At 44.7% G+C, this 65148-nt stretch overlaps 2 protein-coding genes across 2 annotated transcripts; one reads left to right on the top strand and one right to left on the bottom strand.

Annotated features, from left to right (window-relative positions):
* Positions 1-4468: 4468 nt before the first annotated feature.
* Positions 4469-17417, bottom strand: dnph1 (2'-deoxynucleoside 5'-phosphate N-hydrolase 1). Its single transcript, XM_080193071.1, has 4 exons — positions 17178-17417; positions 12945-13016; positions 9305-9415; positions 4469-4683 (listed from the first exon to the last, which is right to left on the bottom strand). Exons 1-4 carry the CDS (start codon positions 17317-17319, stop codon positions 4565-4567), a joined length of 444 nt encoding a protein of 147 aa, XP_080049197.1. The 5' UTR covers positions 17320-17417; the 3' UTR covers positions 4469-4564.
* A 2620-nt stretch (positions 17418-20037) lies between these two features.
* On the top strand, positions 20038-50037 carry mad2l1bp (MAD2L1 binding protein). Its single transcript, XM_080193070.1, has 2 exons — positions 20038-20537; positions 46261-50037. The coding sequence occupies exons 1-2, from the start codon at positions 20070-20072 to the stop codon at positions 46789-46791; spliced, it is 999 nt and encodes a 332-aa protein (XP_080049196.1). The 5' UTR covers positions 20038-20069; the 3' UTR covers positions 46792-50037.
* Positions 50038-65148: the final 15111 nt, after the last annotated feature.

Raw genomic sequence — 65148 nt, 5'->3', positions numbered from 1 at the left:
TGGAGCTGAGAGGCAGCAGTGCTAATCACTGTGCTACTGTGCTGCCCCCTCAGAAACCCTCATAAGGGAGATGGAGTTTTGGGGAGATTGGTTCACTCAATATCTGGGTGGATTGTTGGAGAAATGCGTGGAATCTGTTTTGGTCATTGTGTAATGTGGGGTGTACACCCAGTTTGATGGTTAAACCACAAGTATTTCATATTAATTTTGAATATTAAGAATATAAGGTTGAAATTGTAAACTGTTTTACCTTTCTATTCATCCATAGGATTTGGGAGCTGCTGGCTTGGCCAGGGTAATTAAGAATCACATGCAATCACCAGATAAGGATGGCAGATTTCCTTCCCTAAAGGACATTTGTGAACCAGATAGTCTTTTTTACAACAATCAACAATAGTTTTATGGTCATGAGTATTAGACACTTAATTCCAGATATTTATTAAATATTTCACCACCTGCCATGGTGGGATTCAAACCCTGGTCCCTAGAGCTTTTGATCCAGGCTCCAGCAGCAGTGTCACTTTACCATACAAGGAAAGGTGGTGGCAATGTTTTTTTTTGTTCAAAACTTCTGGCTCTGTTGAGCAAGTGGCTTAAATCACAAACTTCTATTTATTGTGTCATTGTCTTTGTTAGGGTAAGCGGGAATGTGGGGTAGGGGGTGAAAGGTTATTAGGGTCGGCGGGAATGTGGGGTAGGGGGTGAAAGGTTATTAGGGTCGGCGGGAATGTGGGGTAGGGGGTGAAAGGTTATTAGGGTCGGCGGGAATGTGGGGTAGGGGATGAAAGGTTATTAGGGTAAGCGGGAATGTGGGGTAGGGGGTGAAAGGTTATTAGGGTCGGCGGGAATGTGGGGTAGGGATTACTATTAGATGAACCATCACCCATGCTCCACAGTCCTGACACATCCACTCATTCGAAGCAATGGGCAATTAAACAGTTAACTGGAGGAGGAGGTCCACAAATATCCTCATCCTCAATGGTGGCACAGCCTAGCTGATCAGTGCAAAAGAAAAAGCTGAAGCGGTTGTAACCGGATCCAGCACCAGTCTTCAGGCAACTGAATTCACTCCACATGCAATTAACTACAGACACTGGATACTGCAAATGGATCCTGATAACTTTCCAGTAATCAGACTGAAGATTTCTGCTCCAGAGCTCAGTCAAGCTGTTTCAATAAGCTGCAACACTTGCACCTTCCCAACATTGTGGAACCTTTTCTACATTTGTCCTGTACACAAAATAGCAGCACAAATCCGACCTGGCCAATTATGACCAATCAGGTTATTTTCCATGAACAGTTTAGTTGATGGATGGAGTCATCGACAGTGTAATTACATGGCACATCCTCAGCAATGCTCACTGATATTCAGTTTGGGTCCTATCAGGACCACTTGGATACTGACCTCATTGCATAGAAACTGGGAGCAGGAATAAGCCATTCAGTCCTTCAAAGCCCGCTCCACTATTTAATATGATCTTGTCTGATCCTCTCAATACTACATTCCCACTTCTTCCCATACCCCTCAATATCATTAAGTCTAAAATATTATCCCTCTCTTCAACACATTGTGACTTGGCCTCCACAGCATTGTGTAGAAGAGAATTCCATGATTCACTACCCTTTGAGTAAAGAAATCGTTCCTCATCTGTCCTAAATGGTTTACCCAATATCCTGAGATGTGTCCCTGGTTCTAGGGTCCTTTACAAGAGAAAACATCTTCCTTATATCCAGTCTGTCCAGCCCTGTTAGAATTTTATACATTTCAATTAGATATTCTCTCAGTCATCTGAACTCTAGTGAACATAATCCTAGTCCAACCAATCTCTCCTCACCGAACAGTCCTGCCAATACAGTATCAGCTTCCTTAGGTAAGAAGCCCAAAACGGCATGCAGTAATTATTCCAGAGTGTGGGCTCAGCAGCACGCTGTATAACTGCAGTAAGACACCTCTATTTCTGACCTCAAACCCTCTTGCAATTAAGATAATAGACAATTTGCCTTCCAAATATAGTACATATACTGGTTTTGCTATCCATTCCAATTGTTATATTCTCAACAATCCAGTAGATCTGTTAAGCATGATTCGCCTTTCATAAACCTTGGTCCAAACATGGACAAAGGAGCAGAACTCCAGCGACATCACGGCATCATTTGACAGTTGCATCGAGGAATCCAGGCAAAACTGAAGTCAATTGGAAAGTTCCCTCCGTTTGGAGTCATACTTAGCACAGAGGAAGATTGCTGTCATTGTGTGAGGCCGATCATCTCAGTTCAAGAACCATTCACAATCTTCAGCTGCTGCATCAATGACCTTCCGTCTATTAGATATGACAATCTTCACTGATTGCACAATGTTCAGCGATATTCACAACTCCTCAGCTACTGAAGCAGCCTCTGTCTAAATGCAGCAAGACCTGAAAAGGGTCACGCTTTTGTTGATGAAAAGCATTTTCCATAAGTGCAAGACAATGGTCATCTTCAACAAAAGAGAATCTAACCTTTTTCCACCATTCAACTGGATAAGCCATATAAATAATTAGGAAATTTTCAAGCACAACTAATGGTACACCTTCATTGCTGGGTGTCAATGCAGGCTTTGTTTCACTTGGCAGAAATGATCCTGAATTCCCCTCCTTTATCAATTACTATGGTTATCGACCAACAAGCCCTAGCCAACAAGGTTACTGACTTTCCTCGTGTATTGACAATTCTTGTCTAGATTGTCAACTCTAGATTGCCAGAGTGCTACATCTCTTGTTCAAATCGGTATTCTGAGCTCGATGTCACCTACAGTGAGCTAATCTTTCATGCAGATATGAGGAGGTTAAGTCAAGGAAAGTCCTCCAAAAATTTTTACAACTGCTCCCTCAAATTGTCACCTTCCTTAAATCACGAAATGAGGTGTGCAGGCAGCTGTTTGATAATATGTGATTGCTAGACTTACCATTATGGGTAAAAGTATAAAACTGAATTGCAAACTGCGGGGGGGGGGCACAGAAACTTGATTTATTATTGTCACATGTATTAGTATGCAGTGAAAAGTATTGTTTATTGCATGCTATAAAAGCATACCGTTCATGAAGAAGGAGAGAGTGCAGAGTGTAGTGTTACAATCATAACTATTAGAGCTAGATCAACTTAATATGAGGTAGGTCCATTCAGAAGTCTGATGGCAGTAAGGAAGAAGCTATTCTCGAGTCATTTGGTACATGACCTCAGACTTTTGTATCTTTTTCCCAACAGACGAAGCTGGAAGAGCGTATGTCCAGGTTGGATGGGGTCTTTGATTACGCTGGCTGCTTTTCTGAGACAGCAGGAAGTGTAGACAGTGTACATGGATAGGAGGCTAGTTTGTATGATGGACTGGGTTTCGTTCACAAGCCTCTGTAGTTTCTTGCTGTCTTGGACCATGCAGTGAATGCATTCAAGTTGAAACTGGATCTGTGATCCTCCCAGTTAAAGAACAAAATTCCTGAGCACGTCCCAAATCTGGAGAAAATGCAACAGCAGGTCAAACAGGGTCCCATCCAAACAAATTCTGTGACCAGCTGAGCAAGTTGGAAAGCAAATTCAACAGGCATTAAACAAGATGGAACAAATCATTACATTTGTCTGAAATCCTTTTCTTCACATGGATGCTGGAGAAATGACAGCAAAATTTTCAGCAGGTGTTGGAACAAAGCAGTGGACTTGACATGGAAATAATCGACATGCAAAATAACAGCTGAAAGCTAGGTTAAGGGTCAAAGATTTTTGGAGGTTTGTAAATAGAGAGAAGTATCCTGTTCTGATATTATGTGCATGCAAGGTGAAGGCCTCCCTTGCTTCTACACACCTGTGAGGTGGCTTTTTCCTAGATGAGTATCATCAAGTCCAAGTACCACACTTGTCTCTCAGATGTCCATCTGATGGACTGTACAGGAGTGGCCATCTCAAACTACACCCAGACTTCACAGCACATCAGCAAGCACAAGTGTCACACTAAGAATAGGTGAGTGTTATGCATGTTTTGGGGGGGGGGGGCGGAGTTTAGTAAAGTGAAATTTTTAAGAGTAGATGTCACGCTGCATTTAGGTTCTAAAAGTGATCTTGTGCTTAAAAAGCTGGAGACCACACAAGATACACTGCAGCAGCTTATCAAGGCTGTTTTGACAGCACTCTCCAAACTTGCGACAAATGCAGCATGGGAACACCATCACCTATAAATTTTCCCCCGAGTCACACACCATCTTGACTTGGAACTACATTGCTGCTGTTTTACTGTCGCCTGGGTAAAAATCCTGGAACTCCTGAAAAACACTGTGCGTGTACCTGCACCATATGAACTACAGCAGTTCAAGAAGGCAGCTCACCATCATCTTCTCAAGAGCAGTTATGATTAGGCAATAAATGCTGGCCAGCCAGTGATATGCTTGTCCCATGAACAAAGTCCTTCAGACATCTCATCATTTATTTTGAAAGTTTTATTTCTGTCTAGAGTATAAGGCACCAGTAGTTGACATTATCAATGCACAATTAGAATTCCAATTTTGAGGAAGGAATTTTTGGGTGTTGACATTACTTATGCCTGCAACTGCTCCTCAAAATATTGTTGTAGAATAGTTTCCAGTTCCTGTTCCTGGTAATCCTTCACTTGGAGATTTGTTCCATTTTCTGCCCCTCGGATCATTGCAGAGAGAACTTTGAGAAACAAATGATTTAAATTTCAGTAACAGTTTTTAAACATTCGACTAGAATTACATGTCCTCAGTGTTTGCTGGTATTATATGATTACACCAATGTTACTAACTGCCTGAAGGTAATGACATATCAATTAATTACTGTTTGTCACATTGGTCCCCCAAGTACTTTGTAACCTTAATCCACCAGTCAAAAGCTTGTGCCTCTCAAAGGGCATCTCCACCAACTTCACACTTGTGCCCATGAGACAGGCAACAACTGGTTGTGACCTGGGCAGGATCCTTAGCTAATTTGTTATGGATGGTAAAGGTCAATGAAGTAACCACACTCAGATGATAATAAAGTTTCTGGGACATTTTTGACTTGCATAATTCAGCAACTTGCTGCTTAAACCTGCGAGACCTTTGTAGAAGCATCACCAAATATTGATAAGACATTCCTTATTATTGTCTGGAGTAATCTGAATGCTACTTTAGTGCAACTGTTTCATCTATGCCATGTGTTTGTGCTTTTAACAAAGCCACTGTGGCTACAAATCTGTCCAGGAAAACAATCCAGAAACCAATATCAAATAACTGAACTGCCATCTTAGGACAGGTGCTTTTTTTTATATATATTCGTTCATGGGATGAGGACATCACTGGCTGGAGCAGTATTTATTGCTCATCCCAGAGGGCTACGCTGTGGGTTTGGAGTCACATGTAGGCCAGACTGGCAGATTTCCTTCCCTAAAGGACATTAGTGAACCAGATGGGTTTTTAGAACAATTGACAATGGTTTCACGGTCATCATTAGACTATTAATTCTGGACTTATTTTTGAATTCAAATTTCACCATCTGTTATGGTGGGATTTGAACCAAGGTCCTGAGAACAATACCCTAGATCTTGGGATTACTAGTCCAGCAATAATACCACAATGCTGCTGGCCTCCCCTGGGTGATGCTGGGAAAACTTCATTTATTGCTCATCTCTAGATATCTAACAATAATGAGTCTTTTACTTTAGACAGTGAACCATTTCCAGGTTGCTTTAGAGAGGGTTAATCTACAAATTCTGTCATTCTTCCACAGGATGTGGTGTCACTTGTTAATTCTGCAGTGTGGCTTGAACTCTCAACCTTGTAACTCAGAGCCAAGTCTGACACTGTCATGCATAGGGCTGATGGGATCAGACGCAGCTACCTTTTCTGACATTCACTCAGTATTTGGGTGTTTCTGATATTACTCTGGAATGGTGCACAAGATGGGCAATGGCATTCTCTACAACATCATGTAAAAGGAGTAGGAAGAGCACAGAATCCAGCTGAGGGCCTCAAACAGAGGCACAGGACATAAAGGGCCCAAAGCTGTACTCTGAGCACACACACATCACTCCATTCACAAAGACTCTCTGCTTTTTGTTTGATATCCAAATCAGACTAACATTGATTTTGATTGATGTGAATCCAAAAGCCAAAAAATTAAGAACTTTCATTTCAGAGAAGGAGGCACAAACAATAAAGAAAAATGACAGACACTGTTCACATGTCTCACTGCCAATTTGAGAGCAATGTTAGTACTGATGAAGACTGCCATGTGAATCCGAGGGCAATGGAAGTCTGCTCATCCACCACTTCCACAGCAATCAAGGAACTGTTCTGTGTTCTCTCTGCCATGTCACACTTAGAACAAAGAACAAAGAAAATTACAGCACAGGAAGGCCCTTCAACCCTTCAAACCTGCACCAACCATGCTGCCTGACTTAAGTAAAACTCTCTACCCTTCCGGGGACCATATCTCTCTATTCCCATCCTACTCATGTATTTGTCAAGACGTCCCTTAAAACTCACTCTCGTATCTGCTTCCACTACCTCCCATGGCAGCGAGTTCCAGGCACCCACTACCCTCTATGTAAAAAATCTGCCTCGTACATCTCCTTTAAACCGGGTCTCTCGCACGTTAAACATGTGCCCCCTAGTAATTGACTCTTCCGCCCTGGGAAAAAGCTTCTGACTATCCACTCTGTCATTATCTTGCAGACTTCTATCAGGTCTCCTCTCAACCTCTATCTTTCAGTGAGAACAAACAAAGTTTCTCCAACCTCTCATAGCTAATGCCCTCATTACCAGGCAACATCCTGGTAAATCTTTTCTGTACCCTCTCCAAAGCCTCTACATTTTTCTAGTAGTGTGGCGACCAGAATTGAACACAATATTCCAAGTGCGGCCTAACTAACGTTCTATAAAGCTGCAACATGATTTGCCAATTTTTCAACAATGCCCCGACCGATGAAGGCAAGTATGCTGTATGCCTTCTTGACTACCTTCTCCACCCGTGTTGTCACTTTCAGTGACCTGTGTACCTGTACACCCAGAGCCCTCTGCATATCAATATTCTTAAGGGTTCTTACATCTACAGTATACTTCCTATCTGTATTAGACCTGCCAAAATGAATTACTTCATATTTGTCCAGAGTAAACTTCATCTGCCATCTTTCCGACCAAGTCTCCAACTGATCTACGTCCTGCTTTATCCTCTGATGGTCCTCATTGCTGTCTGCAAATCCACCAATCTTTGTATCATCTGCAAACTTGCTAATCAAACCAGTTACATTTTCCTCCAAATCATTTATATATATTACAACCAGCATTGGTCCCTGAGGAACACCACTTGTCAGTTCTCCATTCAGAAGAACACCCTTCCACTGCTACCCTCTGTCTTCTATACTCAAGCCAGTTCTGTATCCACCTTGCCAGCTCACCTCTGATCCCATGCGATTTCACCTTCTGTACCAGTCTGCCATGAGGGACCTTGTCAAAGGCCTTACTGAAGTCTATGTAGACAACATCCACTGCCCTACCCTCATCAATCATCTTCGTCACTTCCTCAAAAAACTCAATCAAGTTAGTGAGACACAACCTCCTCTTCACAAAACCATGTCGCTTCTCACTAATACATCCACTTATTTCCAAGTGGGAGTAAATCCTGTCTCAAAGAATCCTCTCCAATAATGTCCCTACCACTGACGTCAGGCTCATGGCCTGTAATTTCCTGGATTATCCTTGCTACCCTTCTTAAACAAAGGAACAGCATTGTCTATTCTCCAATTCTCTGGGACCTCCCCTGTAACCAATGAGGATACAAAGAGTTCTCTTAAGGCCCCAGCAATTTCCTCCCTTGCCTCTCTCAGTATTCTGGGATATATCCCATCAGGCCCTCGGGCCTCGTCTACCTTAATGTTTCTCAAGAACCCCAATACCACCTCCCTTTTGATCTCAACATGACTCAAACCATCTACACACCCTTTCTCAGTCATCATACACCAAGGCCTTCTTTTTGGTGAATACTGACACAAAGTACTCATTTCCTCTGGCTCCACGCAGATTCCTTCCCCTGTCCTTGAGTGGGCCCTCTCCTTGGCTACCTTCTTGCTCTTTATGTATTATGAAAAGCCTTGGGATTTTCCTTAATCCTGCTGACCGATGACTTTTCATGATCCATATCTTTACTCCTTAAGTTTCTTCCTACTTTCCTTATATTCCTCACTTGCTTCATGTGTTTCCAGCCTCCTAGCTTTGACAAATGCTTCCTTTTTCTCTTTGATTAGCCTCACAATATCTCTCATTATCCAAGCTTCCCAAAATTTGCCAAACTTATCCTTCATCCTTATAGGATTGTGCCGGCCGTGAATCCCTATCAACTTACACTTGAAAGCCTCTCACATGCCAGATGTGGATTTGCTCTCAAACATCTTGCCAGAACTGACTATCCCATGTTCTCTTCGCTGTGTCATATATGCCAGAACTGACTGTTCCATGTTCTCTTTGCTGTGTCATATATGCCAGAACTGACTGTTCCATGTTCTCTTTGCTGTGTCATATATGCCAGAACTGACTGTTCCATGTTCTCTTTGCTGTGTCATATATGCCAGAACTGACTGTCCCATGTTCTCATGTGCACCTTCACCACTTTACAAGATAAAGAATGTGCAAGTAAAAAATGGAAATGAGTCTATAGCATCTTTCTAAACTATTGCCGGAACTCTAGCACCTCGCCCACATGGAATCAGAGTGGGCAAGGGTATGACAACGGAAATCTATGTTGACGTCGGGTGGGAATTTCCAGTATTGCCCGAGCAAGGCTATAAAATCCTGCCTATTGTGCTGACTGATCTGTTTAATGTTTTATTTCTATACATATGTATTTTTATTATAGTGAAATCTTGTGGTGCTTGGTTATTTTTGCTCTGTTGATGATTTGCGTGTCTCCTCTAAATGGCTAACAGTGCCTAATAATGGAATCGCAGTGGTTTAAGTCACTGAATGACCACCACCTTCTCAAACACATCTTTTGGCTCAGCAATAAATGCCGGCCTTGCCAATGTTCCATAACCAAGTGAAAAGGCTGAAATCTTTAATGCTGGGTAGTTTGAGTGCATGAGCTACTATTATATTATTATAATTATATGCTGTATAATTTTTGTGAGAGAGTTGCTGCAGGTAAGATTGTTAAACATGTCGTATTCTGGCTCAGTGAGCCCACTGATCATTTTAAACAGAGCTGACATTTGTCTCCTTGTTGAAATTGAAATGAAGGGCTTTGTACCCGTTTGAAGATTTTTTTATTCGTTATAAATACTCACAGTGATTTGATGATGTTCTGAACAGACACAAAATCTTCTTGTTCATGTGCACAGCCCTTCCAATTTCGTAACCTACACCTAAAGAAGGTTGGGTGACCTCTGCCACTATTACTGCCGAGAAGAAAGACATTTTATTATAGAAGAACCCAGTACTCTGCCTAAATTAAGACCAGTACACAGAATATAATTAATAACAATCCCTCAGTGTGCACCAAAACATGCAGGATAAAATTTCCACAACTGACGATGTTCTCGTTCTCCAGGGATTTTTTTTTATTCATTCATGAGACATGGGAGTTACTGGCTGGCCAGCATTTATTGCCCATCCCTACTTACCCAAGGGCAGCTAAGAATCAACCATATTAGAACATAGAACATTACAGCGCAGAACTGGCCCTTCGGCCCACGATGTTGCACCGACCAGTTAAAAAACAATGACCCACTAACCTAAACCAAACCCTTTCCATCCATAAACCTATCCACAGATCTCTTAAACGCCCCCAAACTAGGCGCATTTACAACTGCAGCAGGCAGGGCATTCCAATCCCTCACCACCCTCTGGGTAAAGAACCTACCCCTGACATCCGTCCTATAACTACCACCCCTTAATTTAAAGCTATGCCCCCTCGTGCTAGCTTTCTCCATCCGAGGAAAAAGGCTATCACTGTCCACCCTATCCAAACCTCTAATCATCTTATATGTTTCAATAAGGGCCCCTCGCAGCCGCCTTCTTTCTAACGAAAACAACCTCAAATCCCTCAGTCTCTCCTCATAGGACCTCCCCTCCATACCAGGCAACATCCTGGTAAACCTCCTCTGCACCCTCTCCAAAGCCTCCACATCCTTCCTATAATGTGGGGACCAGAACTGCACACAATACTCCAAGTGCGGCCGCACCAGAGTTTTGTACAGTTGCAACATGACGCTGCGACTCCTAAATTCAATCCCCCTACCAATAAACGCCAAGACACCGTATGCCTTCCTAACAACCCTATCTACTTGATTCCCAACTTTCAGGGATCTATGTACACATACACCTAGATCCCTCTGTTCATCCACACTATTCAGAGTCCCACTGTTAGCCCTATACTCTACAAATCCATTATTCCTGCCAAAGTGAATTACCTCACACTTTTCCGCATTAAACTCCATCCTCCACCTCTCGGCCCAGCTCTGCAACTTGTCCAAGTCTCCCTGTGGACTAAGACACCCTTCCTCACTATCAACCACAGCTCCGACTTTGGTGTCATCAGCAAATTTACTAATCCACCCAGCTATACCCTCATCCAGATCATTTATAAAAATTACAAACAGCAGTGGCCCCAAAACAGATCCTTGAGGCACACCACTCGTAACTGAACTCCATGTCGAATACTTACCATCAACCACCACCCTCTGTCTCCTATCTGCTAGCCAATTCCTAATCCAATTTCCTAAATCACCCTCAATCCCATACATCTGCAATTTCTGCAGAAGGCTTCCATGGTGAACTTTATCAAACACCTTACTAAAGTCCATATATACCACGTCAACTGCCTTACCCCCATCCACCTCTTTGGTCACTTCCTCAAAAAACTCAATAAGGTTAGTAAGGCACGACCTACCCTCCACAAAACCATGCTGACTATCTCTAATCATTTCATTACTCTCCAAATAACTATAAATCCTATCCCTAATAATTTTTTCTAAAACCTTGCCCACAACAGAAGTAAGACTCGCCGGTCTATAATTCCCGGGGAAGTCTCTGTTCCCCTTCTTAAACAATGGGACAACGTTCGCTATCCTCCAGTCCTGTGGCACTATACCTGTGACCAACGACGACCTGAAGATCAGAGCCAGAGGCTCTGCAATCGCCTCACTTGCCTCCCAGAGAATCCTAGGGTAAATCCCATCCGGCCCAGGGGACTTATCTATTTTCAAACCCTCAAGAATAACTAGCACATCCTCCTTATCAACTGCAATACTGTCCAGTTTACAACCCTGTAACCCAGTGTTCTCCACAGCTACATTTATGTCCCCCTGCGTGAACACCGAAGAGAAATATTGGTTCAATGCCTCTCCGATCTCTTCCGGTTCCACACATCAATTCCCACTGCTGTCTCTAACTGGCCCTAATCTTGCCCTAACCAACCTTTTGTTCTTAACATATCTATAGAACGCCTTAGGATTCTCCTTAATCCTATCAGCCAAAGTCTTCTCATGTCCTCTTTTAGCCCTTCTTAACTCTCTCTTTAACTCCCTCCTAGCCAATCTAAAGCTCTCTAGTGCACTACCTGAGCCCTCAAGTCTCATCCGGACATAAGCCTCCTTTTTCTTTCTAACCAGCGAATCAACTTTCCTAGTGCACCACGGTTCCCTAGCTCGACTAATTCCTCCTTGCCTGACAGGGACATACATATCAAGGACTCGCAGTAGCTGCTCCTTGAAAAAGATCCACATTTTGGACGTTCCGAGACCCTGTAGTCTCCTAGTCCAACCTATGCTTCCTAATTCTCTCCTAATAGCCTCATAATTACCCTTCCCCCAGCTAAAACTACTGACCCAAGGTTCCTGCCTATCCCTTTCCATCACTAAGGTGAACGTGACCGAATTGTGGTCACTATCACCAAAATGCACCCCAACTTCCAAGTCTAGCACCTGGCCTGGCTCATTTCCCAGCACCAAATCCAATATAGCCTCACCTCTAGTTGGCCTGTCAACATACTGAGTCAAGAAACCCTCCTGCACACTTTGTACAAAAACTGACCCCTCTAATGAGCTAGAGCTATAGCTATTCCAATCAATATTAAGAAAGTTAAAGTCCCATATTGCTGAATCTGGAGTTGCATGTAGGCCTGAGCAGGTAAAGATGACAGATTTATTTCTCTCAAGGACATTAGTGAATCAGATGGGCTTTTCCAACTATGGATAATGGTTTTAATGGTCATCAGTAGATTCTTAAATTCAATAAAACGTGTCTGGAATTAAATTCCACCATCTGCCGCGGCAAGATTCCAACCCAGGTTCCCAGAGCATTAGCTGAGTTTCTGGATTAATAGTCTAGCGATAATACCACTTGGCCATTGCATTCTCCTGTATAACGCTGATGATATAGATGAAGGAATTGTGGGGGGAAGGTGGGATCAGGATATTGAATTTGATGATCAGCCATGATCAAAACGAATAGTGGAATATCACTTCCAGCCAAAGTCTCATTGTGCTTTGGGTGGTATGGTGGCACAGTGGTTAGCACTGCTGCCTCAGAGCACCAGGAACCCGGTTCAATTCTAACCTCGGGTGACCGTCTACGGGGAGTCTCCTTGTGTCTGCATGGATTTCCTCTGGGTGCTCCTGCTTCCTCCCACGAGTTGGGTGGATGGGCCATGGTAAATTCCCCCTTAAGTGTCCCAATTATGTGCAGATTGGAGGGATTAGCAGGATAAAAACATGAGGTTACAAGGATAGGGCAGGGGGCGGGCCTGTGTAAAAAACTATCAGAGGAGACCTGATGGGCCAAATGGCCTCCTTCTGCACTGTATATTCAGATATGAATAATTTCAATGACGCAGCCTGCACTGTGCTCTGGGGAAGAGAATTCCAGATTAGGCCCTTTGTGAGAAAATAAGCATGCGATATTCTTATACGTACAAACTAAACTCACCATCAGCCTCTTCCAGCCACTTCAAATCCCGATCATGGATATATTTATCTCCACCCTTCACTTCATCCTCACCTGAAATTTACCAGATAGAGAATTATCACTATCTTCAAATCAACTAAAACAAATAAACAGAGACTTATATCAGTCTGAGAGACAAATCAAATCACAACCCTGGCTTCATTCCAAATGTCCTCCCCAGCTACTGAGAGTTGGGCTGCAGTTGGCAACTGTGACAATACTGTGCCTTTAAGAGATGTATTTGGGTCATGCCTTTTATGAGGGGACTGCTTTATATTTCAGCTCTGATTATGGTGACAACTGTCCGTAACCGGTAACACACATGCTGAACACACAGATTAACTGCTGTTAATCATTGAGATGTTTGTCTTAATCTAAGTTAATGCCGTTTTATTATTTTTTAGGGTTGTCCCTTGGACTTTTAGAGTAGGATTTAATTAGGCTGCTTGATGAGACGAGAAAATAGTGAATGGATGGAGAGACAACAAGCAGTTGTTTCTCTCTGGAGTTCTGCTGTGTGCAGACAGGTCTTTTTCTGCAGGCTGCTATCTGACAGTCAGAGAACAGTGTCGCTCAGTATCTCTGTCCGGAGGTGTTAAAAGGCTGGAAAACTAGCAACTTACGCAAGCCATGTGTGTTGCTAACTGATTTTGAACAGGAGGTTACATCTATGGGGAATAATTCTTAAATTGCAACTAATAGAGAGAGGTTAGCATTAAAATTATAACTTGCCACGTTTAAGTATTTCAATTAGGGCCAGTCAAGGATAGTAGTGGGAACTTGTGCATGGTATCAGAAGAGATGGGTGAGACGTTGAATGAATACTTTGTTTTAGTGTTCACCAAGGAGAGGGGCCATGTTTTTAAAGATGAGAGTGTGATATAGGCTGATAGGATGGAGGAGGTAGATGTTCTGAGGGAAGATGTATTAGCAACTTTGGAAAACCTCAGAGTGGATAAGTCCCCTGGGCCAGATGGGATACATCCTAGGATACTTTGGGAGGCAAAGGATGAGATTGTGGAGCCTTTAGCTTTCATCTTTTGGTCCTCATTGTCCACAGGGATTGTGCCAGAGAACTGGAAAGTGGCGAATGTTGTTCCTCTCTTCAAGAAAGGAAATAGGAATGACCCTGGTAATTATAGGCCAGTTAGTCTTACTTTGGTGGTCAGTAAGTTAATGGAAAGGATCCTGAGAGATAGGATTTATGACCATTTGGAAAGATGAAGCTTAATCCGGAATAGTCAGCACGGTTTCATGAGGGGTAAGTCCTGCCTCACAAATTTGATTGAATTCTTTGAGGAGGTAACTAAGTGTGTAGATGAAGATAGAGCAGTTGATGTTGTATACATGGATTTTAGTAAGGTGTTTGATAAGGTTCCCCATGGTAGACTCATGAAGAAAGTAAGGAGGTGTGAGATAGAAGGAAATTTGGCCGATTGGATAAGTCACTGACTGTCTCATAGAAGACAGAAGGTGGTAGTGGAGGGAAAATTTTCAGACTGGAGGCCAGTTACCAGCGGTGTACCAGGGATCAGTGCTGGGTCTTCTGCTATTTGTGATTTTTAATCAATGACTTGGAAGAGGGGGCTGAAGGGTGGGTTAGTAAATTTGCTGATGACACCAAGATTGGTGGAGTAGTGGATGAGGTGGAGGGCTCTTGCAGGCTGCAAAGAGACATTGATAGGATGCAGAGCTGGCCCGAAAAGTGGCAGATGGAATTTAACCCTGATAAGTGCGAGGTGATTCATTTTGGTAGGACAAACTTGAATACGGATTACAGGGTCAATGGCAGGGTTCTGAGGAACGTGGAGGAATAGAGAGATCTTGGGGTTCATATCCACAGATCTCTGAAGGTTGCCGCTCAAGTGGATATGGCCGTGAAGAAGGCTTATAGTGTGTTAGCATTTATTAACAGGGGGTTTGAGTTTAAGAGCCGTGGGGTTATGCTGCAACTATACAGGATCTTGGTGAGACCACATTTGGAATATTGTGTTCACTTCTGGTCACCTCACTATAAGAAGAATGTGGAAGCATTGGAAAGAGTGCAGAGGAGATTTACCAGGATGCTGCCTGGTTTGGAGGGTAGGTCTTATGAGCAAAGGTTGAGGGAGCTGGGGCTTTTCTCTTTAGAGTGGAGGAGGATGAAAGGAAACTTAAAGGTTTATAAAATGGTGCGGGGGATAGATGGAGTGGACGTGCAGAGACAATTTCCTTGGGTAGATGTAGCTGTTACTAGGGGGCATAACTATAAAGGTTCATGGTGGGAGATATGGGAGAGATGTCCGAGGTAGATTCTTTACTCAGAGAGAGGTTGGGGTGTGCAATGCACTGCCTGCTGTGATCGTGGAGTCGGACACTTTAGGAATATAAGAACATAAGAAATAGGAGCAGGAGTAGGCCATCTAGCCCTTCGAGCCTGCCCCGCCATTCAATAAGATCATGGCAGATCTGTCATGTCTCAGTTCCACCTTCCCGCCCTCTCCCCATAACCCTTAATCCCCTTGCCTATCAAAAACCTATCAACCCGCGTCTTAAATATATTTAGCGAGGCAGCCTCCACCACTTCAACGGGCAGAGAATTCCAGGGATTCACCACCCTTTGGGTGAAGAAGTTTCTCCTCAACTCCATTCTAAACCGCCCCCCCCTTTATCTTGAGGCTGTGCCCTAGTCCTACTGTCCTTTCTGAGTGGGAAGAGCCTCTCCACCTCTATCCTATCCATCCCATTCATCATCTTATATGTCTCAATGAGATCTCCCCTCATTCCTAAACTCTAACGAGTACAAGCCTAGTTTATTCAGCAGTTACTGGATAGGCACATGGAGCACACCAGAATGATAGGGAATGGGATAGCTTGAGTTTGGATTCGGACACGGCTCGGCACAACATCGAGGGCCGAAGGGCCTGTACTGTTCTATGTTAATTGGTAAAAGTTGGACTAATTCTTTTGTTATCGTTAAACTGTATTGTTAAATAAAGGTTACTTTAATAAATGCTTCCTAGTGAGTCAATAGAATTATACAAGGAGCAAAACAACTTATGCTCACACTAATACCAAAATCAAAAATAGCTGGGGTTTATGCCAGCTTTAAAATATACTTTGCAGTTTCTGATCTGGTCCCTAATACAACTCTCTTGCCATAGTCAGGTTTCACTCGGAGGGGTGGGAAGGGTAAACAGAGGATGGGAAGAGGGGTGAAGACAAGGAGACGGATGGCATGAGCGGGGAAAAGAGTAGAGGAGGACACAGAGAGTCAGATGTTGTTGGGGGGGGTGATGTGAGAGCTGTAAGAAATAGAGACAGTTTAAATAATTTATATTTGTACTGAGAAAAGGTATAGTTTTAAAGTTTAATTTGTATTTCTGTACTTGAGAGCTAAGGCTTAGAACTTGAGTTGAGCTTCATGTTAAACAAAAGGTGCCTGCATGGCTATAGCTTTTACTTTCATTTTAAATGTTGCCTGAATTACAATTAAAAGGTTACACTGTAAAAGCAATTGCAGGCTTTAAAATAAAACTAAGCTGTTGCTTAGTAACCAGACGCTCAGACTGAAAAACAGAAAAAGTTAGATTCAGTTTGAACTAAATACCCAGAAGGAGGTCATGGGCAGGGGGGGATGTTTTAATTTTTTATTTATTAGTATCACATGTAGACTTACATTAACAGTGCAATGAAGTTATTGTGAAAATCCCCCAGTCGTCACACTCCAGCGTTTGTTTGGGTACATTGAGGGAGAATTTAGCACGGCCAGAGAACCTAACTAGCACATCTTTGGAATAAGGGAGGAAACCGGAGCACCTGGAGGAAGTCCACACACACAGGGAGAATGTGCAGGCTCTGCACAGGCACTCTAAGGCAGAAGTGCTAACTACTGTACACCGTGTGCCCATATTGTGAGGGGGAAGGGGGGGGGAGGAAGAGAAGGAGAATGTCGGGATGTTCAGCCCATCGTGCCTGCATCAGCTCTCCAAACAAGCATGACAACTCTGCCACTCTTCTGCCGTTTTTCCATACTCCTGAACAAAATTTCTGTTCAAATAATCATCTAATGCCCCCTTGAATGTCTTGATTGAAGCTGTCTCCCCCACACTTCCAGGGGGCATTCCAGACTCTAAACAGTTGCTGTGTGAAAATGGTTTTTCTCACATCACATTTACTTCTTTTGTAAATCATTTTAAATGTGTCTTAAAGCACAGTGGTGACATTTTGAATTACCTTTCACATTTAAAGTCGGGTTGCCGATGTGCTCCGTAAAAACTGTTCCAAATTTCTTCAAATGGTTGATAATCTGGGAATAAATTTCCACATCCTGCCTGCCCCCTCTGATACTGCCACAGAAATAAATGCCCAGACTCATCCCTGTGTCTGTCTTAATTCCTGGGTCTCTTTCTGTCCCTGTGTCTGTCTCACTGTGTGTTCCTCTCTCTGTGTATATATCTGTGTGTCTGTCTCACTCTGTGTGTATGTGTGTCTGTCTCACTCTGTGTGTATGTGTGTCTGTCTCACTCTGTGTCTGTCTCACTCTGTGTGTGTATCTGTGTCTGTCTCACTCTGTGTGTATCTGTGTGTCTGTCTCACTCTGTGTGTGTCTGTCTCACTCTGTGTGTATGTGTGTCTGTCTCACTCTGTGTGTGTATCTGTGTGTCTGTCTCACTCTGTGTGTGTCTCACTCTGTGTGTGTATCTGTGTCTGTCTCACTCTGTGTGTGTATCTGTGTGTCTGTCTCACTCTGTGTGTGTATCTGTGTGTCTGTCTCACTCTGTGTGTATCTGTGTGTCTGTCTCACTCTGTGTGTATCTGTGTGTCTGTCTCACTCTGTGTGTGTCTGTCTCACTCTGTGTGTGTCTGTCTCACTCTGTGTGTATCTGTGTGTCTGTCTCACTCTGTGTGTGTCTGTCTCACTCTGTGTGTATCTGTGTGTCTGTCTCACTCTGTGTGTGTCTGTCTCACTCTGTGTGTATCTGTGTGTCTGTCTCACTCTGTGTGTGTCTGTCTCACTCTGTGTGTATCTGTGTGTCTGTCTCACTCTGTGTGTGTCTGTCTCACTCTGTGTGTATGTGTGTCTGTCTCACTCTGTGTGTGTCTGTCTCACTCTGTGTGTATCTGTGTGTCTGTCTCACTCTGTGTGTGTCTGTGTGTCTGTCTCACTCTGTGTGTATCTGTGTGTCTGTCTCACTCTGTGTGTATGTGTGTCTGTCTCACTCTGTGTGTGTCTGTCTCACTCTGTGTGTGTCTGTGTGTCTGTCTCACTCTGTGTGTATGTGTGTCTGTCTCACTCTGTGTGTGTCTGTCTCACTCTGTGTGTGTCTGTCTCACTCTGTGTGTATGTGTGTCTGTCTCACTCTGTGTGTATCTGTCTCACTCTGTGTGTATGTGTGTCTGTCTCACTCTGTGTGTGTCTGTCTCACTCTGTGTGTATCTGTGTGTCTGTCTCACTCTGTGTGTATGTGTATCTGTCTCACTCTGTGTGTGTCTGTCTCACTCTGTGTGTATCTGTGTGTCTGTCTCACTCTGTGTGTATGTGTGTCTGTCTCACTCTGTGTGTCTGTCTCACTCTGTGTGTATCTGTGTGTCTGTCTCACTCTGTGTGTATGTGTGTCTGTCTCACTCTGTGTGTGTCTGTCTCACTCTGTGTGTATCTGTGTGTCTGTCTCACTCTGTGTGTGTCTGTCTCACTCTGTGTGTATCTGTGTGTCTGTCTCACTCTGTGTGTATGTGTGTCTGTCTCACTCTGTGTGTGTCTGTCTCACTCTGTGTGTATCTGTGTGTCTGTCTCACTCTGTGTGTGTCTGTCTCACTCTGTGTGTATCTGTGTGTCTGTCTCACTCTGTGTGTGTCTGTCTCACTCTGTGTGTATCTGTGTGTCTGTCTCACTCTGTGTGTGTCTGTGTGTCTGTCTCACTCTGTGTGTATCTGTGTGTCTGTCTCACTCTGTGTGTATGTGTGTCTGTCTCACTCTGTGTGTGTCTGTCTCACTCTGTGTGTGTCTGTGTGTCTGTCTCACTCTGTGTGTATGTGTATCTGTCTCACTCTGTGTGTGTCTGTCTCACTCTGTGTGTATCTGTGTGTCTGTCTCACTCTGTGTGTATCTGTGTGTCTGTCTCACTCTGTGTGTATGTGTGTCTGTCTCACTCTGTGTGTCTGTCTCACTCTGTGTGTATCTGTGTGTCTGTCTCACTCTGTGTGTATCTGTGTGTCTGTCTCACTCTGTGTGTATGTGTGTCTGTCTCACTCTGTGTGTGTCTGTCTCACTCTGTGTGTATCTGTGTGTCTGTCTCACTCTGTGTGTGTCTGTCTCACTCTGTGTGTATCTGTGTGTCTGTCTCACTCTGTGTGTATCTGTCTCACTCTGTGTGTATCTGTGTGTCTGTCTCACTCTGTGTGTATCTGTGTGTCTGTCTCACTCTGTGTGTATGTGTGTCTGTCTCACTCTGTGTGTGTCTGTCTCACTCTGTGTGTATCTGTGTGTCTGTCTCACTCTGTGTGTATCTGTCTCACTCTGTGTGTATCTGTGTGTCTGTCTCACTCTGTGTGTATGTGTGTCTGTCTCACTCTGTGTGTGTCTGTCTCACTCTGTGTGTGTCTGTCTCACTCTGTGTGTATCTGTGTGTCTGTCTCACTCTGTGTGTATCTGTGTGTCTGTCTCACTCTGTGTGTGTCTGTCTCACTCTGTGTGTATCTGTGTGTCTGTCTCACTCTGTGTGTATGTGTGTCTGTCTCACTCTGTGTGTGTCTGTCTCACTCTGTGTGTGTCTGTGTGTCTGTCTCACTCTGTGTGTGTCTGTCTCACTCTGTGTGTGTCTGTGTGTCTGCCTTACTCGGTCTGCCTCTTGCTCTGCGTCTCCCGCTTTTTTCTGTCCTCGCGCTGGTTCTCGATCTCGCCTTTATGAAAGATGGCGGGCTTAGTGATGACACACTGACCTTCTGTGCGGTCTCAGAAACTACTCAGATGATCACAGAAAGTGTTCTCTTCACTAAATCATCATATCCGACCGAGTGAAAGTAAATATTTAAATTGCAGAATTGAAGCCGGTGCCAGGATTAAACATGGCGTCAGTTTTTGAAAATAACCGCCAGAGCGCGCGGCCCGAGCGCGCAGGCGGCAAGATGGCGGCTGATGCTGGGAGGCAGGGAGTTGAAAGGATGAGGGAGCGGGAGCGGGTAAATGAGAGAATGAAGATGAGACAGGAGGAGAAAGAGAGAAGCGTGGAGTGGGAAAAGGAGGAGAGGGTCTCAGAGATGAAAGAGAGGGGAAGAGGTTTAGGCCGTGGTGTGGCAGCAGGAACAGTTAATTGTCGTGGTGAAGAAGTGCCATCAGAGGAGGATAGGGAAAATGGGGACAAGATAAAGGCCGAAATGCGATCACAATCTGGTGAGAAATGGAAGCTGCTAACTGACTCCAGGTTTCAAGCTGGTGGCGAGGCTGAGCTCCCGGTGATGTTCCCTGGCCATGTCAGTCCAGAAAGTTGTTGCCGGTTGGTGTGTGAGCTCCTGAAACATATCCTGTACCAGAGGCAGCAGCTACCACTCCCATATCAACAACTAGCTTTCTTCAGCGGGAGAGAATGTGGAACAGTGAGTAAAACCATATCAGAAATATTGTCTGTATATGAATTATAAGTAATAGAATTTGAAGGAGATCAAACAAACAAAGAACAGTACAGCACAAGAAACAGGCCCTTCGGCCCTCCAAGCCTGTGCCGCTCATTGGTCCAACTAGACCATTCGTCTGTATCCCTCCATTCCCAGTCTGCTCATGTAACTATCCAGGTAAGTCTTAAATGATGCCAGTGTGTCCACCTCCACCACCCTACTTGGCAGTGCATTCCAGGCTCCCACTACCCTCTGTTTAAAAAAAAAAGTCCCTCTGATATTGAGTTAAACCTCGCCCCTCTCACCTTGGGCCCGTGACCCCTCATGATCATCACCTCTGGCCTGGGAAAGAGCTTCCCACTGTTCACCCTATCTATACCCTTCATAATTTTGTACATCTCTATTAGGTCTCCCCTCATTCTCCATCTTTCCAGGAAGAACAACCCCAGTTTACCCAATCTCTCCTCATAGCTAAATCTCCTCGTTTGGAAGGACGATCTGATTTTGGCCTTAGCTTCAGTTTTCTACTTTTAGTCTCCAAAAATAAACTAAGTCAGCCTTGAATATATTCAATGCTCCAGCCTGCACTGCTCTCCGGGAAAGGAAATTCCACAGATTAACACTCTGAAAGAAGAAATTCCTCGTTTGCTTAAACTGGAGATTCTTTCAGTTTAAGTTGTGCCTCCTGATGAGAAGCTCCCTCATGAGGGGAAGATTGACAAAGGTAGTCTAGTTCATAAAATATTTTCAGAACAGTTTTTTAGAGCAAGTTGTACTAGATCTGATATTGTGCAATGAGGTAAGGTTAATTAGTGAAGATGCCCCTAGCTGGCAGTGATCATAACATAACTGAGACCCCTGGGGCACTCCACTAGTCACCATCCGCCAATCTGAATAGCACCCATTGACCCCCACTCTCTGCCTCCTATTTGACAACCAATCCTCTATCCATGCTAACACCCTACCCCCAACTCCAAGTCCCCTGACCTGCAGTAACCTCTTGTGAGGTGCCTTGTCAAACGCCTTCTGAAAATCAAGAAAGACCACATCCACCGGCTCTCCTCTATCCACCGCCCTAGACACATCCTCATAGAACTCCAATAAATTTGTCAGACATGACTTCCCTTTAACGAAACCGTGCTGCGTCTGCTCTATCAAGCAATTCCCCTCAAGCTGCCTCGCTATTTCCTCCTTGATGACGGATTCTAACATTTTACCTACAACAGACGTTAAACTAACCGGCCTATAATTCCCTGCCTTTTGCCTGCCACCCTTCTTAAACAACGGCGTAACATTAGCCGTTTTCCAATCTTCCGGCACTTCCCCGGAATCCAGCGACATCTGGAAAATAACCACCAAGGCATCCACTATCACCTCCGCCATTTTTTTCAGAACCCTCGGATGCATTCCATCTGGTCCTGGCGACTTGTCCACAATCAGCCCCTCCAGTCTGTCAAGCCCCGCCTCTCTAGTAACAGTAATGTCATTAAGACCCTCCAGTCCTACCACCTTTCCATTTCTAACACCCGGCAAATTATTCACGTCCTCCTCTGTGAAGACAGAAACAAAAAAGTTATTCAATACCTTAGCCATATCCCCATCCCCTACCACTAAGTCCCCCTTCTCATCCTCTAAGGGACCAACGTTCACCCTAGCCAGCCTCTTCCTTTTTATATATTTATAAAAACTCTTGCTATCCTTTTTTATATTAAGCGCTAGCCCAGCTTCATAGTTTCTCCTGCCCTTCTTTATCAACTTCTTTGTCGGGGCCTCAGCTATTTACCATTTATATAGATGATCTGGAGGATGGAACCGAGTGTATGGTGTCGAAATTTGCTGATGACACCAAGATCGGTGGAATGGCAAATTGTGCGGAGGGTGTGGAGAGTCTACAGAAGGATCTAGATAGGCTGGGCGAATGGGCCAGGAACTGGCAAATGGAATTTAATGTTGGCAAGTGCGAGGTGGTCCACTTTGGTAGGAATAATGGTAGGAAGGATTATTACTTACGTGGCGAAAAACTGCAGCAGGCGACGGTGCAGAGGGACCTTGGGGTCCTTGTGCATGAGTCGCAAAAACCCAGCTTGCAGGTGCAGCAGGTGGTCAGGAAGGCGAATGGGATGCTGGCCTTCATAGCGAGGGGGATTGAATATAAAAGTAGGGAGGTCTTGCTGCGGCTGTATAGGGCATTGGTGAGGCCGCAGCTGGAGTACTGTGTGCAGTTTTGGGCGCTGTACTTACGCAAGGATATTTTGGCCTTGGAGGGAGTGCAGAGGAGGTTTACTAGGCTGATGCCGGAGTTGAGGGGGTTGAGCTATGAGGAGAGGCTGAATAAACTAGGCTTGTACTCGTTAGAGTTTAGAAGAATGAGGGGAGATCTCATTGAGACGTATAAGATGATGAATGGGATGGATAGGATAGAGGTGGAGAGACTCTTCCCGCTCAGAAAGGATAGTAGGACTAGGGGGCACAGCCTCAAGATAAAGGGGGGGGCGGTTTAGAACGGAGTTGAGGAGGAACTTCTTCACTCAAAGGGTGGTGAATCTCTGGAATTCTCTGCCCGTTGAAGTGGTGGAGGCTACCTCGCTAAATATATTTAAGACGCGGTTAGATAGGTTTTTGGTAGTCAAGGGGATTAAGGGTTATGGGGAGAAAGCAGGAAAGTGGAACTGAGCCACTTCAGATCAGCCATGATCTTATTGAATGGCAGGGCAGGCTAGATGGCCAACTCCTGCTCCTATTTCTTATGTTCTTATGCTGGCCTTTATAGTGAGGGGGATTGATTATAAAAGCAGGGAGGTCTTGCTGCAACTGTACAGGGCACTGGTGAGGCCACAGCTGGAGTACTGGGTGCAGTTTTGGTCGCCGCACTTGCACAAGGATATTTTGGCCTTGGAGGGAGTGCAGAGGAGGTTCACTAGGCTGATGCAGATGTATGGGATTGTGGGTAATCTAGGAAGTTGGATCAGGAATTGGCTATCAGATAGGAGACAGAGGGTGGTGGTGGATGGTAAATATTCATCATGGAGTACAGTTACGAGTGGTGTGCCTCAGGGATCTGTTTTGGGGCCACTGTTGTTTGTAATTTTTATTAATGATCTGGATGAGGGTATAGTTGGGTGGATTAGTAAATTTGCTGATGACACCAAAATTGGAGGTGTGGTAGATTGTGAGGAAGGGTGTCATAGTCTGCAGGGAGACTTAGATAGGTTGCAGAGCTGGGCCGTGAGGTGGCGGATGGAATTTAATGCGGAGAAGTGTGAGGTAATTCACTTTGGTAGGAGCAACAGATGTGTCGAGTATAGGGCTAACGGGAGGACTTTGAATAGTGTGGATGAACAGAGGGATCTAGGTGTGTGTGTACATAGATCCCTGAAAGTTGGGAATCAAGTAGATAAGGTTGTTAAGAAGGCGTACGGTGTCTTGGCGTTTATTGGTAGGGGGATTGAATTTAGGAGTCGCAGTGTAATGTTGCAACTGTACACTACTCTAGTGCGGCCGCACTTGGAGTACTGTGTGCAGTTCTGGTCCCCGCATTACAAGAAGGATGTGGAGGCGTTGGAGAGGGTGCAGAGGAGGTTTACTAGGATGTTGCCTGGTATGGTGGGGAGGTCCTACGAGGAGAGACTGAGGGATTTAGGGTTGTTTTCGTTGGAAAGAAGGCGGCTAAGAGGGGATCTTATTGAAACATATAAGATGATTAGAGGTTTAGATAGGGTGGATAGTGATAGCCTTTTTCCTCGGATGGAGAAAGCTAGCACGAGGGGGCATGGCTTTAAATTAAGGGGGGGTAGCTACAGGACGGATGTCAGGGGTAGGTTCTTTACCCAGCGGGTGGTGAGGGATTGGAATGCCCTGCCTGCTGCGGTTGTAAATGCGTCTAGTTTGGGGGCGTTTAAGAGATCTCTGGATAGGTTTATGGATGAAAAGGGATTGGTATAGGCTAGTGGGTCATTGTTTTTGTAGCTGGTCGGCGCAACATCGTGGCCGAAGGGCCTGTTCTGCGCTGTAATGTTCTATGTTCTATGTTCTATGATACTGGAGATGAGGGGGTTGAACTGTGAAGAGAGGCTGAATAGACTGGGTTTGTACTTGTTGGAGTTTAGAAGGATGAGGGGGGATCTTATAGAGACGTATAAGATAATGAAGGGGATAGATAGGGTAGAGGTAGAGATTCTTCCCGCTCAGAAAGGACAGCAGGACTAGAGGGCACAGCCTCAAGATAGGGGGCGGGGGGGGCGGGGGGGGGGTGTGTGTGTGTGTGCAGTTTAGAACGGAGTTGAGGAGGAACTTCTTCACTCAAAGGGTGGTGAATCTCTGGAATTCTCTGCCCGTTGAAGTGGTGGAGGCTATCTCGCTAAATATATTTAAGACACGAGTGGATAGGTTTTTGGTAGGCAAGGGAATTAAGGGTTATGGGGAGAAAGCGGGAAAGTGGAACTGAGCCACTTCAGATCAGCCATGATCTTATTGAATGGCAGGGCAGGCTCAAAGGGCTAGATGGCCTACTCCTCCTTCTATTTCTTATGTTCTTGTGTTGCCTTACAATGCCAGGGACTTGGGTTCGCTTTTCAGCTTGGGTCACTGTCTGTGGAGTTTGCGTATTCTCCCTGCGTCTGCGTGGGTTTCCTCTGGGTGCTCCGGTTTCCTCCCACACTCTAAAGATGTGTGGGTTAGGCGGATTGGCCATTCTAAATTGCCCCTTAGTATCAGGGAGACTGGCTAGGGTAAATGTACGGGGTTATGGGATAGAGCCTGGGTGGGATTGTGGTTGGTGCAGACTTGATGGGCTGAATGGCCGCCTCCTGCTCTGTAGGATTCTATTATTCACTTTTTCTTCAAGGCAGAGATGGGTGGATCCAAGACTCGTGTTTTAAACTTAAGGGAAATTATGAGGACGTGGAGACAAGCTAGTTAAAGTGAACTTGCCAGTTAAGTAAAGGGATAGGTCTGTAACAATGCAGTGGCAGATGCTCGAGATATTTCCGAATGCTCAGAAAAGATGAATTTCCAAGCGGAAGGGTTTTGATTTGATTTATTGTTACATATATCAGTATACAGTATTGTTTCTTGTGCACTATACAGACAAAGCATACCGTCCGTAGTAGGTCCATTCAAAAGTCTGATGGCAGCAGGGAAGAGTTGGTTGGTACATGAACTCAGACTTTTGTATCTTTTTCCTGAAGGAAGTAGGTGGACGACAGTGGGGTTGTGGTAATAGTAGTAGGTAGGTAGGTACGTTATTTACGGCTAACTAAAGAATTTAAAAATAGTATCAAAGTGAAAGAATGTGATATCGTTCAGGTCAACAGATTGGACATGAGATAATGAACAGCAAAGAATGATTAAGACGAATAAAGAGGGAGAAAATAGAATATGAAAGAAAGCCATCTGCAAATATAAAAATTTCTGCAAGTAGTAAAAAAGAATAATTGGAATAAGCATGGTCAACTGGATAATGGAAAATAAGGAAATGGTGGGTGAACTGAATAGAGATTTTGCATTTGTCCTCATTATATAGCAGAGCATTTGAATAAGCTCAAGATAATTGGGCAGAGTCAAAATGGTTTTCTGAAAGAGAAATCATGTTTGACTAATTTATTGGAATTCTTTGAGCATTTAACAAGCAATGTGGATAATGGGAAGCTGTTGATAAGATGTATTGCTATTTCCAGAAGGCATTTTACAAGGTGCCACATCAAAGGTTCCATCACATAATAAAACCTCAAGATGTAGGGATCGGTATATTAGCACAGATAGAAGATTGGTTAGTAAACAGGAAGCAAAGAGTGGAGGTAAGAAGGTCTTTTCTGGCTTCAAGGATGTAATGAATCAAGTGCTGAAAGGATCAGTGCTAGGACCTCAACGATTTACATCTCTATCAATAACTTGGATGTAGGCACCATAAGAACATAAGAAATAGGAGCAGGAGTAGGCCATCTAGCCCTTCAAGCCTGCCCCGCCATTCAATAAGATCATGGCTGATCTGAAGTCGATCAGTTCTACTTTCCCGCTCTCTCCCCATAACCCTTAATTCCCTTGTCTGTCAAAAACCTATATACCCGTGACAAATATATTTAGCGAGGCAGCCTCCACCACTTCAATGGGCAGAGAATTCCAGAGATTCACCACCCTTTGAGTGAAGAAGTTCCTCCTGATCTAAACTGGCCCTACCTACCCCCCCCCCCCCCCCCCCCCCCCCCATCTTAAGGCTGTGCCCTCTAGTCCTGCTATCCTTTCTAAGCGGGAAGAATCTCTACCTCTACCCTATCCATCCCTTTCATTATCTTATACGTCTCTATAAGATCCCCCTCATCCTTCTAAACTCCAACGAGTACAGACCCAGTCTGTTTAGTCTCTCTTCGTAGCCCAACCCCATCATCTCCGGTATCAGCCTAATGAACCTCCTCTGCACTCCCAAGGCCAGAATATCCTTGTGCAAGTACGGCGACCAAAACTGCACACAGTACTCCAGCTGCGGCCTCATCAGTACCCTGTACAGTTGCAGCAAGACCTCCCTGCTTTTATATTCTATCCCCCTCGCTATAAAGGCCAGCATACCATTTGCCTTCTTGATCACCTGCAGACTGGGTTTTTGCGACTCATGCACAAGGACTCCCAGGCCCCTCTGCACCGTAGCATGCTGCAGCTTTTTGTCCTTTAAATAGTAATCCCTCCTACTATTATTTCTGCCAAAGTGGATAACCTCATACTTGCTAACATTATACTCCATCTGCCAGGTCCTCGCCCACTCGTCAGCCTATCCAGATCCCTCTGCAGCTTCCCAATTTGCTTTTCCACTCATCTTCGTGTCATCAGCAAATTTTGTCACCCTACACTCAGCCCCCTCCTGTCGATCATCTATATAAATGGTAAATAGCTGAGGCCCCAGCACCGATCCCTGGGGCACTCCACTAGTCACCAACTGCTAATCAGAATAGCACCCATTGATACCAACTCTCTGCCTCCTATTAGACAGCCAATCCTCTATCCATGCTAACGCCTTACCCCCAACTCCATGCACCCTAACCTTCTGAAGCAACCTTTTGAGAGGCACCTTATCAAACGCCTTTTGAAAACCTAGAAACACCACATCCACCGGTTCCCCTCTGTCTACCACACTAGTCATATCCTCATAGAAATCCAATAAATTCGTCAAACACGACTTCCCCTTAATGAATCCGTGCTGCATCTGCTCTATCAAACCATTCTTTTCTAGGTGCCTCGCTAATTCTTCTTTGACGGATTCAAGCGTTTTTCCAACTACAGACGTTAAACTAACTGGCCTATAATTCCCTGCCTTTTGTCTGCTACCTTTGTATTGTATGTATTGTAAGATGAATAAGAAAATAGATTGTGGGGAGGATGTAAGGTGTCTGCAAAAAGACATTGGTGGGTTAAATGAGTAGGCAAAAATTTGGCTGATGTAGTATAATGTGGAAAAATATCCATTTTGGCAGGAAGAATAAAAAACAATGTTATTTGAACAGGAGATTGCAGAACCCTGCTGGATAGAGGGATCTGGGTGTTCTGGTACATGAATCAGGAAAAGTTAGTTTGAAGGTACAGCAAATGGTCAGGAAGTCAGATAAAATGTTTATTGCAAAGGGGATGCATATAAAAGTAGGAATGTTTTATTTATTATAAATATAATACTTCCGTATTGCTTCCATGCTAATATAAAAGCAAAATACTGTGGATACGGGAATCTAACAAAAACAGAAATAGCTGGAAAATCTCAGCAGGTCTGACAGCATATGTGGAGAGAGAAGAGAGCCCACCTTTCAAGTCTGGATGACCCTTCGGCAGAAGGTTATGCTTCCATGCTACTTTGACCCCATGGATTCTTCCAGTACTCTTATACCTTTTTATGTTAACACGTTTAAATGTGAGATTCTGAATAAGTAGTCTTGTCATTCTAAGTTCTGCTTTTGTGGCATTGTGTGATCTCAATTATCCTGTGTGCTTTTATCTTTAACCGTTCTATTGTTCATACCCTGTGGTGGTCACGTCTCGTTGTAATATCAAATCGCAACAAGTGCCTTCTAACATGTAAATTTCAACAGCGGATGTCAGTTACTGCAGTTACCCTAATACTTGATTAGTTTCCCTGGAGGCACAATGGATCCTATGCATTATCTCCAGACGCTGTGGGGTCATGGTAAATAGTATTGATTCTTTATTGTTGCTGCAGTCTCTGAAAAATGGCACCTGGGGTGTGACTGTCTGGTATTGTCTGTGAGATCCGTCAAAGAAAGTCATGCAGTGTTGGTCTGAGGAATCAGATGATCTCCTACAGAACTGCTTAGAGTCAGTATTCAAAAATTCTATGACAAGCCTGAATGAATGCACGACTACAGTAACTGACTTCATTAGTAATGCGTAGAAGACTATATGCTAAAGAAACAAATCCGTGAATTTCCCAGCCAGAAACCATGGATGGACAAGGATATCCACTGTTTGCTGAAGTCCAGATCTCAGGGCTTCAAGTCGGGTGACCCTGACCTCTACAAGAAAGAAAGATATGACCTATGGAGATTCATCAAAGGTGCCAAAAGACAGTATGTACCAAGCTAGAATTCCAGGCTAACCATACCAACCCCAGCCAGCTATGTCTGCAAGACAGAACAGGTTACAAGATGAAGGCATGTAAAATCACTGGCACCAATGCCCCCCTCCCCAATGAGTGCAATGGATTCTGTGCCTGTTTTGACCAAGAGGTCAGCGAGAACACGCTGTCCATTCCCGAAGCTTTGGATGAACCTGTTTCCAAGGTCACTATTGCAGATGTCACAGCAGCTTTCTCAAAAGTCAACCCACGGAAAGCAACTGGCTTAGATGGCCTGGACGAGCACTCAGATCCTGTGCGGCCCAGCTGACAGGGGTTTTCACAGACATCTTTAACTTTTCTTTACACCAATCTGAGGTCCCTACCTGCTTCAAAAAGATGACCATCATCCCGATACTAAAGAAAAGTAGGGAGCGTGGCTTAGTGATTATCCTTTGGTGGTTTTAACATCCATTATTATAAGAACTAGGAGCAGGAGTAGGCCATCTGGCCCTCAAGCCTGCTCTGCCATTCAATAAGATCATGGCTGATCTTTTCGTGGACTCAGCTCCACTTACCTGCCCACTCACCATAGCCCTTAATTCCTTTTACTGTTAAAAAATTTATCTATCCTTGTCTTAAAAACATTCAATGAGGTAGCCTCAACTACTTAATTGGGCTGGGAATTCCACAGATTCACATCCCTTTGTGTGAGAGGTTCCTCCTCAACTCAGTCCTAAATCTGCTTCCCCTTTATTTTGAAGCCATGCCTCCTAGTTCTAGTTTCACCTGCCAGTGGAAACAACTTCCCTGCTTCCATCTTATCTATTCCCTTCAAAATCTTATGTTTCTATAAGGTCTCCCTTCATTCTTCTAAATTCCAATGAGTATAGCCCCAGTCTACTGAGTCTCTCCTCATAAGCCAACCCTCTCAACTCTGGAATCAACCTAGTGAATCTCCTCTGCACTCCCTTCAGTGCCAGTATATCTCCAGTAAGGAGACCAAAACTGTACACAGTACTCAAAGTGTGGCCTCACCAGCACCTTATATAGCTGCAACATAATCTTGCTGTTTTTAAACTCCATCCCTCCAGCAATGAAGGACAAAATTCCATTTGTCTTAATTACCTGCTGTACCTGCAAACCAACTCCTTGTGATTCTTGCACAAGGACACCCAGGTCCCTCTGCATAGCAGCAAGCTGCAATTTTTTTACCATTTTAAAAAAAAGGCCATTTTGCTGTTATTCCTACCAAAATGGATGACCTCACATTTGCCAACAACGTACTTCACCTACCAGACCCTTGCCCACTCACCTAGATTTTCTGTATCCCTTTGCAGACTTTCAGCGTCCTCTGCAGACTTTGCTTTGCCACCATCTTAGTGTCATTTGTGAATTTTGACACACTACACTTGGTCCCCAACTCCAAATCATCTATGTATATCGTTAGCAATTGCGGTTTCAACACTGATCCCTGAGACACACCGCTAATCGCTGATTGCCAACCAGAAAAACACCCATTTACCTCCACTCTTTGCTTTCGGTAAGTTGACTAATCCATTATCCATGCTAATACATTACCCATAACACCGAGCACCTTTGTCTTATGTAGCAGCCTTTGGCGTGGCACCTTGTCAAACGCCTTCTGGAAATCTAGACATACCACATCCACAGGTTCCCCATTATCCACTATACATGTAATGTTCCCAAAGAATACCACCAAATTAGTCAAACATGACCGCTTCATGAACCCTCATTCATTACTACAATGTATGTGGAAGTCTTTATTGGAATCTGGTAGTCCTAGTCCAGGGGCTGTTATTAGTTCTGCCTTTAACTTAGTATAGGCCTCTTCTTGCTCAGGTCCCCATTCTATGGAGTTTAAAGCTGGTTTTCCCACTTTAACTAGCCTTTGTAAAGGTTCTGCCAATTTTGTGAATCCGGGGATGAAACTTGGACTATAGTTAAACAGTCCCGGCACCTTCCTGACTCCTCTTATGGTAACTGGCTGTGGCATTTGTTGTAATACATTTCAGTCTGTTGGCATTCCTTTAAGCCCTTGGGATATTAGGTGTCCTAGGTACTGGACTTGTGTTTTCCCAATTTTGTGCCTTTTTGGGGTTCAGCTTTAACTCAGTGGTTTTTTTAGTTCATTTAACAATAGGAATACTGCTTCCTGATGTCATGACTGAGATTCTGAAGCTATTAAGATATCATCTACATATTGTAGAATCGTGCTACCCTCTGGCAGTTCTACCCTGCTCAGGATGTCATTCATTACTCGATGGAAGATAGTGGGGCTGTTATGGAATCACTGTGGTAGGCGAGTCCAAGTGTACTGTTTGTCTCCCACTGTAAAGGCAAACTCGTCCTGGGATTCGGGATCCAAGGGTAGGGACCAGAATCCATTGGCTATATCCAGTACTGTAAATATTTTGTGCTCCGGTGATGATCCATTCGAAATTGTCAGGGGGCTTGCTATACTGGGATGTAACTTGGACATGACTTAGAGTCCTGTGTAATCTATCGTGAGCCTATAGCTTCCGTCGGGTTTGCTCACCGGCCAGGTTGGGGAGTTAGTGATACTTGTGGATTCACTCAGAATTCCTTTTTCCACTAACTCTTTAACTATCTTCACTACATCTGCCTCTGCTCCTGGTTTTATTGGGTATTGGCGGTGGGGCTTACACTCCGGCCCAGGTACCTTTATTGGGTCCGTTTTAGTTAAGCCAGTATCTAATTTTGTCTCGGCCCGTACTGTAGGGACAGAGGCACAGATGGCTCCGAACCCTTCTGTTTCTAATCTCCAACCTTTGGTGGCTATGGCCACTCTTGATTGTTTTGAGGTGACTTGAGTTTCCCTATTCTAGTTTTCCGACCATCCTATTTTGGCCAGGTTAATTCTCTCTTTCCACAGTCTATCAAAATCTCATATTCTTACATTAAATCATTTCCCATTATTGTACCCTCGTTATTTTTACACACACAGAATCTCATCAGTATATACAAATTATTTATTTCTACTAACGTGGTCTCGCTCAGGTAGGCGGGTGTTTTGTTCTCTCCTATCCCTGTTAAGCAAATCATCCTACTTGTAGTGGGTAAGGATAGGTCAGTGACAGATGTGGATGCTCCTGTGTCCACCAGTATCTCACATTGCCTGCCCTCTATTGGTGCAGACACAAGTCCTTCCCTCCTTCTTAACCGTATGAATAGGGGCTGCAGACCATCAATCTTGCTGACCTCAAAGGTTCCTGATTTCTTCTGATTCTGTGGTGATGGATCGGGTCGGGGATCTCCCATGTTTGTCCCAACACACTGCTTCTGTGTGTTTTTATTACAGTGATTACAATGTCTCCCACTGCTTCCAGATTTGTTTCCTTTCCTTGGGACCCTGCAATCCCTTGCAAAGTGCCCTTGTCAGCCACAATTGTGACAGGTCAGTTTGGACTTAGTTCCGCTCTCACTACTGTAAGTGGCTACTCTTTCTTGTCTTGCTCTTGCCTAGGATTTCTCCTCTCCACCTTCCAGTATGCCACTAGCCCATTCCACCAGTTCATCATCATAATCCTGGGACATAATCACTCTCATTTTTAGGATGCTTTGGTGAGTGCTAGAGAGCCCTTCCTTGAAAGCCTGGATGAATGCTCGATTCCCACGGCCTGGGTTCCCTTGCCTTGAGCATTCCTGGCATACTTGGAACAACCGTTCTCCGTCCTCAGAAGCTCCTTCCCCCTTTAGCTGCTTGGTCATTGTAATTCTGCTCCATTAACTAGGAGCATTTCCTAAAACTCTCTGGACTTCTGTTTTAAACTGGGTGAAGGGTGTCTGTTGGGCATCTATTTCTGCTGTTGGGGCGACTCCATGTGTCCAACATCCCCCACTATAATCTTGTGCTGGGAGAGTGGCGGGTCCTCCTGCTATCTGCTTCCACTTATCCGCTAGACATGCTACCCTGACCAGTTAGTATATGTCCCTTAGGTGCAGTTGGTGTCCTACCCATACTGTATCTAATTCTTCCCAGAGTTTAGTGTATGCGCTTCTAGGTTGTAGTTTACCCAGGGAAGCCATTATCTGTTGTCTTTTGCCTGGGGTGAATGGTTTATAATTTGCTGTTGGCTGCACATCTGTTCCCCCTCGGCGGGAACTGGCACTAAGTTGTGTTCTAGCGCTTCCTATTCCTCTGGAGGGGCAGTTGGTCCCTGTTATGTGTACTCATAAAGGGGCAGAGGAACAGTTTCCCCTCCATTGATTGTCTTTTAATACTTGGTTCCATTTCTCCAGTTCCTTGCTCTGGATTCTAACTTTCTAATCTTATCTTTATCTTCGCTCCACTTTTTGGTGGAAGTGACTACTTATTCAATTATTCCCGCTAATTGATGTACTAATAATACCTCTGCTGCCTTTATCTTGTCTCTCTTTTCCCCATCTATCCACTTTCTCTGCTGTTCTAAGGTCCGAGAAACATCCCAGCCATCCCTTTGCATCCTCTTGATTAACGCGTTCAACAAGAGATCCTGCAGGTCCCCACTTAATTTCTTTATCTGCCATCTCGCAGACTTCACTACCCCCAGTGTTTTATCCACTGTCTGGCCATGATTACTTCCTAGCAATGTCTTTTCTCCACCAGAGTCTGGCTCTAGGTCAGAGTTGATCAGCTCCTTTTCCACACCGCTTTACAACATTGACAGACAAGTTCATGCAAGTAGGTGGCAAACTCTGCGTTTGTTTGCTACTACAGAGTTTGATATTAAATGACCTTTGCCACTGGTGCTTCACGGTCCTAAGTGCCCTTGTGCCTCTACGCCCACTTCAGGATTCTGACCTTTGCGTGGAGGATTTCCCCTCTTAACAACCGGTCTAAGGCTGCGTGTTTGAGGTGGGCTCTTCCTTATCCTCTAGTCAATCAGCATTTAATACTTATTACTATACCATTAACAATCAATACTTGCGTATATACCATAAATTCCCCTTAATTTTTACACCTTTTAAACTGTATTGTTGACTCAGTCTGACTCCTGCAGATTCAATGACCTCTACCCCACTTTGCTGATCGAGGCCAACCTATCGAACTTATCAGCAGTGAGATCTTGCCCAACTACACCAATTTGGTGTGGGAAAGTCACCACTTCGGAGTCAGACTTGGAGGTTCAACAAGCAGTTTTATTCGGACAAAGCTTTGGGAGAAGCGCTGGCACTCCACAGTACAGGCAGTCACCTTCTCAACTACACAATGGTAGTTGAGCATCTTTATACATTTAGATAATAGACAGCATGGACGTTAGCAAATTGTTACACATTACAAGTACAGACATCAACAGCACACCGTTGTACGTAATAGATACATTTATGCAGTTGTGTCCTTATTAGTGGCTGATCTCGTTATCAAACTCATTGTTTTGGGTCTGCTTTTATCTCCAGTTTAAGGTGCCACAAGGTCTGACCTGTTTCCTGCAGTAATTTAAACACTACAGATTTTAACTTTTCATGCACTGTTTGTGCCCAAAATCAGTGTCTCTTAATGTCTTTTCCCAGAGTCTGTTTTGTGCCAGTTAACTATTTTGTGTCCTTTGATTTTGATTTCACTCTAACACCACCTCTTTTTTGATAGTTTTTAGGTCCTCATCTGCCATAGCCCTCCTGTCATAAATTTTTGGCATGTTATTTGAGTTTTTCGCTGTGAAGACTGACACAAAATATCCGTTCAATGCCTCAGCCATTTTCTCATTTCCAGTTATTACATCCCCCCTCATCCTCTAAAGAACCAATGTTTACTTTAGCCATTCTTTTTCGTTTTATATACTTGTAGAAACTTTTGCTATCAGTTTTTATATTGAGCTAGTTTACTATCATAATCCATCTTGTGTTTTTTTATAGATTTTTTCGTGGCTTTCTGCTGACCTTTAAAGATTTCCCAATCTACTAGGTTCTCACTAATCTTGGCCACTTTGTATGCATTTTCTTTCAATTTGATACCCTCCTTTATTTCCTTACATATCCATGGCTGATTATCTCTTTTTCTACAGTTCTTCTTTATCACTGGTATATAAGTTTGCTGAGCACTGTGAATGGTAGCTTTGAAAGTCCTCAATTGTCCCATCATAAAGTTTTTGCTCCCAGTCTACCTTAACCAACACCTCCCTCATCCCTTTGTAGTCTCCTTTGTTTAAGCACAAGACACTGGTATTGGATTTTACCTTCTCGTGCTCCATCTGTATTTTAAATTTAACCCTACTCTGATCGCTTCTTCCAATAGGATCCCTAACTGCAAGATTGTTAATTATTCCTGTCTCATTACACAGGACCAGATCTAGGATAGCTTGCTCTCTCATACTCCCTCAATACTTTGAAAGGTTTGTCATGGCATGAATCAACTCCAGCCTCCCAGATTGCCCACTACAGTTTGCCTACCACTGCAATAGCTCCGCAGCAGACACCATCTTCCTGGCTCTATACTCAGCCCTGGAACGTTTAGATAGCTAAGACTCCTATACCAGATTCATATTCATAGACTACAGCTCAGCCTTTAACACCATTATTCCGAGGAGACTCATCTCCAAACTCCGTGGTCTGGGGCTCGGCTCCTCCCTCTGCAACTAGATCCTAGACTTCCTAACCCGCAGACTGTAGTCAGTAAAGATAGGCAACACCTTCAAGGTTATCTTCAACACCAGTGCTACGCAAGGCTGTGTTCTACGACTCTGTAGCCGAATTCCCCTTCAACTCGAAGTTTGCTGATGACACTACTGTAGTGGGTGGAATCTCAAACAATGACAAGACAGAGTACAGGAAAGAGAGGGAGAATCTGGTGAACTGATGCGACGACAGTAGGCTCTTCCTCAATGTCAGCCAAATGAAGGAGATTGTTGTCAACATCAAGTGTAGTGGAGGGCATACCCCTGTCTGCATCAACGGGGCTGAAGTAGACATGGTTGAGTGCTTCAAGTTTTTAAATATCCAGATTACCAACAACCTGCCCTGGCCCCCTATGCTGGCCACCAATGCCTTTATTTTCTCAGAAAGTAGTGTCTCAACACCAGGTTAAAGTCCAACAGGTTTATTTGATAGCACGAGCTTTTGAAGCTATCAAATAAACCTGTTGGACTTTGACCTGGTGTTGTGAGACTACTTATTGTGCCTATCCCAGTCCAACGCTGGCAACTCCACATCATGACTTTCACAGAAGACTAAGAAAATTTGGCATGTCAGCTATGACTCTCACCAACTTTTACAGGTGCACCAGAGAAAGCATTATCTGGTTGTATCACAGTTTGGTATGCTTCCTGCTCTGCCCAAGACCACAAGAAACTACAAAAGGTAGTGAATGTAGCCTAATCCATCATGCAAGCTACCCTCCCATCCATGACTCTTTACGCTTCCTGCTGCCTCAACAAAACAACCAGCATAATTAAGGACTCCACGCACCCAGACATACTCTCTTCCACCTTCTTCCATAGGGAAAAAGATACAAAAGTCTGAGGTCATGTACCAACCGATTCATACACTTTTTCCTTGCTACCAGTGAGTGCAGTTTAGTGTTACAGTCATAGCTAGGGTGCAGTGAAAGATCAACTTCATATAACATAAGTCCATTCAAAAATCTGATGGCAGCAGGGAAGAAGCTGTTCTTGTGTCGGTTGCTACATGACCTCAGACTTCTGTATCTTTTTCTCAAATGAAGAAGGTGAAAGAGAGAATGTATGGAGTCCTTGATTATGCTGGCTGCTTTTCCAAGGCAGCAGGAAGGATAGACAGTCTCTTTCTGGTACTCTGCCTCCTTATTTGTTTGAGACCTCACCCACTATGGTGGTGTCATCAGCAAACTTGAAAATCAAGTTGAAGGGGCATTTGGCCACACGGTCATAGGTATAAGTGTGTAAGGGGCTGAGGACACAGCCTTGTGGGGCTATCCTTGTTGTTGCCTATCCTTACTGGTTGAAATCTGGATTAGGGAATCTAGGATTCAGCTGCAGAGTGGGGGAGCTGAGCTCCAGGCCTCAGAGTTTGGAGGTAAGTTTTGTTAGGATAATAGTATTGAAGGCTGAGCTGTAGTAAAGAAATAAGATTCTGACTTGTGTCCTTCTATCCAGTAATCCAGGGTTGCGTGCAGGACCAGGGAGATGGCACCTGCTGTGGACCTGTTGCGATGATAAGTGAACTGTAGTGGATCCAAGCAATCTAGGAGGCAGGAATTGATTCATGCCATGACTAGCCTTTCAAAGCACTTCATAAAGATGAATGCCAGAGCCACCAGACAATAGTCATTAAAGCTCGCAGCTTGGCTTTACTTTGGTACAGGGTTGATGGTCATCTTCATGAAGCAAATAGGGACCTCAGATTGGTCTAAAGAGAGGTTGAAGGTAGCTGTGCATATCTCTCCACTGCCACCACCCCCCCAAGCTGGTCCGCGTAGGATCTGAGTGCTCATGTGGGTATCCCATCTGGGCCAGTCTCTTCCCCTAGGTTGATTTTTGAGAAGGCTGATCTGACGTCTGTGATGGTGATCTCGGATTCCATCATGGTTCGGCTGATACTTCCGCATTGGAAGTGACCTCTTGCTCAAAATGGGCATCGAATGCGTTGAGGGGTGTGTTGGTACTGGCGTTTCTGCAGGCCTTTGTCGTGCAGCCTATTATATCTTGCAGACCTTGCCATAGTCGGTGAGAGCCTGTGTGGCTAACCACGGACTTTAGCTTGGTTTGGTCCTGCCTTTTGCCATCTTTGGATCTGCGTGGATCATATCTGGGTCAACTCACAGCATGTAGACTGCAGCGTTTCAAGATGGCAACTCCGAAATGGGTAATAAATACTGGGCAGCCAGCAATGCCTATGTCTCATGAATAAATTGTAAAGTCCCACACAACAGGTTTTTCTTTCAAAAGCTTTCCAAAAATCCAAATACATCACATCCACTGGTTCACCCTGATCTATTCTACAGTATTGTTAAATAAAGTGTGTTTTGATGAAAGCTTCCTAGTGTGTCAACAGAATCGCGCCTGGAGTGAAACACTGTATCCTCATACTAATGCCAAAAATTGAAATACTATTGGGATCTAGTCTGACTTCATAACATATTTGGAGTTTCTGATCTCGTATCTCAACAGAAGTGTCTTCAAATAGACCATCTTTAACTGATTTCTATCTGTCATAATGTCAAGAGTGGAGCTGCTTACTGATTCCAGAATGACTATTTCCATTTGCAACTTATCTAATAATAAAGATGGTTTGGCTCATTGGCTGAGTGCCTGGTTATGACCAGCTCCAGCAAGAGAGAGCACAGACATGTCTCCCTAACCTTCAGCAGCCACCTCCAATCAAGACATCTTTGAGGTTGCTGCTGACCAGAAGTTTAACTGAACATTCCATATCAACACTAAAGCCACAGAAGTGAGATCAATGTTGGGTGTTCTGCAATAAGTTGCTGTATACATGACTTAAAGCCTCTGTACCACCTACAAGTTAGAAGTGAAGTTTTCATTGCACTGGAACATCTAGGACAGTGTCATTGGTGTTTGGTTATTTGTTTATCCGTTAAGTTTTTTCACGGGCTTTTCTCCTTTGCAAAAGTTTTTTTACTGGGAAAACTGAGCAGGCGTCTGACGCCAACCAGTGGTGAATGGGAACTATAAAGAGCAGGCCACTCTCTACAGCGGGCAGCGGAGTGAGAGGGAGCAGAGTGAAGGCTGAAGGGCTTTGGCTTAACGAGCTTCGGCGAAAACGGCAGAGGCAGGGTAGGTTCTGTTCTTCGTTCTTCCAGTAATTTAAAGAAAGGAGTAAGCATGAGTGAGAGGCCAATTTGTTGCTTTCGGTGTCGGATGTGGGAGCTCATGGAGTCGCCTAGCCTCTCGGAAGTCCATATCTGTGCCAGGTGCGTGGAACTGCAGCTCCTGAGGAACCACGTTAGGGAACTGGAGCTGTGGCTCGATGACCTTAATCTAGTCAGGGAAAATAAGGAATTAATAGAAAGAAGTTACAAGCAGGTAGTCGCACCGAGGTCACGGGAAGAAGACCCGTGGGTCACGGTTAGGAATGGTAAAGGTCACGTACCAGAGAGTACCCTACTGGCTGTTCCCCTTAACAGTAAGGGCTGGGTGATAGACAAGAGTGGGGAAGGGAGAGAGCAGTCAGTGGAGGGATCCCCTGTGGTTGTCCCACTCCAAAATAAGTATACCATTTTGGATACTGTGGGGGTGGGCAGGTTGACCTTCCAGGGGTAGGCCACGGTGACCAGGTCACTGGCACGGAGTCAGGCTCTGTGGCTCAGAAAGGAAAGAGGAGGACTAGGAGAGCAAAGTAGTGGGGGACACAATAGTTAGAGGCAGACAGGAGGTTCTGTGGGCACGAATGAGACTCCAGGATGGTAGTCTGCCTCCCTGGTGCCGGGGTCCTGGATGTCTGAGTGGGTAGGAAGCATCTTAATAGAGGCGGTAATCAGACCGATGTCATTGTCCACATTGGTGCAAATGATGTAGGCAGAAGGAGCAGGGAGGTCCTGTGAGAGCAATTCAGGGAGTTGGGTGCTAGGCTAAGAAGCAGAGCCCCTAGGGTAGCAATCTCTGGACTGCTCCCAGTGCCTAGTGCTAGTGAGGCTAGGAACAGGGAAATTGTACGGCTGAACGCGTGACTAAAGGACTGGTGCAGGAGGGAGGGTTTCAAATTCATGGATCACTGGGAAGTCTTCAAGAGGATGGCACCTGTACAAGAAGGATGGGTTACACCTAAACTGGAGGGGCACGAATATCCTAGCCGGGACTTTTGCTAGTGTGGTTCTGGTGGGTTTAAACTAATGTGGCGGGGGAGTGGGGATCAGAACAATAGGTCAATAAACACAGAGGCTGGGGACGAGCTTGGGGCCAGGACAAGGCTATCTAAGAGGAAGAGCATTATGGGGGAGGATGAACTCAGTGGGCCTGGAGGTCTGGAGTGCATCTGCTTCAATGCAAGGAGCGTAATGGGCAAGACAGACAAACTTAGAGCCTTAATGCTTGCGCGGAACTTGGATGTGGCTGCAGTGATGGAGACTTGATTAAAAGAAGGACAGGACTGGCAGCTGAATATTCTGGGGTATAAGTGTTTTAGGTGAGACAGAGGAGGGGCTAGAAGAGGTGGGGGAGTAGCAATACTGGTTAGGGAGCACATTACAGTGGTGCAGAGGGTGGACAATTTAGAGGGGTCATGTAATGAGTCGCTGTGGGCGCAGCTCAGAAACAGGAAGGGTGCAGTCACTATGCTGGACGTGTACTACAGGCCACCCAACAGCCCACAGGAAGTGGAGGAACGGATATCTAAGGAGATTCTGGATAGGTGCAAAAACAAAAGGATTGTTGTAGTGAGAGACTTTAATTTCCCTGGTATAGACTGGAAAGTGCTTAGGGCTGGGGGTCTGGACGGGGAGGAATTTATAAAATGTGTACAGGAAGATTCTTTGGAACAACGTTGACAGTCCAACTAGAGAGGGGGCTATACTGGACCTAGTACTGGGTAATGAGCCCGGTCAGGTCATCAAAGTTTCAGGAGGGGAACATGTAGCAAATAGTGATCACAGTTCTGTTAACTTTAGGATAGTAATGGAAAAGGATGAGTGTTGCCCTATGGGTAAGGTGCTGAATTGTGGGAAGGCTAACTATAGCCAGATTAGGCAAGATTTGGTGGCTGTTGATTGGGAGAGGCTGTTTGAGGGTAAATCCACATCTGGCATGTGGAAATCTTTTAAGGAACAGTTGATAAGGCTGCAGGACAGGCATGTGCCTATAAAAAGGAAGGATAGGAAAGTAGGATTCGAGAGCCATGGATAACCAGTGAAATTGTGGGTCTAATCAAAAAGGAAAAAGAGGCATACGTAAGGTCCAGGCAGCTTAAAAACAGATGGAACCCTGGAGGAATATAGAGAAAGTAGAAAAGAACTCAAAGTGAGTTAGAAGGGCAAAAAGGGGTCATGAAATGTTTTTGGCAGACAGGATTAAGGAGAATTTTATACATACGTTAGGAATAAGAGGGTTGTCAGGGAAAGAATCAGACCTCTCAGGGACAAAGGAAGTGAATTATGCTTAGAACCCAAGGAAGTAGGTGAGATCCTAAACGAATACTTTGCATCAGTATTCACAAAGGAGAGGGACATGTTGACTGGTAGTGTCTCAGAGGGATGTGTTGACCCGTTAGAGAAAATCTCAATTGCAAAGGAGGAAGTGTTAGGTTTTTTAGGAAACATTAAGACAGACAAATCCCCAGGGCCTGATGGTATCTATCCTAGGCTGCTCAGGGAGACAAGAGATGAAATTGTTGGGCCTCTAACAGAAATCTTTGTCTGTTCACTGGACACATGTGAGATCCCAGAAGATTGGAGGATAGCGAATGTGGTACCGTTATTTAAGAAGGGTAGTGAGGATAACCCAAGTAATAGGCTGGTGAGCTTGACATCCGTGGTAGGGAAATTGTTAGAGAAGATTCTTAGGATATGTGCACATTTAGAACTGAATAATCTCATTAGCGATAGACAGCATGGTTTTGTATGAGGGAGGTTACGCCTTGCAAATTTGGTTGAGTTTTTTGAGGAGGTGACAAAAACGATTGACGAGGGAAGGGCTGTGGATGTCGTCTATATGAATTTTAGTAAAGCGTTTGATAAGGTCCCTCATGGCAGGCTGGTGCAAAAAGTTAAATCTCACGGGATAAAAGGTGAGCTACTAAATGGGTGGAGAACTGGCTTGGCCATAGAAGACAGAGGGTAACAGTGGATGGGTCTTTTTCCGGTTGGAGGTCTGTGACTAGTGGTGTTCTGCAGGGCTCTGTACTGGGACCTCGCTGTTTGTGATTATATATATATAAATGATTTGAAAGAAAATGTAGCTGGTGTGATCAGTAAGTTTGCGGACGACACAAAGATTGCTGGAGTTGTGGATAGTGATGAACATTGTCAGAGAATACAGCAGGAAATAGATAGGCTGGAAAATTGGGCGGAGAAATGGCAGATGGAGTTTAATCCAGATAAATGCGGTGATGCATTTTGGTAGATCTAATGTAGGGGGGAGCTATACAATAAATGGCAGAACTATGAGGAGTATAGACACACAGAGGGACCTGGGTGTGCAAGTCCACAGATCCTTAAAGATGGCAGCACAGCTGGAGAGAGTGGTGAAGAAGGCATATGGCATGCTTGCCTTTATTAGACGGGGCATAGAGTATAAAAGTTGGCATGTGATGTTGCAGCTGTATAGAGCGTTGGTTAGGCCACATTTGGAGAACTGCATCCAGTTCTGGTCACCACGCTACCAGAAGGACATGGAGACTTTGGAGAGAGTACAGAAAAGGTTTACCAGGTTGTTGCCTGGTATGGAGGGTCTTAGCTATGAGGAGAGATTGGGTAAACTGGGGTTTTTCTCCCTGGAAAGACGGAGGATAAAGAGAGACCTGATAGAGGTGTATAAAATTATGACGGGCATAGATAGGGTGAACAATGGGAAGCTTTTTCCCAGGTCGGAGGTGACAAACACAAGGGGTCACAAGTTCAAAGTGAGGTGGGGCAAGGTTCAACACAGATGTCAGAGGGACGTATTTTACACAGAGGGTGGTGGGGGCCTGGAATGCACTGCCAAGCAAGGTGATTGAGGCAGACACGCTAGGATCGTTTAAGAGTTATCTAGATAGCCACATGAACAGACTGGGAGTAGAGGGATACAAATGAATGGTCTAATTGGGCGCATGAGCAGCGCAGGCTTGACGGGCCGAAGGACCTGTTCCTGTGCTGTATTGTTCTTTGTTCTATTCATTAAAACTGTTTGTGACCTCTGATATATCCTTGGTTACTGAATATTCCACTCATTAGGACTTTCTAGAGACACTGATAAGAATTGTTCTTCCCTTTGCTCAGTAGCTGCATTATTCTGAGGATTTTTTTTTTCAACTCGACTACATCCCATCATGCATTGTGAAATTAGCCAAGGTATGTGCTTTTAATGCAGAATATGTTTTCAAAGCTACATGTCTGTCTACTTTAGGATAAAAATGGAAGAAGATGAGTGCTGTCCAAAGGGGAGGGTGCTGAACTGGGGGAAGGTGAGCTATAGCCGGATTAGGCATGAGCTGATGGATACTGATTGGGAGAGGTTGTTTGCGGGCAAGTCCACGGTCAGCAAGTGGGAGGCTTTCAAGGAAAAACTGGAAAGGTTGCAAGAAAGACGTGCCGGTAAAGAGGAAGGATGGGAAAGGCAGGATTAGAGAGCCGTGGATTACAGGGGATATTGAGGACTTGGTCGGGAAGAAAAGAGAGGCATATGTTAGGTCTAAGCAACTGGGAACGGAGAGAGCACTGGAGGAATATAGAGAGAGCAGGAGGGAGCTCAAAAGGGGAGTTAGAAGGGCGAAAAGGGGGCATGAAATGGCTTTGGCGGATAGGTTTAAGGAAAATCCAAAGGCATTTTACTCTTATATTAGGAACAAAAGGGTGGTTAGAGGGAAGATCGGTCCTCGTAGGGACAAAGGGGGGGAACTGTGCATAGAGTCTGAGGGAATGGGGGGGATCCTGAATGAATACTTTGCGTCGGTATTCACGAAGGAGAGGGGCTTGGTGTCTTGTAATGTCTTGGAGGGAGCTGTAGACCAGTTGAAGGAAATATCCATTATGAGGGAGGAAGTGTTAGGGTTTTTAGGCAGCATAAAAACTGATAAAGCTCTGGGGCCTGATGGCATTTATCCCAGGCTGCTTAGGGAGGTGAGAGATGAAATTGCAGGGCCTCTGACGTAAATCTTTATCTCTTCTTTGGACACAGGTGAGGTCCCAGAGGACTGGAGGATAGCTAATGTGGTACCGCTGTTTAAAAAGGGCAGTAGGGATAACCCTGGTAATTATAGGCCAGTGAGTTTGACATCAGTGGTAGGAAAGTTGTTGGAAAAAAATTCTTAGGGATAGGATGTATATGCATTTGGAGCGTTGTGTTCTGATTAGGGATACGCAGCATGGCTTTATTAATGGGAGGTCTTGCCTTATGAATCTGGTAGAATTTTTTGAGGAGGTGACAAAAACGGTTGACAAAGGACGAGCTGTTGATGTCGTCTATATGGATTTCAGTAAGGTGTTTGACAAAGTCCCTCATGGTAAGTTGGTAGAAAAGGTTAAGGCTCATGGAATACAGGGACAGGTATCTAGATGGATTGAAAACTGGCTGGGCAACAGGAGACAGTAGTAGTGGAAGGGTCCTTTTTCTAGCTGGAGGTCTGTCACCAGTGGTGTGCCACAGGGCTCAGTACTGGGACCTCTTCTATTCGTAATATATATAAATGACTTGGAAGAGGGCGTACGTGGTGTGATCAGCAAGTTTGCAGATGACACAAAGATGGCAGGATTGGGCGGATAGTGAGGAGGACTGTCAGGTGACACAGCAGGATATAGACAGGCTGGTATACTGGGCAGATAGATGGCAGATGGAATTTAATCCTGAGAAATGCGAGGTGATGCATTTTGGAAGGAATAATGTACAGAGGAGTTGCATGATAAAGGGTAGACCTATTAAGAGTATAGAAATGCAGAGGGACCTGGGAGTGCAAGTGCACAAGTCTCTGAAGGTAGCAACACAAGTGGAGAAGGTTGCGAAGAAAGTTTATGGTATGCTAGCCTTTATAGGAAGGGGTATAGAGTACAAGAGCTGGCGTCTAATGCTACAGTTGTACAGAACGTTGGTTAGACTGCATTTGGAGTACTGCGTCCAGTTCTGGTCACCTTACTACCGGAAGGATGTGGAGACCCTGGAGAGAGTGCAGAGGAGGTTTACCAGGATGCTGCCTGGCATGGAAGGACTGGGTTATGAGGAAAGATTGGGTAAACTGGGGCTCTTTTCCTTAGAAAGACGGAGATTAAGGGGGGATCTGATAGAGGTATATAAAATAATGAAGGGTATAGATAGAGTAAACAGTGGCAGGCTTTTTCCTAGACTGGAGACAAATATCACGAGGGGCCACTGGCTTGAGGTGAGGGGGGAGAGGTATAATTTGGATGCTAGAGGGAGGTTTTTCTCACAGAGGGTCGTGGGGGTATGGAATGCAGTGCCAAGTAAGGTGATGGAGGCAGGCATGCTGGACTTGTTTAAGGTTTACGTAGATAGACACATGAGCGAAACAGGGATGGAGGGTTATAGGAGACTTCTAAATAAGGATCAGAGCCTCGGGACGTTCCTGGAAATCTGATGCTACATGTGTTGATGTTTTTTCTCTTTTACTCCACAGGTGTGTCAGTCCACCTTGTTGTCTAACGAGGGTCATGCATGGGCTGCTCTTGGATGTTTTGAGAGTAGCCTAGTACTTCGCGTCGTTGTGTGTGCTTAAAACTGGACCAGCAGATGGGCACCACAACAGCTCAGTGACTATCACTGCTAGCTGTGCAGATACATGGATTTGGGCCAGTGTCTGTGGGAGTTTGCACATTCTCCCTGTGATTGCGTGGGTTTCCTCCAGGTGCTCCGGTTTCCTCCCACACCCCAAAGATGTGCTCTTGGGCTGATAGGTGTAACAAATTGTCCCTAAATTATTCTCCCCTTAATCTGGTTTCCAATGGGGGTACCATAAGCGTAGACATGGGTCAAGGGTGGAGGAGGAAAAACACATTGTTAAGATGGCAGCGTGGGCTCATTGGGCCGAAGGGCCTGTTTCCTGTGCTGTGTTGTTGTTCTTTGTCTAAATTCTCTAACTGTAGTATGTGTCCTTATGCAAGTGGTATTTTTCTGGCACTTTGTAACTTTTCTATACTCTATTCACTCAGCTCTAATCTACCCTTATCTGTTAGTCTTTTAATCCCAAGTTATTCTATATTCCCTCTTACACACGGCAATGGAGTTACTGCGAAAATCCCTAAGTCACCACACTCCAGCACCTGTTCGAGTACACTGAGAGAGAATTTAGCATGGCCAGTGCACCTAATCTGCACATCTTTGGGTACGGGAGGAAACCAGAGCACCCAGACAAAACCTAGAGAGACTCAAGCTGGGAATTGAACCCAGGTCCTTGGTGTGTGAGACAGCAGTGCTAACCACCCTTCTTTGTTGTGACTTGTTCAATGTCATGGAATTCTCACCTGATACCATTGGAGCAAAGCTCTCCTGATAAGGACTATAGTGATGATCTCTGTTTCAAGTGTTTTTGCTGACTTTCTCACTATTTTTACTCTCCCAGGCTGATGGTCCTGTGTTACCACATTCAAGAAGGAATGAACAGAATAACTGCAAGAAGTATCAGCGGGCACTGTCAGAGCTGGATGAAGTTTTCCAGAATCTGGAGGCGATGTTCATGCTGACACTGGTTCCTTGTGTTCTCATCCTGTTGGGTGGCAGTGTAGTCAACCCGAAGGAAATGTATGAGATCAACATGGAGCGTGTTACCTTTGGCAGTGCTGAGGAGAGCTTGAAAACAGTCTCCTGCATCCGCAGACTTTTCCACACACTCTTTGTCAAGGACATCTTCAATGAGTTGAAATCTGTTCCTCTGATGAACACTGTGCTGCTTGTTCAAGGGCACAGGGATTGTGGTGTTCAGTGGTTCCGACCCAAACTTAACTACAGAGTTCCAAACCGCAGCAGGAAGGTGGTTATTAACCTGGCTTGTGATACGATGGACTTCGCATCAGCTGAAACTCAGTCAACAAGCCACAACCATGATGATTATATCTGGTTTCAAGCACCCATAACAATCAAGGGATTTCATTAATTCGTATATTAACCTTTTTAATAACAGCTATCTTTTTACAACAGTTATGTGATATCCAATTTTAAAATTAAAAAAGCTCAACTTTGAGCAAGCTATAGTGCTAATGGGAGGAAATGATGCTGCTGGTACACAAGTTTAACTCGACTGGGAATCTGTCATGTGATCCTTCCCATGAAAAAGATGAATTAAGTCAAAATTTATGATACCGGACTGCTGGTAGAAATGAAGATCGAGGAAATGTCTGTTTGCCAAATTGGAGCAGAAAGGAAGAATCATTAATTTAGTGTGCAAGATCATGGCAACTAATTTGTGTGTAAATACATTAGTTGAGAATGACATTGTGATTGGCCTGATTTGTTCAGCATTCATTGGCCTTTGGATCCTTGGTTTAAAGTGGGAGATTCGGCTGGAATCCCCAGAGGGCAAGGCAGGGTTAGATTCTGCTTTGAACCAATCCATAATAGTCCATGATGAATGGGTCTATGTCCTTGGATAGATCAAAAATCAGTAGCAACCCTTCAGAACGTAAACAATAGGTGTTGGCCATGTGAACAATCAAACCTGTTCCACCATTTAATTTGGTCATGGCTGAAACAAGTTCAACTCTGTTTTGCTGCCCTATCTCACATCTGTCGATTCCCATCGTGCTTAATCTATTGATCCTCGTCCTGGGCGTGCTCATCGAATGAACATCTATGGCCCTGAGGGAATTCCAAAGATTCATACTTGATTATTTCTTTATAAGGAAAACATTTTTTAAAAAGCAAGTATTTTATCAGTGAAAAATCAATTTAAAGAATTATTCAACCTTTTATGTCAGCTTTTCAAACATGGTGCTCAAAATCAGTGAATTCTCATGAAATGTAACTATGGAAAATAAACATTTATAAATCCAGATTTTTGTGCAGGTTCAATATTTATCTGCTGAGGCAGCGCTAAACCACATTGCAACATAGACAATGGGAAGTTGAAAATTTGGTGAGGGTGATAGTTTGGTGTAGGGTTGGAGGAGTTACTCCTGTTTCCCTTACCTCAAGCTTACACACTAGTGTAAAGTATTTAATATTTTATTTAGTGTTTCAACAGTGCAAGTTGGTGTTGATAGTGAACTTTGAAAATTAAAGTAGTTACCCCCATAAATGTAGGTAAGGACTAAAGATAAAGATAGAAAATATTTAAAAATGAAATGATCCAATCTTGTCCATTCAGCTAAATAAACAGCTGAACCCAGTAACGTCACTGGTGATTCATTAGTCTCATTTTTTTTGCCCTCTGAGCTAGTGGAATAGTGTCTAACTAATACTTTTGGTTTAAACTGGCTAAACAAATTAAGTTAAAGAAAATAGATAAATCTGCTGAGTTAATTGTGTAAAACTTCAATAAAATCTATGAACAAAATAGTGATATTCCACTTTTTCAGCCCGTGGAACTTGGAGAGCAGACCACATCTTGATCATTTTGATCACTGCATACCCACCGTGCTTTTAGGGAGGGAGTTCCAGGGTTTTGACCCACTGACAATGAAGAAACAGTGATTTGACCAAATCTTTACAGAATTGTTACAGCACTGAAGGAGGTCATCCGGCCCATTGTGTCTGCACCGGCTCTCCGAATGAGCAATTTACTTAGTACCATTCTCTGCCTTTCCCCAGATTGCTGCATGGTTAATGGGCTAATTTCCTCTTGGGTGCCTTGATTGAACCTGTCTTCATCACACATTCAGGTAAAGCAGCCCAGATCTAATCACATGCTGTGTGGAGAGGTTTTTCCTCATGTTGCCATTGGGTATGAAATGCTCGTGTTTTGTGAGGGGTAGGTCCTGCCTAACGAATTTGATTGAATTCTTTGAGGAGGTAACTAAATGTGTAGATGAAGGTAGAGCAGTTGATGTCAGATACATGGATTTTAGTAAGACGTTTGATAAGGTTCCCCATGGTAGACTCATGAAGAAAGTAAGGAGGTGTGGGACAGAAGGAAATTTGGTCGATTGGATAAGTAACTGACTGTCTCATAGAAGACAGAGGGTGGTGGTGGAGGGAAAATTTTCAGACTGGAGGCCAGTTACCAGCGGTGTACCAGGGATCAGTGCTGGGTCCTCTGCTATTTGTGATTTTTATCAATGACTTGGAAAGGAGGCTGAAGGGTGGGTTAGTAAATTTGCTGATGACACCAAGATTGGTGGAGTAGTGAATGAGATGGAGGGCTCTTGCAGGCTGCAAGAGTTTGATAGGATGCAGAGCTGGGCCGAAAAGTAGCAGATAGAGTTTAACCCTGATAAGTGCAAGGTGATTCATTTTGGTAGGACAAACTTGAATGTGGATTACAGGGTCAACGGCAGGGTTCTGAGGAATGTGGAGGAATAGAGAGATCTTGGGGTTCATATCCACAGATCTCTGAAGGTTGCCATTCAAGTGGATTGAGTCATGACGAAGGCTTATAGTGTGTTAGTGTTTATTAACAGGGGGTTTGAGTTTAAGAGCTATTGGGTTATGCTGCAACTATGCAGGATCTTGGTGAGACCACATTTGGAATACTGTGTGCAGTTCTGGTCACCTCATTATAAGTAGGATGTGGAAACATTGGAGAGAGTGCAGAGGAGGTTTACCAGGATGCTGCCTGGTTTGGAGGGTAAGTCTTATGAGGAAAGGTTGCGGGAGCTGGGGCTTTTCTCTTTAGAGCAGAGGAGGATAAGTGGCAACTTAATAGAAGTTTATAAGATGATGAGGGGGATAGATAGAGTGGACAAGCAGAGACTATTTCCTCAGGTGAATGTATCTGTTACTCGGGAGCATATCTATAAGGTTCATGGTGGGAGATACAGGCAGGATGTCCAAGGTAGATTCTTCACTCAGTGGTTGAGGTGTGGAATGCATTGCCTGCTGTGATAGTGGAGTCAAACACTTTAGGAACTTTCAAGTGGTTATTGGATGGGCACGTGGAACACACCAGAATGATAGGGAGTAGGATAGCTTGAGTTTGGGTTCGGACATGGTTCAGCACAACATTGAGTGCCGTACTGTTCTATGTTAGGAAAGGTGAGATACTGAAATGAAAATGGTTTAAGAGTATTTTGTTGTTTGACCTGTTCATTAATGGAGGTCCTGCCGAACGCCAGTGGGAATGCTGGAGAGTCCATGTGACAGTTGGAATGATAGAATTTTTTCCCTGTTATTTGCCCCATGTTGGCCAAGTAATCAGTGAAGTAAGTGTTGCGTAAAGTTGAGTAAGATACTGTATGAAATCAGTTCAAAATATTCAATTGATTTATTAAATAACAGATTGAATTTGCATGTATACAGTGCAATATAAATATATAAATGTAGTATTTAACATTAATATGTCAGTTTAATATGGTTGACTATATTTTATTATAATTACAAGGCACTTTGTATAAATGCAAGTTGCTTATGTCTTCAAATTCAAACTCAACTATATTACTGTAAAATTATCTTGGTCTAAAACACATTTTGCCCTGACTCAAGCATCTGTTGCATTATTTGATATCACAGAGTAGAGCTGCCCCTCTCAGGATCCAGTGGTCAGGTGTCTGAACTGTTTTCAGACAGAGGGCAGTGATGAATGTCAGGTCAGTGCGCTGTGGTTTCTTATAGACTGGACAGATGTATAGTTTAGGATCCTTGGGTGCAGTGGAATTGATGGCAAATATATAGATGACAGGTAGCATTGTAAAGAGAACTTTGGCAGTGGATTCAGTCAGTCGGATATTTCTCCTGTCCCAACCTGCTCCATCGAGGTAAAGGCCATAGATATACACTCCCTCCTATCAAGCAAGTATACAGAGTTTGAATGTTAACAAAACATTGACAAAAAGATAGCACCGTAGAATTTTACAGCACAGTATTTTACTTTTGAATGGACCTACCCTATACAGTACGAGGGGCCATGGACTTAAGGTGAGGGGGGAGGGGTATAACAGATATTAGAGGGAGGTTTTTCACACAGAGGATAGTGGGGGTATGGATTGCTCTGCCAAGTAAGGTGGTGGAGGCAGGCATGCTGGAATTGTTTAAGAGTAACTTAGGCACATGAGTTTTTATAAATATATAAAAAGAGGCTGGCTAGGGTGAACGTTGGTCCCTTAGAGGATGAGAAGGGGGACTTAGTGGTAGGGGATGGGGATATGGCTAAGGTATTGAATAACTTGTTTGTTTCTGTCTTCATGGAGGAGGACGTGAATAATTTGCCGGGTGTTAGCGATGGAAAGTTGGTAGGACTGGAGGGTCTTAATGACATTACTGTTACTGGAGAGGCGGTGCTCGACAGACTGGAGGGGCTGATTGTGGACAAGTCCCCAGGACCGGATGGAATGCATCCGAGGGTTCTGAAAGAAATGGCGGAGGTGATAGTGGATGCCTTGGTGGTTATTTTCCAGACATCGCTGGATTCCGGGGAAGTGCCGGAAGATTGGAAAGCGGCTAATGTTACGCCGTTGTTTAAGAAGGGTGCCAGGCAAAAGGCAGGGAATTATAGGCCGGTTAGTTTAACGTCTGTTGTAGGTAAAATGTTAGAATCCATCATCAAGGAGGAAATAGCGAGGCATCTTGAGAGGAATTGCTTGATAGAGCAGACACAGCACGGTTTCATTAAAGGGAAGCTGTGTCTGACAAATTTACTGGAGTTCTATGAGGATGTGTCTCGGGTGGTGGATAGAGGAGAGCTGGTGGATGTGGTCTGTCTTGATTTTCAGAAGGCGTTTGACAAGGTACCTCACAAGAGGTTATTGCAGAAGGTCAGGGGACATGGAGTTGGGGGTAGGGTGTTAGCGTGGATAGGGGATTGGTTGTCAAATAGGAGGCAGAGAGTGGGGGTCAATGGGTGCTATTCGGATTGGCGGATGGTGACTAGTGGAGTGCCCCAGGGGTCGGTGCTGGGGCCTCAACTATTTACCATTTATATAGATGACCTGGAGGAGGGAACCGAGTGTAGGGTGTTGAAATTTGCTGATAACACCAAGATTGGTGGAACGGCAAATTGTGCGGAGGGTGTGGAGAGTCTACAGAAGGATCTAGATAGGCTGGGCGAATGGGCCAGGAAATGGCAAATGGAATTTAATGTTGGCAAGTGCGAGGTGGTCCACTTTGGTAGGAATAATGGTAGGAAGGATTATTACTTATGTGGCGAAAAACTGCAGCAGGCGACGGTGCAGAGGGACCTTGGGGTCCTTGTGCATGAGTCGCAAAAACCCAGCTTGCAGGTGCAGCAGGTGGTCAGGAAGGCGAATGGGATGCTGGCCTTCATAGCGAGGGGGATTGAATATAAAAGGAGGGAGGTCTTGCTGCGGCTGTATAGGGCATTGGTGAGGCTGCAGCTGGAGTACTGTGTGCAGTTTTGGGCGCCGTACTTACGCAAGGATATTTTGGCCTTGGAGGGAGTGCAGAGGAGGTTTACTAGGCTGATGCTGGAGTTGAGGGGGTTGAACTATACGGAGAGGCTGAATAAACTAGGCTTGTACTCGTTAGAGTTTAGAAGAATGAGGGGAGATCCCATTGAGACGTATAAGATGATGAATGGGATGGATAGGATAGAGGTGGAGAGACTCTTCCCGCTCAGAAAGGACAGTAGGACTAGGGGGCACAGCCTCAAGATAAAGGGGGGGCGGTTTAGAACGGAGTTGAGGAGGAACTTCTTCACTCAAAGGGTGGTGAATGTCTGGAATGAAGTGGTGGAGGCTACCTTGCTAAATATTTTTAAGACGTGGGTTGATGGGTTTTTGATGAGAGGGGATTAAGGGTTATGGGGAGAGGGCGGGAATGTGGTACTGAGCCACGACAGATCAGCCATGATCTTATTGAATGGCGGGGCAGGCTCGAAGGGCTAGATGGCCTACTCCTGCTCCTATTTCTTATGTTCTTATGAGTGGGTTGGAGATGGGAGGATATAGGAGATTGTTTTAAATAAGGTTCATTAGCATTTGGACATCCCTGGTACTGTAAAAGGATGTGGTATGATAATGTTTTTCTCTTTTAATTCACAGGTTTTAAGTCGGTCCGCCTTGTTGTCCAACGAGGTGCATACACACGATGGGTTGTACTTGGGCTGCTCTTGAATGTTCGAGAGTGGCCTAGTGCTTCATGTCATTAGTGTACGCTTAAACTGGACCAGATGCTGGGCAACACGACAGCTCAGTGACTATCACTGTTTGCTGTGCAGACACATGGATTTGGGCCAGTGTCTGTGGGAGTTTGTGCATTCTCCCCGTGCTTGTGTGGGTTTTCTCTGGGTGCTCCGGTTTCCTCCCACACCCCAAAGATGTGCTATTAGGCTGACTGGAGGTAATAAATTGTCCTTAAATTAGTTTTGCTCAATGTGGATTGCCATAAAACAATAGATAAGGGTCATGGGTGGAGAGGGGGGATACTGGTAATGTTAAAATGGCGGCGCGGGCTCGTTGGGCCGAAGGGCCTGTTTCCCGGGCTGTTTTTGTTCTTTGTATATTAACTTGATCTTTCTCTACACCCTAGCTATGACATTACATTCTACACACTCTCCTTCTCTTTGAACAGTATGTTTTGTCTGTGTAGTGCGTAAGAAACAATACTTTTCACTGTATAGAGTCATAGAGGTTTACAGCATGAAAGCAGACCCTTTGGCTCAACTTGTCCATGCTGCCCTTTTTATAAGCTAATCCCAATAGCCCGCATTTGGCCCATTTCCCTGTACCCAACTTACCCTTGTAACTGTCTAAATGCTTTTTAAAAGAAACAATTGTACTTGCCTCTACTACTACCTCTGGCAGCTTGTTCCAGACACTCACCACCCTCTGTGAAAAAATTGCCCCTCTGGACACTTTTGTATCTCTCCGCTCTCATCTAAACCTGTGCCTTTTAAGTTCAGACTTCCTTACCTTTGGGAAAAGATATTGACTATCTAGCTGATCTGTGCTCCTCATTATTTTGTAGACCTCTATAAGATCACCCCCTCAGCCTCCTATGCTCCAGAGGAAAAATGTCCCAGTCTCTCCAGCCTTTCATTATAACTCAATAATTTATTTTTGTTACATGTATACTCGTACATGAGTAGGAATCAGAACGCTGCAGATATCTGGGGGCGGAACCTGCCATTAACGAATGACCATATTATTCAACCCCAAATTTTGTGGCACCTGTAAATTTGAAATTATACCCAAGTGCAGGTCATTAATAATAATATCAAAAGTAGCAATGGTTCTATGGACCTTTGTGGGGAAGATATTGATTGTTTCCCAAAGACTATGAATCTAGGCTAGCGCTAAATATAAAAAAGGATTGTAAGAGTTTTTATAAATATATAAAAAGGAGGAGGCTGGCGAGGGTGAATGTTGGACCCTTAGAGGATGAGAGGGGGGATTTAGTGGTGGGGGATGAGGAAATGGCTGAGGCCTTGAGTAACTTTTTTGCTCCGGTCTTCACGGAGGAGGACGCAAATAGTTTGCCGGGTGTTAACGATGGAAAGATGGTAGGAGTTGAGGGCCTGAATGAGATCATTGTTACTAGAGAGGCAGTGCTCGACAGACTAGAGGGACTGATTGTGGACAAGTCCCCAGGACCGGATGGAATGCATCCAAGGGTTCTGAAGGAAATGGCAGAGGTTATAGTGGACGCCTTGGTGATTATTTTCCAAACGTCGCTGGATTCCGGGGAAGTGCTGGAAGATTGGAAAACGGCTAATGTTACGCCGCTGTTTAAAAAGGGTAGCAGGCAAAAGGCAGGGAATTATAGGCCGGTTAGTTTAACGTCTGTTGTAGGAAAATGCTTGGATCCGTGATCAAGGAGAAAATAGCGAGTCATCTTGAGGAGAATTGTTTGATAAAGCAGACGCAGCACAGTTTCGTTAAGGGGAAGTTGTGTCTGACGAATTTATTGGAATTCTATGAGGATATGTCTGGTGCGGTGGATAGAGGGGAACTGGTGGATGTGGTGTTTCTCGACTTTCAGAAGGCGTTTGAAAAGGTGCCGCACAAAAGGTTGTTACAGAAGGTCAGGGGGCATGGAGTTGGGGGTAGGGTGTTAACGTGGATAGGGGATTGGCTGTCAAATAGGAGGCAGAAAGTTGGTATCAATGGGTGCTATTCGGATTGGCGGTTGGTGACTAGTGGAGTGCCCCAGGGATCGGTGCTGGGGCCTCAGCTATTTACCATTTATATAGATGATCTGGAGGAGGGAGCCGAGTGTAAGGTGTCGAAATTTGCCGATGACACAAAGATAAGTGGAACAGCAAATTGTACGGAGGGTGTGGAAAGTCTGCAGAGGGATCTAGATAGGCTGAGCGAGTGGGCGAGGACCTGGCAGATGGAATACAATGTTGGCAAGTGTGAGGTTATCCACTTTGATAGGAATAATAGTAGGAAGGACTACTACTTACAGGGCGAAAAGCTGCAGCATGCTACGATGCAGAGGGACCTGGGGGTCCTTGTGCATGAGTCGCAAAAACCCAGCCTACAGGTGCAGCAGGTGGTCAGGAAGGCAAATGGGATGCTGGCCTTCATAGCAAGGGGGATAGAATATAAAAGTAGGGAGGTCTGTACAGAGCACTAGTGAGGCCGCAGCTGGAGTACTGTGTGCAGTTTTGGTCGCCGCACTTGCGCAAGGATATTTTGGCCTTGGAGGGAGTGCAGAGGAGGTTCAGTAGGCTGATACCGGAGTTGAGGGGTTGAGCTATGAGGAGAGGCTGAATAGACTGGGCTTGTACTCGTTAGAGTTTAGAAGAATGAGGGTAGATCTCATTGAGACACATAAGATGATGAAAGGGATGGATAGGGTAGAGGTGGAGAGGTTCTTCCTGCTCAGAAAGGACAGCAGGACTAGAGGGCACAGCCTCAAGATAGGGGGGGGGTGGGGGGTGGGGGGGGGGGGTGCAGTTTAGATCGGAGTTGAGGAGGAACTTCTTCACTCAAAGGGTGGTGAATCTCTGGAATTCTCTGCCCGTTGAAGTGGTGGAGGCTACCTCACTAAATATATTTAAGACGCGGGTAGATAGGTTTTTGGTAGGCAAGGGAATTAAGGGTTATGGGGAGAAAATGGGAAAGTGGAACTGAGCCACTTCAGATCAGCCATGATCTTACTGAATGGTGGGGCAGGCTCGAAGGGCTAGATGGCCTACTCCTGCTCCTATTTCTTATGTTCTTATGTTCAAACAGCCTGAAAAACAACCATTCATGCTAATCATTGGTTAAGGAAAACAATTTTCTATCTATGTTCACATTGTTCCCTTAATCTCTTAGGTTTTCATTTGGTTTAACAATCTATTATGTGGTAATTTGTCAACTGGCTTTTGAAACCCCTGATACTCAGCATTGGTCCTCATTGTTCCTTCATCAAAAGACTTGATTGAGTTAGTTGGTTGGCTTTTGTTTATCAGCACTTGTATTTCCAAATTAAAATTTAGTTTGTCCTGAATGCTGATCTCTAACAATTTCCCCTCTAATGGTTGATCTGACTTGGCCTGGAATTGCTAAGTGAAGCCAATATAAATTGGGGAGAGGAAATGCTACACTGAAACCTAGCACAAAGGAAGCTGGCTGTGGTTAGCAGAGGCTGATTGTTGCAGTCCCAGCATCCTAAATCCAATCACCGTCAGTTGTTTCATCAATGTCCTTCCCTCCATTATAAGAACAGAACAAAATAGCAGCACGTTTGGCTATCTGGCACTTCCAGCCCATTCCACCATTCAATAAAATCATACTTGCCCTTCAACTTCAACTCCACTTCTCACACTGTGCCCATAAACTTTCGCTCCCATGAGACCCAGAATTCTCTCAATCTGTGTATTCAATAAACTCAACAACTGAGTAGCAGTAGCTCTCCAGTGCAGAGAATTGCAAAGATCCATATCTCTTGGTAAAGAAATTTCTCCTCATTTCAAACCTAAATGGTTGATCCCTTAACTGACACTGTAGCCCCATGGTCTAGATTTCCCCAATCTGGGAAAATTCTCTAGTGGCAGTAAGATTTCATCAGATGTATTACCCCCATCCCTTTGGAACAAAAGATAACTGCCTTAAAACTTCTGCCCCAAGATCAGGATAACTTCCAAAACTTGGGCTGATCTAACTTAAGGACATGTGGCTCAGTGTAGTTTATAGACCACCAATTGATGGGAAAAATGTAGAGGAACAAATTTGCAAGGAAACAAGTGTAAGACCTACAGAGTAGTTATAATGGGAGTGTTTAGTTTGCTGAATATTCATGGGAAAATAATCAGTTAAAGGGCAGAAGTTCCTCGAGTATGTTCAGGAAAAGCTTCCACAGCAGAATGTTTCCAGTCCAATGGAGAAAGGATACAATAAAACAAGTAAAGAAACAAACGATGTGTCTAGACGAGGTGTTAATGGGAGGATAGCTGGCATCCAAGTGCAATTCATTAAGGAAGAAATGAGGAAAAAATAAACAGCAAAAAACTCCCCATAAAAAATTGGGGTAAGTATTCTAATCTAAAATTGTTGAAGCGACTGCTGAGTCCAGAAGGCTGTGAAGTGCAGAACTGAATGATGGATTGTTATTCCTTGAGCTTGCACTGAAGTTTACTGGAACATTGCAGGAAGTCAGGGACAGAAAGTCAGAACAAGTTAGAAAATTAAATGCTTGCAGTCATGCTTGTGGGTTCAACAGAGGTATTCTGTAAAGTAGTTAATGGAGACCACGCTGTGAGCTGCAAGTATGTACATTAAATTGAAAAAAGTACAAATAAATCACTGCTTCACTTAGGAGGAGTGTTTGGGCCCTAGAAAGTCAAAAGGGAGGAGGTTGAAGGACAGATATTACATCGCCTGTACTTGCATAGCAAGGTATCATAGGAAAGGGGGAGATTGTTTGGGTGAATGTGAATGGACCAGAGAGTCAGGGAGAGAACAGTAAGTTCAGAATATTCCATGGTGAAGATGTGATCACGAGGGGTGGAGGATGATGTATTGAATAGAGACGCTGGGGACAAGGGGCACCTTATTGCGGTTTTGGGATGGATGGGAAGTTGGGATAGAAAGGGCCTGTAACAACACCAAAAGCACGTTCAATACTCCAGGATCTGGGAATTTGGGTGGGTTCTTGGGCCCTGCCTTCTCCCAGCTTGATGACATTTGTTGGCAGTTGGAAACAGTGGTACTAATTTCATCATTTGTACTGTCTCCATTCTTGCTCCCACTGCAATCTCAAATCCTGCCCCAATATTGCACTTCCCTCCCTATACCATAGAAGTGGAAAAACAAAGGAAGTCTATTGTTGGGACCCTGCTTCTCAATGGACCTGTGAAAAGTAGTCTCTTACTGTAGCTAATTCAGCTCTGTCTGCTTTTAAATGACCAGCATGCAAGGTGAAACTGGGTAAGGGGTATTATCTGAATAGGGCTGTTGGTACATGCTCCATTCTCAGGGTAAACCTAAGAATGGCATTGTTGGAGGGAAGGTTGAGTAATCTACACCTTCCCCTCTTCTCCACATGGAACACCAGAATTTATGAGGAACTCTTTAAGGATACTTAGGATAGCAGGACTCGAGGGTATAGCCTCAAGATAAGGTGGGGGGGGCGCAGTTTAGATCGGAGTTAAGGAGGAACTTCTTCACTCAAAGGGTGGTGAATCTCTGGAATTCTCTGCCCGTTGAAGTGGTGGAGGCTACCTTGCTAAATATATTTAAGTCACAGGTAGATAGGTTTTTGACAAACAAGGGGATTAAGGGTTATGGGGAGAAAGCGGGAAAGTGGAACTGAGACACGACAGATCAGCCATGATCTTATTGAATGGCGGGGCAGGCTCGAAGGGCTAGATGGCCTACTCCTGCTCCTATTTCTTATGTTCTTATATTTAAATTGTTTTCTCACTTTTTAATAAGGCCACTTGCTCCTTTGGATGTTGCTGTGGGTGTTCATCTGCACTGTCACAGAATCCATCAGGAACTCATCCTGCATCTAAACAGCCCTGGTCCTGGTTCCTGAAATGCATTCAGGAACCAAAAGAGAAAATGCTGAAAAATCTCAGCAGGTCTGGCAGCATCAGTAAGGAGAGAACAGAGCTGGTGTTTCGAGTCCAGCTGACCCTTTGTCAAAACTAAAAAGCAAACAAAGTGGGAGATATTTACACTGTGGGGTGAGGGAATGAAAGATGAGTCATAGCCACAAAAACAAGGGGAAAGGCTAAGAAGTGCTAATGGCAATCCATAGAGAGAATAGCCAAACAGCAGAGAAGCTGAAGGCAGATGGTGAACTGTGATAGATAAAGATGTGGGAGGGACGGGGATAAAATTGAGAAAAAGGGGGAAAGGGAAGCAAAGGGGAGAAAAAAAGGGGGGATAAAATAGAGGGAAAGAGTTGGAGGAAGAAAAATGAAGGACAATAAAGAAAAAGGTAGAGAACAGTTAAAAAATTAAATAAAATGAAAACAAAGGGATTGAGGTGGGGTACAGCTAATCAACATCAAATTCAACAACTTCAGTTGATTAGCTCAATCCCACCTTGACCCCTTTGTTTTCATTCTATTTAATTTTTAACTGTTCTCTACCTTTTTCTTTATTGTCTTTTAGTTTTCTTTATATTTTTCCCCTCCACTCTTTCTCCCTATTTTGTCCCCCCCCCCCCCGTTCTTACCTTTTCTCCCCCTTTGCTTCCTTTTCATCCTTTTTCTCAATTTTATCTTTCTCCTACCCATCTCCGCCCTCCCCCCATATCTTTATCTGTCACAGTTTACCTTCTGACTCCATCTCTGCTGTTCGGCCATTCACTCCTATTCTCTCTATGGACTGCCATTAATGCATACAAAGAACAAAGAACAACACAGCACGGGAAACAGGCCTTTCGGCCCAACGAGCCCGCGCCGCCGTCCCACTGTCTGTGACCTGTTCATGATTTTAGTCTACACCTAACGTGCGAGGATCAGGGAGGTCCAATTTAGGGACAATTTAGTACCCAATCAATCAGCCTAAAAGCACATTTTTGGGGGATGTGGGAGGAAACCGGAGCACCCGGAGGAAACCCACGCAACCACGGGGAGAACGTGCAAACTCCCACAGACACAGGCCCAAATCCATGTGTCCGCACAGCAACAGAGATAGTCTCTGAGCTGTCATGTTGCCCTCGAGATGGTCCAGTTTAAGCACGCTAACGACATGAAGCAATAGGCAACTCCCGAAGCAACGTCCAAGAGCAGCCCACTACAACCTGCCACATGCATGCCCCTTGCTGGACTTAAATGCCTGTGGAGACAAAAAAATTCATTATTAAACAGGCAAAGACTAACATCCCTGAGGCAAAACGTATTCCCAAGCCTACAATGTTTAGTAAGGCCTACTATATCCCCCTATATCTAGCCCGCTCATATGGCCTTGTCCTTGTTTTTGTGGCAATGACTCATCTTTCATTCCCTCACCCTACAGTATAAATATCTCCCACTTTCTATGCCTTTCAGCTTTGACAAACAGTCATCTGGACTCGAAGCGTCAGCTCTTTTCTCTCCTTACAGATGCTGCCAGACCTGCTGAGATTTTCCAGCATTTTCTCATTTGGTTTCAGATTTCAGCATCTGCAGTAATTTGTTTTTATCCAAATGGATTCAGGAACTGAGTGATGTTTACAAGTCACTGCCTGCTCCACTTGTGGCAAGATATCCTCTCTGGAGAAAATTCAACCAGCTGGAGTATTCAGTAGCAAAATAAGGAATATAAACCTCAAAAGCAGTTTTTAAAAATGTAATCTTTTGTGGGATATGGGTGTTGCTCCCATGTTACCCATTCCTTATTGCCCTTGAACTTGGACTTCCCAGCCCATTTCAGAGGGCAGTTTAAAGTTAATCACTCCTGTGGCTCTGGAGTCACATGTGGGCTAGATCAGGTAAGGGTGGCAGATTTCCTTTCCTAAAGGACATGAGTGAACCTGATGGATTTTTTTAACAGCAATCGACAGCAGTTTAATGGTTACCAACACTTAGACTAGCTTTTCATTTCCAGATTTCCGTAATTGAATTTAAATTCCACCAGCTGCTGTGAAGGGACTTTAACCGTGTCTACAGAACATTAGCCTGAGCCTCTCGATTATGAGTTCAATGATATTAACAGGACCTCATCATCTCCTCTCAGCTAGGCATTACAGTATCTTGTCTGCTTTCTTGTATATTTGTAGAAATTTGATGTGCGATCTTGGAGATCCTCTCCTTTTGGAGCTGGCAGTTTATGGTGTCAATGGCAGATGCCCACATCTAGGCATTACAGCATGAATCTGCCGATTCATTTCAGTCATGGAGATCTTACATGGGCGTAGCAGGAAATCAACATATGAAGTTGCTGTGAGTGTTGACAATATCACCCCTTGCTGGCTCTGCTGTTATACAGGAAGGCGTTGGAGAGAGGATTTTGCAGGGAACTGTGGGATGAGAGGAAAATGGCTCATGCAGCAGATTGATGCTGGGGTTTGAGAGTGAGGGAGTGGGATACACTGACTATCAAACTGGGTGGTTGGAAGTCAATAATCAGCAACTGGTGTTAAGTTAAAGTTAAAACTGGATCCTGGACTTCCAATCCCCAGATCACAATCCGAGGCAACAACACCTTAGAACACTACAGCACAAACAGGCCCTTTGGCCCACGAGTTGCGCTGATCATATCCCTGCCTACCAGGCCTATCTATAACCCCCAATCCCATTAAATCTTCATGATCCTTCTCCACAATCATCCTCAATACCAATGCCCCATACCGTACTCCTATACACATGTGTGTGTGGTCAAATTCCCCTCCAATTCAATTTTCAAGTTTGCTGATGACACCACTGTAGTGGGTCAGAGCTTAAATACTGACGAGACAGAGTACAGTAATGAGATAGTGAATCTGGTGAACCTGTGCGGCAACAATAATCTCTCCCTCAACGTCAATTGAACAAAGGAGATATTCATCGACTTCAGGGAGTGTAAAGGAGAACATGCTTCTATCTACATCAGTGGGGCTGAAGTAGAAAGGATCGAGAGCTTTAAGTTTTTAGGTGTCCAGATCACCAACAACCTGTCCTGGTCCCCCCGTGCCAACACTGTAGTTAAGAAAGCCCACCGATGCCTGTACTTTCTCAGGAGATTAAGGAAATTTGGCATGTCCGCTACCACTCACCAACTTTTACAGATGCACCATAGAGGGCATTCTTTCTGGTTGAATCACAGCTTGGTGTGGCTTCTGCCCTGCCCAAGACCGTGAGAAATTAGAAAGAATCGTGAACAAAGCCCAGTCTATCATGTAGGCCAGCCTCCCATCTGTTTACTCTGTCTACACTTCCCTCTGCCTTGGCACAGCATCCAGCACAATCAAGGACCCCTCGCACCCCGGACCTATTCTCTTCCATCTGCTTCCGTCGGGGAAAAGATACAAAAGTCTGAGGCCACGTACCAACCCAACTCAAGAACACCTTTTTCCCTGTTGCCATCAGACTTTTGAATGGACCTCCCTTGCATTAAATTGATCTTTCTCCACACCTTAGCTATGACTGTAACACTACATTCTGCATTCTCTCCTTTCCTTCTCAATATTCAGTATGCTTTGGCTGCAGAGTACACATGAAACAAAACTTTTCACTCTATACTAATACATGTGACTATAATAAATCAAATTAAAATAAACCCAACTGGAGGCTAAGATACAGACTAGCTTTATAAAATATTACTTCGAGAGAACCTGGAACTTTTTTGACCAATTGAATATATTCCTACAGGTAGAATTGGGGCTAGTTAATTGAGGCGTGGCTGTATGGGAAATATGTTTGAATTCCTAATGTTAGTTCAATGGCTAGGATACCGCATGCTATATTTACAGTGGGGTGGATCTGCTTTTAGACTCAATTTGATGAAGCCCAACAATAGTCATTGCCAGAAATTGGTCCTTGTGCCTCTAGACATTCGAGAGGAGCTGCTGGTGCCAGCTCTGCCTTAGCATGCCATTTAGTTCATATTCTTAGTGTCCTTGCAACATATCTGACTGACGATGACTGACTGCCTTGGACATAATACTTGTAAGACAAACTTAAAGCATTGTCGCGAATGCTCAGGCTACTCCATGCTGTCAGAATTTAATTTTCCGATCATGGCGTAACAACAGGATATAAATTACTCCATACTAACCGGAGGTGGGATTTTGATCTCGTCTTTCATAAGCTTTGTAACTTCGTTGTGTAGAGTAACACTGTCCAGCGCCCAGCCTTTATGGGCACGCGCGACTTCCTGTCTCATAGCGGTTAGGAATCCTGTATACAGAATGAGCACAGTTTATTTCATTTCTTTTTTTATGCAGCATATTAAATATAAATCCCAATTTACAGTTTTACAGTGCATAAAATACAAATTAATTTGAATTTAGTCCTGGTTCCTTCAGTTCAGTTATAAGCAGCAAGACAACTGTATTCCAGCTGTTGGGTTAGTTTTGAATGTCTTCACGTACCACAGCTGCAAGGATCAATCTCTTTGCCCAGCGACACTGTACCTATGAAGCTCACTGCCAGTCCAAGCATATTCCAGCAGTCTGGCCTTAATATTCATTTGGACAAGTTCAGGAAGAAAATGAGTGGATGTAAACGCCCCTTTGACACACTGGTTGAAAAAAAAGACATGCAGCAACATGAGAAATACAAACCCCCCCCCACCCGCAGCTGTCAATGTACTGAACCACGGTGGGGGGTCTCAGAATCACAGATTACTACAGTGCAGAGGAGGCCCTTTGGCCCATCGGATCTACACTGACTGATGAAATGCCCTGATCTATCCCCTCTAAACCCACTTGGCAGCACTTGGCCCATAGCCTTGAATGTTATGGTGTGTCAAGTACTCATCCAGGTACTTTTTAAAGGTTGTGAGGCATCCCGCTGCCACCTCCTTTCCACGCTGTGCATTCCAGACTGTCACCACCCTTTGTGTAAAACGTTTTTTCCTCAAATCCCCCTAACTTCCCACCCTTCACTTTTAACTTGTGTCTCCTCGTAACTGACCCTTCAACTAGGGGGAACAACTGCTCCCTATCCATCCTGCCCACGCTCCTCAATCAGGTCACCCCTCAGACTTTTCTGCTCCAATGGCTCTCTCTGCTTAAGCAGGATTTCATACTTGCTCCTTTCCAACTTCACCAAACTGCCTTAACTATTTCCCAGTCTCTGCCTTTACTGTTCTCCCAGTCTCTGCCTTTACCCACCCAGCCTCTGCATCTCTGCCTTTACCCACCCAGCCTCTGCGTCTCTGCCTTTACCCACCCAGCCTCTGCATCTCTGCCTTTACCCACCCAGCCTCTGCGTCTCTGCCTTTACCCACCCAGCCTCTGCGACTCTGCCTTTACCCACCCAGCCTCTGCGTCTCTGCCTTTACCCACCCAGCCTCTGCGACTCTGCCTTTACCCACCCAGCCTCTGCGTCTCTGCCTTTACCCACCCAGCCTCTGCGACTCTGCCTTTACCCACCCAGCCTCTGCGTCTCTGCCTTTACCCACCCAGCCTCTGCGACTCTGCCTTTACCCACCCAGCCTCTGCGTCTCTGCCTTTACCCACCCAGCCTCTGCGACTCTGCCTTTACCCACCCAGCCTCTGCATCTCTGCCTTTACCCACCCAGCCTCTGCGTCTCTGCCTTTACCCACCCAGCCTCTGCATCTCTGCCTTTACCCACCCAGCCTCTGCGTCTCTGCCTTTACCCACCCAGCCTCTGCGACTCTGCCTTTACCCACCCAGCCTCTGCGTCTCTGCCTTTACCCACCCAGCCTCTGCGACTCTGCCTTTACCCACCCAGCCTCTGCATCTCTGCCTTTACCCACCCAGCCTCTGCGTCTCTGCCTTTACCCACCCAGCCTCTGCATCTCTGCCTTTACCCACCCAGCCTCTGCGTCTCTGCCTTTACCCACCCAGCCTCTGCGACTCTGCCTTTACCCACCCAGCCTCTGCGTCTCTGCCTTTACCCACCCAGCCTCTGCGACTCTGCCTTTACCCACCCAGCCTCTGCGTCTCTGCCTTTACCCACCCAGCCTCTGCGACTCTGCCTTTACCCACCCAGCCTCTGCGTCTCTGCCTTTACCCACCCAGCCTCTGCGACTCTGCCTTTACCCACCCAGCCTCTGCGTCTCTGCCTTTACCCACCCAGCCTCTGCGACTCTGCCTTTACCCACCCAGCCTCTGCATCTCTGCCTTTACCCACCCAGCCTCTGCGTCTCTGCCTTTACCCACCCAGCCTCTGCATCTCTGCCTTTACCCACCCAGCCTCTGCGTCTCTGCCTTTACCCACCCAGCCTCTGCGACTCTGCCTTTACCCACCCAGCCTCTGCGACTCTGCCTTTACCCACCCAGCCTCTGCGTCTCTGCCTTTACCCACCCAGCCTCTGCGACTCTGCCTTTACCCACCCAGCCTCTGCGTCTCTGCCTTTACCCACCCAG

The sequence above is a fragment of the Carcharhinus amblyrhynchos genome, chromosome 7, assembly GCF_965287045.1.
Source record: "Carcharhinus amblyrhynchos chromosome 7, sCarAmb.v2.hapA, whole genome shotgun sequence".
Classification (NCBI taxonomy): domain Eukaryota; kingdom Metazoa; phylum Chordata; class Chondrichthyes; order Carcharhiniformes; family Carcharhinidae; genus Carcharhinus; species Carcharhinus amblyrhynchos.
This window is presented reverse-complemented; position numbering and strand designations above follow the sequence as displayed.

What these genes read in the sequence shown, in the direction of transcription:
- mad2l1bp (XM_080193070.1), top strand. Translation starts at nt 20,070, where the DNA reads ATGGCGGCTGATGCTGGGAGGCAGGGAGTTGAAAGGATGAGGGAGCGG. An exon ending in GCGGGAGAGAATGTGGAACA is followed by an intron (nt 20,538 to 46,260) that starts GTGAGTAAAACC and finishes TTACTCTCCCAG; the next exon opens with GCTGATGGTCCTGTGTTACC.
- dnph1 (XM_080193071.1), bottom strand. Translation starts at nt 17,319, where the DNA reads ATGAGTCTGGGCATTTATTTCTGTGGCAGTATCAGAGGGGGCAGGCAG. An exon ending in GTGGCTGGAAGAGGCTGATG is followed by an intron (nt 9,416 to 12,944) that starts GTGAGTTTAGTT and finishes TCTTCTCGGCAG; the next exon opens with TAATAGTGGCAGAGGTCACC. An exon ending in CAGAACATCATCAAATCACT is followed by an intron (nt 4,684 to 9,304) that starts GTGAGTATTTAT and finishes TGTTTCTCAAAG; the next exon opens with TTCTCTCTGCAATGATCCGA.